Source organism: Copadichromis virginalis, linkage group LG23 (assembly GCF_057382275.1).
Source record: "Copadichromis virginalis isolate Kocher_CV1m ecotype Utaka linkage group LG23, C_Virginalis_male_GT1.1, whole genome shotgun sequence".
Lineage (NCBI taxonomy): Eukaryota > Metazoa > Chordata > Actinopteri > Cichliformes > Cichlidae > Copadichromis > Copadichromis virginalis.
This window is the reverse complement of record NC_140639.1, coordinates 32,423,424-32,495,512: the sequence shown is the minus strand read 5'-3', so window position 1 is coordinate 32,495,512 and position 72,089 is coordinate 32,423,424. Positions and strand designations below refer to the sequence as shown.

General features: G+C 40.3%; 2 protein-coding genes across 5 annotated transcripts; both read left to right on the top strand.

Annotated features, from left to right (window-relative positions):
- The first annotated feature begins 19,815 nt into the window (after positions 1 to 19,815).
- On the top strand, positions 19,816 to 42,949 carry rbbp8nl (RBBP8 N-terminal like). Of its 4 annotated transcripts, none has more exons than XM_085448734.1 (15): positions 19,816 to 19,984; positions 25,202 to 25,277; positions 25,388 to 25,430; positions 32,128 to 32,223; positions 32,760 to 32,872; positions 33,065 to 33,140; positions 33,322 to 33,500; positions 33,581 to 33,624; positions 35,712 to 35,788; positions 36,814 to 37,480; positions 37,579 to 37,675; positions 37,791 to 37,858; positions 38,028 to 38,175; positions 40,644 to 40,724; positions 42,126 to 42,949. In XM_085448734.1, exons 2-14 carry the CDS (start codon positions 25,217 to 25,219, stop codon positions 40,697 to 40,699), a joined length of 1,725 nt encoding a protein of 574 aa, XP_085304860.1. In that variant the 5' UTR covers positions 19,816 to 19,984; positions 25,202 to 25,216; the 3' UTR covers positions 40,700 to 40,724; positions 42,126 to 42,949. The 4 variants fall into 4 exon arrangements, with proteins under 4 accessions (XP_085304860.1, XP_085304859.1, XP_085304858.1 ...); XM_085448733.1 differs by having other exon boundaries at positions 36,754 to 37,480; positions 37,794 to 37,858; XM_085448732.1 differs by having other exon boundaries at positions 36,754 to 37,480; positions 42,621 to 42,949.
- Positions 42,950 to 49,578: 6,629 nt separating this feature from the next.
- On the top strand, positions 49,579 to 70,536 carry hck (HCK proto-oncogene, Src family tyrosine kinase). The gene is made up of 13 exons (XM_085447676.1): positions 49,579 to 49,786; positions 59,645 to 59,784; positions 61,852 to 61,885; positions 62,414 to 62,507; positions 62,666 to 62,761; positions 63,033 to 63,136; positions 63,629 to 63,778; positions 64,153 to 64,305; positions 64,416 to 64,598; positions 64,904 to 64,980; positions 66,837 to 66,990; positions 67,284 to 67,415; positions 68,290 to 70,536. Exons 2-13 carry the CDS (start codon positions 59,653 to 59,655, stop codon positions 68,490 to 68,492), a joined length of 1,512 nt encoding a protein of 503 aa, XP_085303802.1. The 5' UTR covers positions 49,579 to 49,786; positions 59,645 to 59,652; the 3' UTR covers positions 68,493 to 70,536.
- Positions 70,537 to 72,089: the final 1,553 nt, after the last annotated feature.

Below are 72,089 nucleotides of genomic sequence, written 5' to 3'. Positions count from 1 at the left end.
AAACCAGGCCAGGTTAAAAATCTTTTCCATTAAAATGTGCACACTTCATCCTGGATCTTCGAGGCTTCCCTGCTTCACCAGTGTCCTACTAAAAAAACAACGACAACCCCTACTTCCTGTTTCCTCTCCCCTTTATAGAGAAGGGCTCCAATCCTCCCCTATCAGCTGCTCCCTGTATTCAACTCCAAATAGCTGGCAGCTGGACTAAAGTAGAATCTCCACTCCCACATGGGTGTCGCCCACACCTCACATCAAACACAAACAAACACCAAAGCATGCAATTAATACAAAACAAAATCTAAAGAAATGCCAACCCAAAAGCTTAGTGGGGGATTCTCTCCATCCTTTTCCACCATGCTATACTCTGTAACACAGCTTTAAAATATATTTCTATATTCCTTTCATTTGGGAAATTTAACATGCAATGTTAATGGTGTTGAAGTTTTTCTATTTTGGTTGTATAAATTTACCACTATACGATCACACTGCAAGTGGAAATGTAATCCTCAGAATAATGGAGGATTCCTGCGAGATTTTGTGCTGATTGCCCACGAAATTAAAAAGAGAGCATTCTAACCATTGCCTTTTTGTTGTGAATGCAGACCAGAGAAGACACTACACAGAGGTCACACTTATATGTATATGTGTATGGCCTATAAAGCCGCAGACCTAGTTTCAGTACGGGAGTTGATTCTCCGAGCGGATGACAGTATATCTGAACGAACAGAAGGTTTCCACGTTGCAGCAGGCCGCTTTATGGACGAGTTCGCACTCGTCCATAAAGCCAGTGTCGTTATGCATGAGCGACGCGACACCCTAGCGAAGGCTAGTGGTGCTAGTGGTGAGCCAGACACAAGGGGAGAGGTACCTGTGCCTCGTCCCAGGTCAGACCGGAAATGTTTTTACTGTTTTAAATCTGGCCATTTAATAGCGGACTGCGAGGCCTACAGGCGAAGACAGCCAGCCTCAACACCACGTAAGCCAAAAGGGATGGGGCTGATTAAAATCGCTCCTCCTGTTAACAGACCCCTTAGCACTGAGACTCCTGATGAATGTTTTAAACCCTTCATTTTTAAAGGAGCGGTGTCGCTCTCTGGTGAGCCTGAAGATGAGCGTACTGTGACCATCTCACGTGACACAGGTGGCTCACAGTCCCTCATGCTGGCCAGTGCACTTGCCTTTGATGAAAAGACTGCCAGTGGCACTGACGTTATTGTGAGAGGCGTCGGGATGACTTATGTGCCTGCCCCCCTCAATCGAATTTGGGTGCGGAGTGACCTAGTAAGTGGTATTTTTCCTGTGGCTGTGTGTCCTTGCTTCTCAATTGATGGCGTGGATTTCATAATGGGCAATGACATAGCAGGCGGGAAGGTTTATCCTACCCCAGAGGTCACGAAGACTCCTGACCCAAGGCCTTTGTCAGATGCTTTAAGCCGGCAGCACCCGGATGTATTTCCTGTAGGTGTTCTTACCCGGTCACACGCCCATCGGCAGGGAGAAGTGGTTGACTTGTCAGAGTCGGTGACTGGCTCTATTTTGGAAAAGGATATGATGCCCTCCGAGGAGGAGGTGGGTCCTGATGCCAAGGAACTGGCTCAAGAGGTAGCTGAGCCTGCTCCTGAACCCGCAGCCCCCCCCCCCCCCCTCCTCACACAGGGGGCCCTTATGATGCTCAGAAAGAGGACCCGTCATTAGCCAAATGTTTTGCCGCCATAGATGAGAGTGATGGTCCGACAGGAGACAGGAAGCAGACATTTTTTTGTTTGTGATGGATTGTTAATGCGCAGGTGGACCTCAAAGCCAGGGGAGGACTGAAGTGTAGTCCAACCGATAGTGGTCCCGGCTAGTCTCCGTCAGCATGTGCTACAATTAGCCCATGATCATTCCTGGTCAGGACATTTGGGGATAACTAAAACGTATGACCGTATTCTGCAGCACTTATTCTCGCCGGCAATGAAGGCAGATGTTGCAAGGTATTGTAATACCTGTAACACGTGTCAACTAGTGGGCAAACCAAACCAAACTGTGCCCCCCGCCCCACTATGTCCAATACCTGCTGTTGGTGAGCCATTTGAACACATTTTGGTGGATTGTATTGGTCCATTGCCAAGAACACGGGCAGATAATCAGTTTTTATTGACCATAATGTGTTTGTCCACGAGATTCCCCGAAGCAATTCCTCTGCGGAGGATCACCACTGCAAACATTACTAAGGCGCTAATCAAATTTTTTACCACCTTTGGTCTCCCAAAAACAGTGCAAACGGACCAGGGAACTAACTTCTTATCCCGAGCATTTAAATAGACTTTACACTCCCTTGGCATTTCTCGCTCTGTGCCCAGTGCTTACCACCCAGAGTCGCAGGGTGCACTTGAGCGTTGGCACCAGACGCTTAAGGCGATGCTGAAAAAGTGCTGCCATGACACGGGCAGGAGTTGGGATGAGGGTGTCCCCTTTGTGCTGTTTGCGATACGCGATGCTAAGCAGGAGTCCGTGGGGTTCAGCCCAGCTACCCTTGTGTTTGGCCGTGATGTGTGGGGCCCACTAAAGTTGTTGAAAGAGGGGTTCCTTAGCGGTGGTGTTCCAAAAACTGACGTGGCAGATTTTGTGAAGACGTGTAGGGATCGCTGGCAACATGCTACCTCATTATCAAAAGAGGCCCTGTGTGCATCCCAATTCAATTCAATTCAATTCAATTTTATTTATATAGCGCCAAATCACAACAAAAGTCGCCTCAAGGCGCTTCATAGATACAGAGAAAAATCCAACAATCATATGACCCCCTATGAGCAAGCACTTTGGCGACAGTGGGAAGGAAAAACTCCCTTTTAACAGGAAGAAACCTCCGGCAGAACCAGGCTCAGGGAGGGGCGGCCATCTGCTGCGACCGGTTGGGGTGAGAGAAGGAAGACAGGATAAAAGACATGCTGTGGAAGAGAGACAGAGGTTAATAACAGATATGATTCAATGCAGAGAGGTCTATTAATACATAGTGAGTGAGAAAGGTGACTGGAAAGGAAAAACTCAATGCATCATGGGAATCCCCCGGCAGCCTACGTCTATTGCAGCATAACTAAGGGAGGATTCAGGATCACCTGGTCCAGCCCTAACTATATGCTTTAGCAAAAAGGAAAGTTTTAAGCCTAATCTTGAAAGTAGAGATAGTGTCTGTCTCCCGAATCCAAACTGGAAGCTGGTTCCACAGAAGAGGGGCCTGAAAACTGAAGGCTCTGCCTCCCATTCTACTTTTAAATACTCTAGGAACAACAAGTAGGCCTGCAGAGCGAGAGCGAAGTGCTCTAATAGGGTGATATGGTACTACAAGGTCATTAAGATAAGATGGGGCCTGATTATTTAAGACCTTGTATGTGAGGAGCAGGATTTTGAATTCAATTCTGGATTTAACAGGAAGCCAATGAAGGGAAGCCAAAACAGGAGAAATATGCTCTCTCTTTCTAGTCCCTGTCAGTACTCTTGCTGCAGCATTTTGGATTAGCTGAAGGCTTTTCAGTGAGTTTTTTGGACATCCTGATAATAATGAATTACAGTAGTCCAGCCTGGAAGTAATAAATGCATGAACTAGTTTTTCAGCGTCACTCTGAGACAGGATATTTCTAATTTTAGAGATGTTGCACAAATGGAAGAAAGCAGTCTTACATATTTGTTTAATATGTGCTTTGAAGGACATGTCCTGGTCAAAAATGACTCCAAGGTTCCTCACAGTGTTACTGGAGGCCAAGGTAATGCCATCCAGAGTAAGAATCTGGTTAGATACCATATTTCTAAGATTTTCAGGGCCGAGTACAATAACCTCAGTTTTATCTGAATTAAGAAGCAAAAAGTTAGCGGCCATCCAGGTCTTTATGTCTTTAAGACATTCCTGCAGTTTAACTAATTGGTGTGTGTTATCTGGCTTCATGGACAGATAGAGCTGGGTGTCATCGGCATAGCAGTGAAAATGTATGCTATGTCTTCTAATGATGCTGCCTAAGGGAAGCATGTATAATGTAAACAGAATTGGTCCTAGCACTGAACCCTGTGGAACTCCATAATTAACCTCAGTGTGTGAAGAGGACTCTCCATTTACATGCACAAATTGGAGTCTATTAGATAGATATGATACAAACCACTGCAGTGCAGTACCTGTAATACCTACAAGCATGTTCTAATCGCTCTAATAGGATATTATGGTCAACAGTATCGAATGCTGCACTAAGGTCTAGATGGACAAGCACAGAGATGAGTCCACTGTCAGAGGCCATAAGAAGATCATTTGTAACCTTCACTAAAGCTGTTTCTGTGCTCTGATGAGCTCTGAAACCTGACTGAAACTCTTCAAATAAACCATTCCTCTGCAGATGATCTGTTAGCTGTTTGACAACTACTCTTTCAAGGATTTTTGATATGAAAGGAAGGTTGGAGATTGGCCTATAATTAGCTAAGACTGCTGGGTCTAGAGATGGCTTTTTGAGTAAAGGTTTAACTACAGCCAGCTTGAAGGCCTGTGGTACATAGCCGATTATTAGAGATAGGTTGATCATATTTAAGATCGAAGAATTAATTAATGGCAGGACTTCTTTGAGCAGTTTTGTAGGAATGGGGTCTAAAAGACACGTTGAAGGTTTGGAGGAAGTAATTATTGAAGTTAACTCAGAAAGATCAATTGGAGAAAAAGAGTCTAACTTAACATCAATGGTACTAAGAGTAGCTGTAGATAATATTACATCTGTGGGATGATTACTGGTAATTTTTTCTCTAATGATAAAAATTTTATTTGTGAAGAAGTTCATGAAGTCATTACTAGTTAACGTTAAAGGGATGGTTGACTCAAAAGAGCTCTGACTTTTTGTCAGCCTGGCTACAGTGCTGAAGAGAAACCTGGGGTTGTTCTTATTTTCTTCAATCAGTGATGAATAGTAAGATGTTCTGGCTTTGCGGAGGGCTTTCTTATAAAGCAGCAAACTATTTCTCCAGGCTAAATGATGATCCTCTAAATTTGTGACACGCCATTTCCTCTCCAGATTACGAGTCATCTGCTTTAGGCTACGTGTTTGAGAATTATACCACGGAGTCAAATACTTCTGATTAGAGACCTTAGTTTTCACTGGAGCTACAGTATCCAGAGTCGTACGTAGTGAGGAGGTGAAATTATTAACAAGATAATCGACCTCTGTTGGGGTAGCGTTCAGATAGCTGCTCTGCTCTGTGTTGGTACAGGGCATTGAAGATGATAACAGTGGGTGGATTATATTCTTAAACTTAGTTACAGCGCTTTCAGAAAGACATCTACTTTGATAAAGTCTACTTTCCACCGCTGTGTAATCAATTATTGTAAATGTAAATGTTATCAGGAAATGATCAGACAGGAGAGGGTTTTCAGGAAACACTATTAAATGTTCAGTTTCTATGCCATATGTTAAAACAAGATCTAGAGTGTGATTAAAGTGGTGGGTGGGTTCTTTTACATTTTGAGAGAAACCAATTGAGTCTAATAACAGATTAAATGCCATGTTGAGGCTGTCATTTTTAGCATCTACATGGATGTTAAAATCACCCACAATAATTATTTTATCTGAGCTCAGAACTAAATTAGATATAAACTCTGAGAAATCAGACAGAAACTCTGTGTAAGGCCCAGGTGGACGATAGATGATAACAAGTAAGACTGGTTTCTGAGTTTCACAGCTGGGGTGGACAATGTTAAGCATCAGGCTTTCAAATGAATTAAAAGTCTGTCTTGGTCTTTCATTAATTAATAGGCTGGTGTGAAAAATTGCTGCCACACCGCCCCCTCGGCCTGTGCTTCGAGCTTTCTGGTAGTTAGAATGACTCGGGGGTGTTGATTCATTTAAACTAACATAATCATCCTGCTGCAACCAGGTTTCTGTAAGGCAGAGTAAATCAATTTGTTGATCAATTATTAAGTCATGTACTAACAGAGACTTGGAGGAGAGAGACCTAATATTTAATAATCCACATTTCACTGTTTTACTCTTTGGTTCAGATGTGGATACTGTATTGTTCTTTCTTTGTAATTGTTTATGTTTAAGTCGTTTGTTGCTGGTTTTTAATTTGTTTTTTGTCTGTTTGGGAGCTGACACAGTCTCTATGGAGATGGATTTTTGGGGGGGTAGCAGGAGGAGAGAAGCTGCAGAGAGGCGTGTAAGACTGCAACTCTGCTTCCTGGTCCCAACTCTGGATAGTCATATTTTGGGGGGTTTAATAAATTTGTCCATATTTCTAGAAATGAGAGCTGCTCCATCCAAAGTGGGATGGATGCCGTCTCTCCTAACAAGACCAGGTTTCCTCCAGAAGGTTTGCCAATTATCTATGAAGCCCACATCGTTTCTGGGACACCACTCAGACAGCCAGCAATTTAAGGAGAACATGCGGCTAAACATGTCACTCCTGGTCTGATTGGGGAGGGGACCAGAGAAAACTACAGAGTCCGACATTGTTTTAGCAAAGTTGCACACCGATTCAATATTGATTTTAGTGACCTCCGATTGGCGTAACCGGGTGTCATTACTGCCGACGTGAATTATGATTTTACTGAATTTACGTTTACCCTTAGCCAGCAGTTTTAAATTTCCTTCAATGTCACCTGCTCTGGCCCCTGGAAGACAATTGACTATGGTTGCCGGTGTCTCTAGCTTCACATGTCTGAGAACAGAATCACCAATTACCAGAGTTTGACCCCCGGCGGGTGTGTCATCGAGTGGGGAAAAACGGTTAGACACATAAACGGGTTGGTGGTGTACCTGGGGCTTCTGTTTAGGACTATGCTTCCTCCTCACCGTGACCCAGCCGCCCTCTTTCCCCAGCTGCTTGGGGTCTGCCGGGGAACAGCTAGCGGGGCCTATGCTATCTTCGGCTGCACCAGCTACAGGGGCCTGGCTAGCTACAGGTGAATGAAGGGTGCGAAGCCGAGTCTCCAATTCAGTAATCCTGGCCTCCAGAGCTGCAAATATGCTACATTTGTTACAGATATCATTACTGCTAAAGGAGGCCGAGGAGTAACTAAACATCTGACACAATGAGCAAGAAAGTGCAGGAGGGACAGGTGAAGTAGCCATGGTGCTAACGAGTCGGCTACGAGCTAAGCTAAGCTAGCGAAACAGTACAGAGACAGTGAGTGAATACTTTGGCTATAAATTAGGTAGTGAGTACACAGAAAGTGTGCTTCGGATGAAGCACGTGAAAATTATACTATGAAAGAAGAATGTATTTAAAAGTTGTTAATTAAATTGCTAAGCAAATAAGCTACTCAGAAACACCACTGTGTTTGAGCAGGAACAGGAAGTGATACTCTACCGCAGAGCGAGCGAACACCAAGTGACAGCGCCACCTCCCAGGCAAGCATGAAGAATTTGTATGACAGAAAGGCTGTGAAAAGACCTTTTCAGGCTGGAGACAAAGTCCTAGTGTTGCTACCGTTGCCCGGTTCTGCTCTTTCGGCCCATGTTGCGGAACCATATGTTATAGTAAGGAAGGTGTCTGAAACAGATTATGTCCTCAGTACCCCAGAACGCAGGAGGAAAACTCGCCTTGTGCCACATTAACGTGTTGAAACCCTACCATGATAGGGAAACCCATGAGACTGTTGCCAGCGCAGCAACCCCCAGTTCTGTCTCTGCCATCGTGCTGAGCGTATAGTAGGGTTGCCAACCGTCCCTTAAAATACGGAATCGTCCCGTATTTCGAAACAAAAGTACACGTCCCGTATTGAGCTAATAAGGGACGCACTTTGTCCCGTAATACAGTGAGAATCAAAAGTAGTCTATAAATGTTAATGGAATTAACGCTTTGTTTGAAAACATAATTCCCAGCCCCTCTCCTGATTTGTGACCAATGAGCTGACACCACACTTATGACAATTCGAGTATGACAATTCAGATTACCGCTCATCTCATTGGTCGAGGAAAGGTCGCTTACGGAGAAAATACCGGAAGACAACAGATGACCACAACAACAAGCATGGCCAACAGGGAAACAAACGCTGACACTGCGGTGCAAGTCTCGGACGACAGTACACCTAAAGCTGGGCAGACACTGTGCGATTTTTTCAGTCACGTTATTCAGCTCCTGCTCAAACTGCACGATTGACTCGCAGGGGTTAGAAGTTGGTAGGTCACGATGCAGGTCTCACACTATACCGCCCGATGCTCTGATGCGACCTGAGTGCTCACACTGTGCCTCCATAAAATGAAGGTTATAACAGAAAATCTGTCGCTCTCCCTCTCCCTCTCTGTCTTTCACTCACACAGACACGCCACCACCACCATCAACTTTGCTAAATTGCTAATGAAAAACATTGATCAGGCAGCTGTGATTGAGCAGCAATGTAAATCCAACTATTTTCACGGTTGTTGTGGTCGTGATCATTTTGTGAGGCCACATTGGAAAGCTCATCCGAGCCTTTTCGAAGTTCTACAAGTAGTGCCTCCATCGCTTGTGTCCAGATCACACGCTGCACTGCTGTGCTGCTCCGTCTTTTTCACCGACGTTTACGTGTTTGCGCGTGAGCAGTGTGAGCGCCTGTGGTGACACCTTCACGAGCGATTGATGATCGGGAGCTGGTCGTGAGGTGTTAATCACTTCTCGTTACCCCACGTATACTACACGACGCACGATGAAGGCCAAAATCGGTCTGATCACTCAAAAATCGGCTCAAAATGGGCCAAAAACCGCACAGTGTAAGCCCAGCATTAGAGCAGCAATGTTTGTTCCCCTCAGAGAAAGGGAAGAATGGGAAAAGGAAAACACCTGGCTGGAAAAAGTTAATATGGGCATGTGCAGTGAATATCAGCGCTATGTGGCCAGAAGTGTGATAATATAATTTATTTTGTGTAATAAACAACTGCAAGGATAGATGATTACAACAAATAGATGACTAATACATAAAAGTAATACATAGATGAATAATGATGATGAGTTAAGATGCGTAATCATGGGAACAAGCGGGTTTACAAACAGGAGCAGCTGATTAGCATTAGAAAAGCTGAAATAATACCTCAACTGAAGCCAATTGTACTAAATGCACTATATGTGCACTGTTACAAGAATATTTTTCTTTCTATTGTTTTCTATTATTTTAAGTTAAGCAGGACAGAGTTCTTTTAAAGAAAGATTTACTTATATTCTCAAAAGTTAAGCATGACAGGCTTCTGTTTAAGAAAGAGACCTGTTTTACTGTGTTAATGTTGTCATTTTGAGCTAAAAATAAATGGCTAAATGATCATTTATTTCACATGTGTTCATATCACAAAGAATAGAATATGCATGTACTTAAATCAACTTCAAGTCAAATGGTTAAAAAAATAATTTCACACACAAAAAAAGAGCTAGAAAATTCACCACACTGGGAAGGGTGAAGACAACTGGGTCGCCCGGCCCTGGCCACGAGGTGTCCCTTATTTATTTTTCAGGGAGTTGGCAACCCTAGCGTATAGGCCAGTGCTGACGACAATCTGCATATGCTTTCTGAGGGACAACAGTGTGGGCGGTTGGCGAATTCAGCTTACTTAGCCGAGGTAACGGCTAAGTAAGCTTGTCTCACTTGTCTCATCTGTTCCCTTCACAATGCGAAGATGTGCTTAGCCTACTGCACTCTTACACTTCTCTCTTTGGTGATGTGCCCTCGCGTACTAGTGTCTGTGAACATGATATCAGTGTTGGTGATGCAACCCCAATCAAACAGCATGCGTACCGCTGTCCCATGGGAAAGCGCGAGGTGATGAAGAAGGAAGTCAGCTATCTAGTAGAGAACGGTTTGGCACGACCCAGCCACAGCCCTTGGAGCTCCCCGTGTTTGCTTACGCCCAAGTCTGATGGCACCCCACGTTTCTGCACCGACTACCGGAAGGTAAATGCATCTCTGATTCTTTTCCACTTCCTCGTATGGAGGATTGCATTGACAATATAGGTCCTGTCAAATTCATTTCCAAACTGGACCTTCTTAAAGGGTATCGGCACCTGCCTTTGACCCCCAGAACCTCTGACATTTCTGCATTTGTCACACCCGACCATTTCATACAGTACACCGTGATGGCGTTTGGCATGAAAAATGCTCCGGCCACATTTCAGCGTTTAATGCAGCTGGTGTTGGGGGGTGTGCCTCGGTGTAATGTGTACTTGGATGATGTTGTCTTCCCACACAGACACGTGGGAAGAGCATGTGGCCATTCTACAACCAGTGTTTCAGCGATTGGCTGAAGCCTCGTTAACTTTCAATCTTGCTAAGTGCGAGTTTGCCAAAGCAACAGTCACCTACCTGGGAAAGCAGGTGGGTTTTGGGCAGGTTCGCCCGGTGGAGGCAAAAGTCGAGGCTGTCCTCAGCTACCTGGCCCCAACCACTAGCCGGGAGCTAAAGCGGTTCCTGGGCATGACTGGATACTATCGCTGTTTTTGTAGGAACTTTGCGGTAGTTGTGGCCCCTTTGACAAAGCTATGTAGCCCCAAAATCCCTTTTGAGTGGTCAGGGGAATGCCAGCACGCATTTGAGTCTGCAAAATCTCTCCGTTGCAGTGCCCCAGTTCTGGCAGCCCCCAACTTCTCTCAGCCCTTCAAACTGGAAGTTGATGCCAGTGCCACCGGAGCTGGTGCGGTGCTGTTACAGGACGACGCAGAGGGTGTGTGTCACCCAGTCTGCTACTATTCTGTAAAGTTCAAGCGCCATCAGCTAAACTATTCCACCATAGAGAAAGAAGCTCCAGCGCTGCTGATGGCCTTGCAGCACTTCACTGTGTATGTGGGCTCTAGCTCCTTTCCAGTAACGGTGTATACAGATCACAATCCCCTTACTTTCCTCCAACGTATATACAACCACAACCAGCGACTAATGCGCTGGGCATTGCTGGTGCAGGATTATGATCTGGTTATCCAACACAAGAAAGGGACTGAGAATCTGGTGGCTGTTCCACTCTCGCACAGCGCATAATGATGCGTTTGTTCTGTGTTTTGTATTGTGTGAGTGTAAGGGGGGGGGATGTTACATCCTGTGTGTGAGTCTGGTCTAGGTGTTGAAAAGGCCTGCTGTGTGTGTGTGTGTGTGCGTGCGTGCGTGCGTGCGAGACCAGCCCCACTGTGCGTGTGACCAGCCCCACTGTGCGTGGCTTGTTGTGAATAGCTCAACTGGGCAGTGGTTTTGCTTAAGTGACGGCGGCCTCCATTTCTTGGTTTGGCCTGCCTGGTTATTGCTAATAGCAGCGTTGCTGTCTTTTTCTGTTGAATCCTTGTTGTTTTCTTAGTTGAAGCGGCCACCATCTTTTTGGGTTGGCCTGTCTAAGTTATCATTAAAGCAGCGTTGCTGTCTCTTTTTGTTGTTACTGCTTATATGATTATTGGGTTAATTAATTATAATAAAGATTTATTTTGTGTTACACTCCTCTGCCTGGCGTCCTTTTCATTTCAACCCGGATCCAACTGTTACTATCCCCCACTCCCTTCACCTAGTTGTCATGTGGGGACGTAACAAAAGGGCAAACGGGCACTACCATAAAAGGAGATGGGGGTCAGGGTGTGAGCACCCTTGGCCACTGTACTAGTGTATTTCCATTGTGGGGGTGTTTACTGTAGGGGGGAGGAGACCAGAGGTTATAACTGTAACTGTTGTGTGGAGTTCTTTAGATCAGCCTTTAACATAGGACTGCATAGGAATGCAGTGTGCTGATCTCCAGATGCATCTGTAAGAATAATGGGTAATAAAAGGATTGTGTAAAACATGGAAACATCTGAGCATGATCTCTACCAGGACCAAAAGAATCGCAGAGACCGGTGTTGTCTCAACAATGTCCATACCTCTAGTTCATGTTCTCATTCCTAGTATTTGTTTCATGTATTGTAAATAAAACTTTCGTTCACATCTGCTCTTGGGTCCACTTCCGTTCTGGCTTCCAGCAGTACCCATATTCTTCTGTATTTCGTCCTTTGTCTCCCAGGCTGTTGTGTTTTTCACAGTCTCAGTGTCAAGCTTGTGTGTCCTTTTTGACTCTCAGTGTTCATGCTACTATTTTATTTTGGTAGTCCATGTTCATTATGTTTAGTTTTGCTTCTCCCTGTCCTGTTTTGTCAAAATTGTTCCTGCTGTGTTCCCAGCTGTTTGCCAAAGCAAAGGTGCCTTTGTCAAATGGGCTTACGTTTTCTTTTATAGTTCCCTGTTCAATTTTGGGTTGGGTTTTTTTTTTTGTATTATTTCACAATCAGCCTTAACTGAAGGTGGGCCGTTTATTATCTTCTTCCTGCCTCCCAGCATCTACATGCACACCTTGCATACTCTGACTTAATGCTTTGATCTGAATGGACCAAGTGGATGCTTTCATGGAGCTCAGTGAGGAGATGGAGAGACTGAATTAGGGGTCTATGGACCTAAAGACTGTCAGTTGGTTTGGCAGCCATGGATGCTATCATCAGGAGGGATGATGGTGGTTTCCAATAATTGCCAAAATGTATGCTCATTTAGGTTTCAGCTGGAGAGAGGTTACAAGCCCTAGAGTTGCTTCATTCCTTCAGTAGCTCCTCATCACAACACCCTCTTTCCCAAGAGTCTCTACCCAAGCAGACTGTTTCCCCTCCTCCTGGCCCAGCTCTCTTTCTGGCAAGTCAGAGAGGAGCCTTCCCAGACCTCTCCATCCTCAGCCAGAAAGAAAGATTCTCTCCTTCTACTTTCTCTCCATCACCGCTCGGCTCTCCAGCCTCGCCACTGCCATTCTGCACCCCAGACATCCCGCTGTCTGGCCAGACACATGAGTAAGATCCTTTCTGTTAACACTGTTTTAAAAGATTCAGTATTCGTGACATTCATTCCTGAGCTTAATCAAGCAAAGACAATGATTTGCTCTTGCATCTGCCATTCATGAAGAAGGGTTGTGCAATGTTTCAGAGCCATTTGCAATTAAACAATTCTGCATTTCTGAGAAAACTTAAAATGAAATCGCTCAGGTTATTAAGACTGTGTAATGAAGTGGTGTCAGAGGTTTTTAAGCCAGCTGCTGTTTCCTGTGTTTCCAGCTCAGCCATTACTGATACTAAAGGTTTTATTAATGTTGACCTTAAGGACAAGTGTTTTCTGCCTGCTCTGATATTGAGTCCATGTTTTCTGTTTATAAGCCAACTTTTCAGTTGGGAAAAGTTGAGAGTGCAAATATCCAGTGTTGGGGAGTAACGGAATACATGTACCGCCGTTACGTATTTAAAATACAAAATATGAGTAACTGTATTCCGTTACAGTTACCGTTTAAAAAGGTGGTATTTAGAATACAGTTACTTTGTTGAAATAAATGGATTACACGGCGGTACTTCCCTGTTTCATATTGTCGCGGGTCAGGACTGTTTGAGTTTTGTTTGACAGCTATGTTCTGTTGTTTCAGGCGGCAGCGTTACGGTTGCCATGGTTACAGGGTGACGCTCTCTCTCTCTCTCTCTCTCTCTCTCTCTCTCTCTCTCTCTCTCTGTGTTGTTGTTGTGCTAAGCTAATAGGCAGAATGCTACAGGCATAGCTCTAAAGAATGTAGCATCATAGACAGTGTAGTCCGTGCTGCAGGGAAAATGGACTGTCATACACGTTATGTGTCTGTGAGCGAGGGAGGGAGAAAAAGGAAAAGTACGAGTTGTAATCAAGCAAAAGAAGAGTGCCTGACGAGCCCAGTTGTAAGTAAGCTATTAAGACTCGACTGTAAGCTGTGTTCGTGTTTTCCTCCGAAACAATAAGTTCCGTTGGAGCAGCCTTTCAACGCCTCTCTGTCTCTCGAAAGCAAAGTTGACCCAGAGAACAAAGTAAAGCTATTTTTCGGCTACGAGCCCGACACGGAACCCGACGTATTAGCCAGAGGTCCCTTTACTACGCTTCAGAGCCGCGAACCTTCAGTAACAGTAATAAATCACAGCAATCGTACATTCACGTAGTTGTAAACAGCATGATAATATATTAAGTAATCCAAAGTATTCAGAATACGTTACTCTCATTGAGTAACGTAACGGAATACGTTACAGAATACATTTTGGGGCATGTATTCTGTAATCTGTAATGGAATACATTTTAAAAGTAACCTTCCCAACACTGCAAATATCCCAGGCTGCCCAGACATAACTGTGTTTGTTCTGTGTCATCCAGTGTGTCATCCTGTGTGTTCCGAACCCATTACCACAATTTGTAGCAGGAGTGGGGCCAGTGGAGGATTGCCTGGTCCTCGAGTGTTTAAAAGTAGAGTGGGAGGCAGAGAGTTCAGTTTTCAGGCCCCTCTTCTATGGAACTAGCTTCCAATTTGGATTTGGGAGACAGACACTATCTCTACTTTTAAGATTAGGCTTCAAACTTTCCTTTTTGCTAAAGCATATAGTTAGGGCTGGACCAGGTGACCCTGAATTCTCCCTTAGTTATGCTGCAGTAGGTGTAGGCTGCCATGATGCATTGACTATTTCTTCTTCAGTCACCTTCTTCACTCACAATGTGTTAATAGACCTCTCTGGATTGAATCAAACATGTTATTAATCTCTGTCTCTCTTCCACAGCATGTCTTCTATCCTGTCTTCCTTCTTTCTCCCCAACCTATTGTTAATAGGGGGTCATATGATTGTTGAATTTTTCTCTGTATGTATTATTGTAGGGTCTACCTTACAATATTAAGCACCTTGAGGTGACTGTTGTTGTGATTTGGTGCTGTATAAATAAAATTGAATTGTAAATTTAATTGAATTGCTGCAGCCCTCATGTCAGTGGGGGGATCCGGGGGTTTCAAATTCAAATTCAAATTCAAATTTTATTTGTCACGTACACAGTCATACACAGTACGATATGTAGTGAAATGCTTGGACAACTGCTCGTGACCTAAAGAAAACAAAAAAGGAAAAGGCTATGAATAAGATATGAAATAAATATGAAAAATTAAAAAGGGTAAATTTAACTAGGAAGGAATAAAATATAAATTAAGGTTAAAAATGAAATAACTGTACAAAACAAATTAGAATGAAGGGTAAATTTAACTGGGAAAGAATAAGATAAATTATATAAATTAAAGTTGAAAATAAAATAACTGTACAACAAAATACACAATACACAATATAGAACTATATAAGAATGTATGAAGAAATATTAATAAATATATACACAATAACAGCAGCTGTACAAGTATTAACTGGAAGTGAAGAATGTAGTGACCAGTGTTGTGCAATCCACATTATGTCTTGTGCAGTGCAAATATGCTTAAAGTGATTTAAGTGATGAAGTGAAAACAATGTCCAGAATGTCCAGTGTGTGTGTAAGAACTATATGTGTGGGTCAGTACTGTGTGGTGGTGTGATTGAGAGACAGTATCGCCTGTGGGAACAAGCTCCTCCTCAGTCTCTCTGTGTTGGTCTTCAGGGAGCGGAATCGCTTTCCTGACCTCAGCAGAGAGAACAGTCTGTTGTTGGGATGGCTGAGGTCCTTCACGATCTTCCTGGCCTTGGTCCAGCACCGCCTGCTGTAGATTGAGTGCAGGTCAGGAAGCTCGGAGCGGATGGTGCGCTCAGCTGACCGCACAACCCTCTGTAGAGCTCGTCTGTCCTGTATGGTGCTGTTCCCGAACCAGGTTAAGATGTTTCCCGTCAGGATGCTCTCTATGTTGCACGAGTAAAAGTTCCTGAGCACCTTGGAGGGCAGTTGGAAGTCTCTCAAGCGTCTGAGGTGGTAGAGACGCTGACGGGCCTTTTTCACCACGGTGTTGATGTGACAGGACCATGACAGGTCCTGCGTGATGTGAACTCCGAGGTATTTGAAGCTGTCCACTCTCTCCACTGGGCACTCGTTGATGACGGGGGTCTGGTAGTTCCTCTCCTGCTTAGTGCTGAAGTCCACTATCAGCTCCTTTGTCTTACTGACGTTTAGAAGGAGGTTGTTCCTCTGGCACCAGTTCTCCAGATTCCTAATCTCCTTCAGGTAGGCCGTCTCGTTGTTATCAGAGATCAGGCCCACCACGACGGTGTCGTCAGCAAACTTGATGATGGTGGTGGAGCTGGTAGTGGCCACACAGTCATATGTGTACAAAGAGTACAGCAGGGGGCTCAGAACACACCCCTGGGGGTCTCCAGTGCTGAGAGTGGTGGAGGCTGAGACATGTCCGCCCATCCTTACTGCCTGTGGTCTGCCAGTTAGGAAGTTGGAGATCCACTGACACATAGATGAGCTGAGTCCCAGATGCTCCAGCTTGGTGGTGAGTGTGGAGGGAATTATGGTATTAAATGCAGAGCTGTAGTCTATGAAGGGCATTTTAACATAATTCCCCCTTCTAGTGTCCAAGTGAGTGAGTGATGTGTGGAGGAGATGAGAGATGACATCGTCTGTGGAACGATTTGGACGGTAAGCGGACTGTAGTGGGTCCAGTGTGTCTGGTAGTGAAGAAATGATGAAGTCTCTGACCAGGCGTTCAAAGCACTTCATCACTACTGAGGTGAGGGCTACAGGGCGATAGTCATTGAGAGAAGCAGGGTGGGGTTTCTTCGGGACAGGAACAATGATGGACTCTTTGAAGCATGTGGGGATCACCGACTGAGATAAAGAGATGTTGAATATCTCAGTGAACACAGGAGCTAGCTGGTATGCGCAGTCTCTGAGGATACGACCTGGGATGCCGTCTGGTCCTGCTGCTTTCCTGGTGTTCACTCTCTTGAAGGCTCTCCTTACTTCATGCTCGGAGATGACGAGCACGTTTCCGGTGCTGGCAGTATCTTCCTGTCTGCAGCCGTTAGCGCCGCTAGCACTAGCATTGTTGGAGTCCTTAGCTGCAGCCTCGAAGCGAGCATAGAAAGTGTTCAGCTCGTCTGCCAGAGTCACGGCCGCGTTCGTCATACCGGTTGTTGGTGCTTTATAGTCCGTTATTGTCCTTAGTCCCCGCCACAGGCTCCTAGAGTCTCTCTGTTGGAGTTGTGACTCTAGTTTCCTCCCGTAGCGCTGCTTCGCCTCTTTCACCGCCCTCCGCACGTAATATGACGCGGCTTTGTACGGGTCCATGTCCCCCGTCGTGAGTTTCTCTGTGAATTTCACATTCTTCTGGCAACGTGCTAGGTGCTTGCTCAGATTTGAAGTTTTTTTCTCTAGAAAGTTTCCTTCCCATGCAGAGTGTACGGCAGACACTAATGTTTTTGTCACTTTTTACAGAATCAAACTCAAATAATGTCAGTACTTCCAAGCTTTAAATGCTGCATAGTCGTACTCTCTCCTGCACTCCATGTTATCCATTGTTGATCTGCACACTTCTTTTGTTGCCAAGGACGTCGCACACTCGTACGTCATTGTCATTCGACATTCTCACAAACAAAATCACAGTTTAGTAACGCAGCGTGCTTACAGGAAAGTATCAGTAATCTAATGACTTTTTTGCAATAGTAATCCCTTATTTTACTCGTTACTTGAAAAAAGTACTGCCCATCTCTGACAGTTACCTGCAATGCCATTTTCTGACTAACAGATGGCACTCTTACAAATACCAAATCTCATTTGACTGCAGTTTGTATCAGAGGAGTTCTTGTGTCCAGTCACAGGTATCAGTGACAGTGAGAGATGTGAGTAACTCATGATTCATAAAAATAAGGTGCCATTTGGTCTGCATAGCATAATAAACATGTATATTTGCTTATTTTTCAAAGGAAAGGTCCATGTGATTTCTGTTATCATTTACTGTATTTTTCTTTATTGTTCTGGATGAGGCATTGATTAAACTGAATGCCAACAATTTACTGCATTTTTATTATAAGAATATGGACTAACAGTGTATATTTACATTATGCTCACATGGCTGTACATTGTGCTTCTGGCATGCCAGAATGTCCCTTATTTGACAGTTAAAAAGTTGGCAACCTTACCCCACACACATTGCCAACTTCAGACTTCCCGAACAATTCTTTGCTTTAGGCTTTAAAGTGAAACTCTCAGCACAGACTATAAACCTTGTCTGATCTCCTGCATTTCTCACCTGAAAATCTACCACGTGAAAATTCCTGTCCAAAACCTTTTTCCCCATTCTGGTCTTCTTAGGCACCAAATGCCAATAATCACACCCATATGTCAAAGGGTAATCATCAGCCAACACGGTGGTTTCCACAGCAGGTTTCAGTTTTTGTTTATATAAGTAGTGTTACTTCATTATTAATTAATCATGTTGTGATTTTGTATCTCTTCCTGAAAGTTTTGTGTCTCTTTATGGTTATTTTGTGTGTTTCGTGGTCATTGTGCACCTACTATGGTGCACAATGACCACGTTTGGACTGATTTTGCATCAGTGTGTAATTTGCATTTCATTGTAGATGGTTTGTCTAATATTGGCCCTCCCTGTGGCAGTTTTGTTTATCTTTGTTTAGTTTTTCCCTTTGTTTGGTTGGGTTTTTTTTGTTTGTTTGTTTGTTTTTCTGTTTGAACCTTTTAATCATTATTTGAATGACTTATCAACAACAGTGTTGAGAGGTTCAGGACTTGAGCCACCAACTCGTTTGGTCCCTTGGTTAGGTTAGCGTCTGAAGAAAAGTATAAAAACTCTGCACTCACCCTGTGTTTGGTGTATAACAGCCATAATCACATCAGAATTGGTATGCCTCTTCTCCCTCTCGCCACATGTTTTTCTTCTGTGCGATCTTTCTTCAGAATGGGAGGAGCTCATGTGGCTCAGTTCCAAACTTGATGGCAATACCTGGAGGTTGCTCAACTGCTTCCTGGAATTATATTCTTCATTCATTGTTTTTTTTTTTTACATTCAGATTGCTGTTCTTTATCTGACTCTCTAGATTTGAGGATAGCTTTTTGTACCTTCTTCTGGGCCAACTGTTGATTTGAATGGATGTACATGCTGATGTTTGATAAAAATGGAACAACAGTGAGTATGAATGTTTCTGTCAGTTACCAAGCATGACAACACTGCTCTGCATGCAGATGGGTTACGTTTTCAGTATGAGTATGAATGAGCTAAATGTCAGCATTAGTCATCCAAGTTTACAGGCCTTAATTAAAATTTAGGTTTGCATTGTGGTTTTCTCCAGAAAACTTTCACTGAAATGATTAAAAATCAAGAGTTTTAAAGGCACCACCACATGTGGCTGCAGTGTATATTATTGAAAACGGACAACAGAAATCAGTGTTAAGTGTTACATGTTGATATTTATGGTACCTGGGGCTGCAGGAGTGGCAGCTTGTAGGAAGAGAAACTTGACGATGATGACGACGTTGATGAAGATATCCATCGTAACCCAGTCAGGCCAGTCATAAGGAATCTGGTTTGGGAATCAGGAAGTGGCATCGCATCTAGTTTCCGAGACGACACATGGGCCTTCGCTATTGTCTGTTGTTTGCCATCGAATTTACATACCAGTACCACTGTCAATGAGTCCACCACACCCTGCTGCTCACTTCACACACACAGCTGCCCATGTGTCATTCACAAAGGCACCATTCAACATCGAAGTTAGAACAATGGACACTGCAGACTGATCAAACTTCCATACAGCTGTTAAGAAGTTCATTTACAGGTTCTGCTATACTAACAACCTGCTATGCTATGCTTACGAACCATGCCTTTTTTTTCCTGTTTATTTGTATAAAAACTCTCAAGTCTCTGACTTCTGCTTTAAATATACAACCGCAGGTGTCTGCATTGGACATTTCTGTTCTCGAGTTAGTTGTCCCTCTATTACCACAGGGCTTTAGGGGACCGGTTTAGCCGGTTATGTGGGATTTCAGCAGAACAGGAATATCAAGGGAGAACTTGCCCAGGCCTCTCTGTTTCTGCTCCTCAAGGGGACGACCGCCCTGACCGGTTTTCTGGGGTGGAGAGAAGAGATAGAGGCAGAGTGTGAAGAGGAGGAGGGTGTATGTGGGGCGTTCTCCTTCAACTCATTCTATTCTCATTCTTTTCTTTATCACACTTGGTCTCCCGCCGCCTGCATTTCACTACGTCCAGCTGTGGAAAAGAAGCGTTGGCTAAGGTAGAAGCGGCTGAGAGAGAGGCAGTCACTGGCTGTTTTGGTAAGTGGGAATTGATTTGGCTCTGAGTTGTTGCCTGAGGACGAGGATAGACTTGCTGACAAGTGAGCAGCTTTGGCAGGGATTGAGCCAACACAGAGAACAGGAAACAATCATGACCTTACTTTGGGGGCAATTACACATTTACTTCACATTGTGTTACACAATGTATTCATTTACAACCCATAAATATAAATAAATACAAAGGCACAGGGTTCTTTCATAAGGACACCTCTAGGGTTTATTTTAGGAGTTCAGAGAAAAGATATGTATTTAGAAGCTTTGTGGTCTTGAATTAAAATGTCTCTGTAATCATTCAGAATTAGTTCAATCTAAGTATATGGTCTTATTACATGCACGGTTAAAGCTAGCTTAGCAAGCAGAAACCCTGCCTGCTCTTATTTGTTTCGAACAGCATCAGCTGACATTGTGCGACAGCAGTGACTGAGGACTGAACCACAAAACTTCCTGTCTCTCTCACACACACACACACAGCTCACCTCTGGTTTTGAACAGAAAATGTCCTGTGCTGATGGGAGGTGTTTTTAATCCCTGTGTTAAAGCTGCAGTAGTGAAATGTGCCTCCAGTGTGCTCTTTATCTCTCTCTTAAGGTGTGTGCCATCTAGAACTACGTGTTTGCACATAACGTGCTAATGCTTCTGTCAACAGTCAGAAACGTGTGATGCAGTTAGCTCGTCAGAGCTAGTAGCCTGGAAATTCAGTGTAATTTCATAAATAATAATTTGTGTGTGTGTGTGTGTGTGTGTTTACATGCATGCGTAGGTGTGTGCATGTAGGGGTGTGTGTGTGTGTGTATGTGTAAGAGTGAATAATGATCTACCGATAGCAGAGCAGGAACATAAAAGCAGACAGGTCTTTTCTTGCTCTGCTGAGGTGATGTGAACAGCCAGTTGCCTAACATATCCTGACACGTTGAGAGAGCCGAATCCACGCCGATCAAAATGCTAAATCACAGTATTTGTGCTGTTAGCGATCATGTCTATGCATCTGCATAAATATGCAAACTTGTATGATTCATGTTAAATCTTTTCACACTCACTGTGCCAGTAAAATGCAGTGAGGTAAATTGTGGTATGAAAAATGGGTTTGATAATAGGGTTTTTGTTAAGGTCCCAGGTCTAAGGCTAGGGTTTTTGTATTATTAAATGAATAAGCAGAGGGAGAGCCGAATGTCTGCTGGACAACAGAGTCCTTTAAATGCATCCGTTTTAAATCATCAGACAACCGAGGAAAGCAAACCAAATTTTTACAAGGAACTGGAAGAAGATACCAACAGACTCTTCATCAAATCAAGGATAACCAAACCGACGTATTTGTTTTTGTTTTAATGCTTTAAGATCTTAGACTCAAGCTAAAGGTTTGATTTTTGTTTGTTTGTTTTTTAATGTAAATGGATTTTGATCTATGTCACTTGCCATGACTGCTTTCTTTGTTTCTTGGTTGCCAAGACTCAGGAGAACTTCTTTTTGAAAGAAAATGTCATATTTAAATAGCCGATGGAGTTTGAATTGGGGTCATTGCTAATGATGCCCTAGGCCTCAAGGAACTGTGCTATACTGGAAATAAAAAGATTATATGAAAATGTTGGGATATGCAGATTGATGGCAAAAGGAAATTTGTTTTTAAACTTAGTTTGCAGCATGTCAGCTTTGAATTCCATCAAAAATATCAGGAAACTTTTTTGAAAGGACAGAAGAGATAGCCACCTAGACAAGTATGTATAGGTAGCTATCTCTTCTGTCCTTTCAAGTTTAAGTCTGACTTTTGTTTCAGCCAAAAGATGAGCATCTCATTTTGTCAGTTAATAGCTTTCATTCCATTTATGTGGTCAAAGGGGCAAATATTCTATAAAAAGATGTGTACATTTACCTAACCCTAACCCTATGATAGACAGGTTAGTGGTGACCTGAGTAAATTTACTACAAAGTAAATTTACATAGTCAGGCTTTCTTATCTGACATTCATAACATGACTTGACAAAGCCTAAAACTCTAGTCAGAGGTAACGGGTATTGCAGTCATAGTTGTTGGTTTCACTGTTCAGCTTTTTGCTTCAGGCACTGTCACATCAAAAAGAGCTTCTGCACAACATGATCCCTATAAGTGCTGCCTACGCCAATCAGATGGTAATTAAATGATGATAAAAAGAACAAACATAATAGTTAATTGCAACACTTTGACAAATAAGAAAGTAATGTTGCAGTGATGTGTTTATCTTGGGATTTAGAGCACAGAGCAATAAAAAACTGTAAACTTTTTAACGCTGCATATTTATTTCCAATGTGGTTGTTGTACATTAGACCTCTGCAACTTTAAAATCATTTATATATTTTATGCATCACCAACAGACTGCATACAAACTCCTGTATGCAGCTGTAACATTACAGCTGAGCTTCATTTACCTCATTTTAATCAGGTACGGCTTATCAAGTTGCATTTTTAAAAAGTGCTCCTACAGCAGGGAATCTATAACTAAATCAAACTTCAGACATGCTGCACAAAAAAATAATTAATTAAAACATGGCAGTTCCAGACAATTTTAAACTGAAACTTAGAACATAACCAGCTTTTGACCAGTTCATGCGTTCAGCATTAGAAACCAGGGTGATTTAGCCAGGTAAAAAAGGAACCAGCTTTGATGATACAGAAAACTTGACTTTAACCCAGCAAATCTAAGAAGTTGAGCCCATTTCCACCTACTTGGCTCAGCTCGACTTGGTTTTTAAAGTGGTGGCACCTGGTACAAGGTACTTTTTGAGTACCTATTCAGCTCCAAATAGTCGGAGACCATCCGAAAAAGTCACATCCACAGACTGCATGCCACCAATTGGCAGTGACTTCACTCAGTGAGTCATGAGAGCGATTCCTTCACAAAAATCAAGACCGCCATTTTTAGGCAAGGAAATGACGGAAATAGCCGTACAAAAAGCAACGTTCATACTCTGATTAATGCATTAGAGAGCAACTTGGGGTTAGTATCTTCCCCAAGGACACTTGGCATGCAGACTGGGGGAGCCAGGAATTGAACCACTAACATTTCGATCAGTAGATGACCTGCTCCCGATCTACAGCCACCATAGCCACGCACTAAAGCATACACAAACTGCTTTATTATGTTTCATACTCTTAATAGGAGCATCATGTACAAAAATCAATACTACGTTATATTAAAGAAGACTTAAAATAGGTAACTGAGATCACAATCTAATTTAATACATAATCGACATCTGTTTTTGTACTAAAGACATCGATTCTTGCTGGCCATTAAAAAAATGCTCTTCAAACACAGAGGCTATGACCCACCACCCGAGTAACTTTTCTTGGTCAGTTTTTTTTTTCAGAACCTTTTACAATGACCTCCCTATCATGTTTCATAAAAAGCTAAATATCTAGCTAAGCTAACTTTTGTAACCTATCACAAAAATATAACCAGAGATAACCAGTGCTAACATCTAATAATTCACATACTGTTCATAATATAAAGTGAATGTGTAAGGTAAGAAATCTCTGAGTTCATGTGTTGGGGAAATTACTTGGTAGTTTTATAAACTACGAAATTCTTCACACAAAAGTTAATCTACAGCTACTCCAGAGAAGTCTAGTATGCTAATGCTACTAATGCTAAAATTACATTGCACCATGAAAATTTAAATGAAATGAAGCCATGGGGCACAGTTGTTGAAGCTATGTTAGGAAAATTGGTGACAATCAGTGAGCAGCAATATGGCAGAAAGAGTTTTCTGGGGTCTATGATATTTGCAGATGGCATTGTGATCTGTGGTGAGAGCAGAGTCTGGAGAGGTGTTGATTTGCAATAGAAGCGCAGGAGTGAGAGTGAAAGGGAACGTTTATAAGACACTGCTGAGTCATGCTCTGATGTATGGTTTAGAGACGCTGGCACTGACAAAAGAAAAATAGGAAGCAGAGCTGGATGCGGCAGACTTGAAGGTTTTTTAAGGTTTTCATGTGGTAGTAACCAGGATGGACAGTACTAGAAACGAGTATATCAGAGGGACAGCTCAGGCTGAATGGCTTCATATACGAGTTTATTCATTAAGTGTCCAAGCCCACCTATGTTTGATCCACTCATAGAAAGCACCACTAACACTGGATACCAGCAGCTAACAGTGGAAAAGCAGTGCTTACCAAGAGAAGGTCCTTAACAACAAATATCAGTATCACTGTCACGGAACAGAAGTGAGCTTCAATGACTCCTTTCACAAAGTTTTACAGCTTCCTGAAGACTAAATAGATGTGGACACATACTGACAGCTGAGGTAAACAGTGGACTGACAGCATACACTTACTACAGATAAACCCTCAAAGGCCAAGTGTATATATTACCATGCGCCTTCACAATAGTCATGATAAAAGAAAAAGGGTATGGCTCTGATTAAAGGAGGGTCAAATACACCACCCCAAAACTGTTATAGTGTGAGTAGTGTGACACTATGTCAAAGTATGTCGCACTAGTGTCACACTATAGTGTGAGTAGTTAAGTATACATAAAAATGGAGGCATACGTATTTGAACTACATTAATAATAGGTCTTTGATTACTCAGTAAACTCAACAGACAAATTCAGCGTATTCATTGGCATAGCTATGTAGGTTTATGACCTTCCCTACTCTTTTCCAATCATGGAATATATTTTTGTGTAGTCTCTCTGTCATTGAGGTCATACTTCTTTAGTTTGGTGCATTTCAGGAACCAGAACTGAACCAAGACGAAATGGTATAATGTCTACAAAAACCTAATGATGAAGAATTAAGTTCCCCAAAAAAGCAATATGTATTAGTATCACTTGTTGTTTACAAAGTATTTACAGTGGTAAAACTGTAAGTTATTGCAAGTACATGAGCACTCAAAAGTTTCAAGGCTGTTTTTCATATACTAGAAACACATACTGCAGAACTAAATCCCATGCCTCGCAGGACCGGTTGAACTAGTTTTAATCAGACCTGAAATAAGTAAGAATTTGCTCCCACATGTGAATAACAACAAAGTGTCCTATGCTCAGTTCTCACATGCACAGAAAGTCCTCCGGCTATAACGCCTGTGCACTTCAACTGACTTGTTTTACTGTTTTAGTAAAGTTTTAGTTAAAAACATTCGATTTAGAATGTGTTATGTTATTCATAAAAAATAGCTAAAATTAACAACTCTAACTAACTAAAATCTTGCATGTTCTGTGCAAAGGTGATTGCTGTAGAAATGGAGTGTTTCAATGACCTCCTCCACAAACTGAAGGAGGTCCACGAGCGAGAACTAGAAGGTAAGTGGAATAAAAAAAAATTTAATGATTGCAATGGGTATCCAAGAGTTCCATAAGATAATTCCAACACATGTGCTCCTTAAAAGGTCTTTTATATTTTTTTCTTCAAGGATGGCAGGTGAAAGTTCAAGAGCTGTCCAACAAGAAAGGCTGGTGAGTCATTGTGATATGGGCAATCACATTTAGACAGTGCTGAAAATATGTATAAAAAGGTTCATCCAGAGTAGGCCTCAAGTCTTTGTTGACTAGACAGGCAGGTAATCAGACAGGTAGGCATGCTGGTCCTATGCCCCCCGCAAACATCACATTTCACAAACTTGGAAGGAAGCTCATGTTGCAACAAGTTATTCTGTGAGATAATGACTCACAAAATATTTGCTTAATTTCTGTGGAAAAGTAAGTAAAGAGAACTTTTTCTTTTAAAAAAAACAAAATATTCGTATATGTATTTGTTTATGCAGTTTATTTGTTTATTTTTGTGATTTTTCAAAAGTATGGCTGATTGTGTGGTGATATATTCAAAAATGTGACTTTTATTCTTTTTTTTCCCCCCTTAAAATGCTCTATCTACTTGTCTTGAGACACTTTAACATATAAATATATAATGTTCATACATACATTTTTGTTAACTGGCAGGTCATTCTCAGGCACACACTGAGTTCTTTATTTTTCAACACCACGTGCAATATATACAAGGTGGGGGGAATAGTTCCAGGGGTCCATGGGTAGACAGGGAAAAAGGTGTTCCACTCGCTTCATTCCTCTCACTCTGCTTTCTGCTCACTCACTGTGCTCCTGAGATCCTCTCCCCTCTGTACTGACACGTTTTGCCAGACTGTCACACTCACGTTCAGGCATCCAGGGAAACAGGGGTTACAGGCCGGTTCCAGGGAATCTGCTCTGGAGCAAGGCGGCCCAAGTGGCTCACCAAGCGCAGCGGCACCGGCAGAGGTTATGCTGCACAGAGGTGACCCTGTGCTCCTATTTCCGAGAACAGGAGGAGGTTGGACCCCCAGGAATGCTTCAAAGGGCGACATCCCCGTGGCAGATGGGAGGCTATTGTGTTCATACAAGAGCCACGGCAGTTGTTCACTCTAGGCGGCTTGGTTTTGAGAAACGACGATAGAGCAGCCTCCATTTCTTGATTGGTCCACTCTGTCTCCTCTGGGGGTGACAACCAGAAGATAGACTGACCTTTGCGCCCAGGGTGGAGCAGAACTCCCTCCATACCCGAGAGTTAAATTGGGGTCCTCGGTCTGAGACGATGTCCTCTGGAATGCCATGGAGCTGAACACGTGTGTGGTGAGCAGCTGAGCCATTTCTATGGCTGTGGAGAGCTTTGGGAGGGCGACAAAAGTGGGCAGCTTTGGAAAACCAGTCGATTATTGTCAGAATAGTGGTGTTACCTGCGGAGGGTGGCAGCCCAGTGATGAAATCGAGAGAGATGTGGGACCACGGTCGGCCAGGCTTGGGAAGAGCCTGAAGTAATCCGGACGGAGACTGCTTGGAAAGTTTGTTTGGAGCACAGGTGATGCAGGCGGTCACATATTCCCTGGTGTCCTTTGCCAGTGTGGGCTACCAGAAGTAGCGCTGGACCCCAGGGTGGCAGGTAAAATGTGCTGTGTGGGCCAGACCCAGGGTTGGGGTTAGTTTCTTGTGCCTCCCACATAATTGACTCGATCTCCCAAGTTACTGCTCCAACCGAGCAAGAGGCGGCTTCAGGATCAGGGATCAGATCCTGCGGAGGCATCCAGTTTCACGTTCCACGAGCCAGATCTGTAAGTGATAGAAAAATTAAAGCAGGTAAAGAACAGTGCCCACCTGGCCTGTCGAGAGTTAAACCTTTTGGTACTCCATGTTTTTGTGGTTAGTTCAAACGCTAAATGGCTGTGCAGTGCCTTCAAGCCAATGTCTCCATTCCTCCAGGGCGAGCTTAATGGCAAGAAACTCCCCATCTCTGATGTCATAATTGCTTGCTGGGGAGAGATGATGAGCGTAAAAATCCCATGGGTGGAGCTTACCGTTTCTCTATTGTAACAGTCTGATGCATCCACCTAGTTCATGACTTGAGGACTGAGATCTGGCTGTCGTACAATGGGAGCCATGGGAAACCACTCCTTGAGATGGGAGAAGGCTTTTCGAACAGGCTGAACCCACTGAAAGGAAACTTTGGGAGAAGTATACTAGAATCTAGTAGAGCGATTTTGCTAGAGTCCCTTATAAACCAGCGACAAAAATTGGCAAACGAGAAAAAACGCTGGAGCTGTCGGCAGTTAGTGGATTCGGGCCATTCAAGCACAGCTTGTATCTTTACTGCGTCAGGATTCAGGTTCCCCTGCTCAATAATATACCTGTCATGGTCTGGGTGGGTACCTGCAGGTCTCCAACAGCGGCCCCTCCTCCTTTAGGCGGAGTTCGGTTGCTCCTCCCTGGCTGACCACCTGTGAGCAATTATTCCGGCAGTATATCAGACCTGCGCTCTCAACCATTCATCGCCTGAGTATCTGCTATCCCCATAGGTAGCATCTGGAGTGGAGGTCTTGTCTCCCTCACTCCCGCCTTCCTGGACCTGGGCCGCTTGCTGCTGATACGACGTGGCCTGGCGGCCCACCACTCACTTGCCTGCCTCCCCACGCCTCGACCGCTTCCGGGCCTTCCGCCCCACCTGTCACCTCCCCCTGAAACCAATGCCCCGGCCCCTACCTAGTCCTGTTTCCACCTCCCCGCTGCCTCTGCTGTTCAGCCGTCTCCTAGAGGTGTCTAGGTCACCCTCCGTTATCTTAGATTATCCTACGCCACCACACTAGTGGCGCGTAGTTTTCTTGCTTGTGTTTGCCTGTGGGCGGAAATAAATCCTTTGTTCCCTTATCGTCTCGCTTCCGGGTTGGTTTCTGCACCTGTGTCCATCTCTGTTCCCTCGTGCCGCTGGGCCTTGACAGTACCCCAGAAAGGCCACCAAGTCCACATGAAATTCACACTTCTCCCCCTTCACATATAGCCTACTTTCCAGTAGGCGTTGGAGGAATTGCCTCACATGGATTTCTTATTTTCTTATATCTACATTAGGTTACTTAATAAAAAGAGTTTGTAAATATAAATTCACATCAACATAAAAAAAAATTATACAACATTTTTGTAATGTTCAACCTTACATTTCTGAAGCTGTAAATAGTAACATTAAACAAAAGTAAAGACAATGACTCGTTTAATAAAAAGAAACAGAAATCATTAATATTTGTGGATTTTAGCTCACAATTAGCACAGTTGACAAAACTGTGTCTTCCAACAAAGGCTTTCAAATAATGATCATGTTGGATGCAGTGCACATGTGGAATATTTAATAGAATTCAAATATATTTTTTGAGCCAGTCAGTGAAAATACAACACACTATTAATGTTAAATCAGTACTCTATCAACACATGGTGCAACACAAAACAACACTATATCTACGTTATTACATGACGACAAATATTAACAAGGAACAATTATGTTTCTGCAGTTTCTTTGCATTAAAACACACAGGCGTTAAATTTAAAGAAAACAAGAAATGTTTCCATGTGGCTGGTAAGCTGCTGAGGGTTCTAGTTAGCTAAAACATAAGTAGAAAGGTCCACACTGCAAAATGTTATAGATAACAAAAACATAGCACTGGCATCAATGCATTGACTGCTTGGGGGTATAACCCAGCCATAACTAACATATGCAACATTAGAGCACTAATTTTATTGAATTTGATTTTTCATGTGGTGAACCTAAACAATCCTGCTAACTTGGTAAACATCTCCTGATCTTTCACTAATATGACCGGTATTGAAATAGTTTATTACTTTGCTCCATTCTGCTCCTTATTCTCATTTGAAGTTAAGCCATCATAGTTTACCTCTATTTCTTCTTCCAATGTTCTTTCAATGCATACTGATGTTTAAGTCATTGAAAATCATAACATGACTGTCAAGTTTTGTAGATCGGACTCACGCGCAGACCACTCATGTCTTCAAAAGGTGCATTTATTTACAGTGTTCCTCTACAGTGGAATTCATATATACATATAGTGATGTCAAGGGGAAAAGGGGCCGGGGTTCCAGGGTCCAGGAGTGAAAGAGGCAGGAGTCCAGGAAGGGAAGGTTTTCATTCAGCCCTCGCACATCTCCTCTCCTTTCCTTTATCTCTCTTGCTTCCGTTCAGTCGCCATGCACAGGGAAAGAACAGGTCCAGAGGCGATCTATACACAGGCAGAAAAAAAACATTAGTTTCCTGGTTCAGACAGGCTCACAAACTGACTTTACAAAATACAGGACGACTGACGCTGATGGCTCAACGATCCAGCAACGAGTAGAGCAGACTCGCCCTCTTAAGAAGGGTTCCAATCTCTTATGATCAGCAACAGATGTGCTGATCACCTCCAGGTGTGTAGGCCAGGGGCAGGAGCCCATACTGAGCTCCGCCCCGGCAGGAGAAAGAGAGAATGGAAGAGGGCGAGAGAGAAAGGGAAACAAAAACAAAGCACCTGACAGCTGTCAGCTGTCGAGGAGCGGAGACCATGACAATGACACTGTATAAGATGGATTTCCTTCAGTATTCTAGATAGGTGCAGCAATCATTTTATTTCAGGATGTGCAAAATAATTTATGTCACTATGTATGTGACTGTACTTTATGTACTTTTCTGTGAAGTATTTTTGTTATTTTCTTGCACAAATTAATAAATACATTGCTAAATATGCAGCATCACAAAAAGAAATTCAGAATTATGAAAAACTCAAGGCCCTGCCTAACACTTTCCACTTTATTTGTTTATTTATTTATGTACTTTTTTCGCCTGTCTCGTTTGGTTCTTTTGCCATCAGAATTATTGTCTAAATGCAAAGAAAGATGCCAAACGGATTTACTTTACCAAATGGACCATCCCAGCCTTGCCGTATTGGTCTATTTGATTCACCTTTGCTTTTATTGTTTGTTTTTTTTGTTTGTTTTTTTCACTTGCTGCACACGGGACAGACATGACTGGGGGAAAGAAAAGGGAGAAAGAGGGAAAGAAAAACAGCGGGGAAGAGAAATGGTGATAAAGGGCAAAAAACAAAAACCAACAAAATAAACAGACAAAAAATACATTTATCAATCACCTGGATCACCTGTTGAGAAAGAAAAAAGAGAAAACAAGCAAAAAAAAAACAGAGCAATATAATAAACAACATCATCGCGATGATCTGTGTGAATATAACAGTAAATACTAAATATTGAATATTATTGTGCAGCATGCAGGATTGACAGCGCACAGTGTGCTTTGAGGTAGGAGCCAAAAAGGGTGTAGTTTGTGTCTGTGAGCACCCGCGTGTACACCTGTGAGCATGAGTGCGCTTGTATTTGAAAGGTTCCTTCATGTAATGAAACAGCAAATTGTATTGATATGACTGCAGTATTTAAAAAGACAGCTGCTTAGTTTTAATGTGAGCATCATTATTGATCAATTAGCCCAGTGGTCTTCCCCACATTCTCCAACCACACACACCCATATATAAACTGCAATAAATTACAGATAGCAATAAAATAAACTATTAAGTCTTTTACGCTATGTCCACACCTACACGGGTATTTTTGAAAACGCACATAACACACATAACCAGCGTTGCGAATCACCGAAAACTGATATATTTTTTTCAAACTCCTGCCAGGTTGAAGATTTTCAAAAATTTCTTTTTTGCGTTTACGTGTGGACAATGAATGCGGAGTTCGTCATGCAATGTCAAAGGTGTGTGCTTTTTTCACATCAGCTGTGCTCCACATTATTGTTTACATGAGATGAATTTCTAGAACGGCGGATATACAAAATACTGTTACTGTTAATTCTACTCTCTGCAGTTTTTACACGCTTACATATACACACTCAATTACTGTCCCTCCATTTAGAAAGACAGAGGCGTCATGGTGTAATTAGTTTATGTGTAGCTGTTTTTTTCCTGTGTAATAATATTCAAGATTGCCATCAATACTTTTTCCTCAAAGAAGCCCCTCTCTGAAAAACTGGGTTCAGAAACATAAACAACTGTGGGATACTGTTTGTCTGTGATTTGGAGAGCCCAGCGTGTGCTCCTGACGCAGGGAAACCAATTCTGCCGGGGATCACTACCTTGGCACTTGTGCAGATGAAGCCAAAGGCAAGATATGCTTCATCATATTTTGTAGTCTTTGGCTTGGAAGGAAGTTGGTTTGGAAACATATTTGCAAACCCCCCCCCCCACCCCCCCCCCCCCCACCCCCCCAGGCAATGGCTCTGGCCACAAAGGGACCTGCCCCCCACTTTGGGGACCTCCAAATTAGCCAATCTAATGGCAATTTTGGTCTGCATCATTTATAAAAAACAGCAGTTTCAAAAAAAAAACATAACCATGTGGTGGCACTTACACTAGATGATAAAGGATCCAATTTCTGTATCACAATCTCTTTCTTATTTGGTAGTATCCTGAACCAGTCGCTCTGCAATGTTTCCCCATGGCACATCCATGTTTCTGCCTATAGTACTACTCGCCCTTGAATGTCAAATATTTAGAATGAAGATACAGACCTCTCTTATGAACTACCTACACTGCTTCAGTGACTGGAACACAAGTAAAGAGAGATGTAACATAATGAAAGACCATTGTTTCATCCACCTCCATAATAACCTATATGATGCATATACAACTTACATTTATAACATAACTACCTTTCACTTGGAAAGAGGAACATTATGTAGGCTGGTACGGAAATACAAGCTTACGATAATATTTAAACTATGAGGAAATACAATCTTTCTGAAACACATTTTTTTAGTATTGAAGCCTAACCACCTTGTGTTCTTTTGCGTCAATAGTGACACAAAAAGAATGGAAGAACTTTTTACCAGAAACCAACAGATGAAAGAACAACACAGATTACTCACCGAAAACATTAAGGTTCTGGAAAACAGGTATCAATGTTACATTGCATTTTTCTTTTCTTGTATAAAACACTAGAAATAAAGTGGTTTGCTCACTAACAAAAAGTGATCTAATGTTTATGGTAATTTCTTTTTATTGGAAAGAGATCGCATATAACATAAAATTAGCATCAAAATTCAACAGGTACTTATTAATTACCTGTAACTGTAAGTTATATAAAATTGTTCTCTCTAGTTTTTGTGTAAATTGATTAATATAGACTGATTAATACAGAAAGGCAACATGCTGGATTTAGACTCATGACCATTTTGCTATGAAGCTGCAGTCCTAACCAGCACTCCACAGGGGTGCCTTCTGCTGGCTTACTTCCATAATCCAAAGACATGCTTGAGGTTAGGTTAACTGGCAATTCAAAAACCAACTAACCCAACTAATGACTAATTACAGCTGTTTTTAGTTTTGTCAAAGAAAAAAAACTCATTTCAATTGTTGCATAATGTGAGCTACTGTCACATCAGCCTAGTTATTAGGTGTGCTACTAAGTGACTTCTTCCTGCCTGCGCAGGCTTAGGGCTGGGCTGTGTGACAGATGTACGGTCACTCAAGAGGTAGCCAAGAGAAGACAACAGGAATTTGAAGCCTCCCAGATTCAGAGTCTCCAGCACATCTCTCTACTTGGTATTCTGTTCTTACTCAATAATCCATCTATCCATCTTGCATCTCTACGAAACTCCTTTACAGTGAATTTCCTGTCTGTTCTTTAACCTTTGACACCATTAATGTTTCCCCAGTTTATTTTCTACTAAAAATGCTGTTTAAGGACAATTCTATTGATGTGTACTCTGATCATGTCGTTTGCTTGTGTTGCAGCTGGAGAGATGAACAACCTGAAAAAAGAGAACAAGAAACTTAAAGATGAAAACAGAAACTTAAAAGCAGCACTTGAGTGAGTAGATGCTATTTAACGATATGGTTGTTCTAATCTTTAATTTAAAACTAATGCTGATACATCTTATATTAGTATTTTCTGTTTATGAGGAACATTGTTTTAGGCATATTTGTATTTTTTGATGCACGACAAAATTGAAAACCGTCATCATTCTGTGCCTGTGTGTGTGTTTGTGTAGCAAAGGTCACAGTGACAACTCTTCTAATAGTAGCACCACCACAGAGGTCAAGCCCAACTCTTCCCCTGCCCTTTCACCCGCATCTGGAATCCTGTCCAATACAACAACCAGCAGGCCAAGCAACAAGCCAGCAGATGGCAACATTTCAGTAAAGCCTGATGTCGAACTGAAAACTGAAGGTAAAAATGAACAATAGTGGTGATTATATTCTGTCATCTTACTTAATAAATACATGCAGTTTCTGGCTTTGATCAAACAGAAACTGAAGGCAGACAGTTAAGAGGAATCAACCGAAGCCAGTTTGTAAGTTTGTTTTTTCATATTTTTATCATACATTTGTTTTGAATAATAATCAATTTCAGTATTCAATTAATTGCTAGTTGCACTATTCTATTAAGCAAAACGATGCAGATCACAACTTGTAGCACCAAGTGTAAATAATCCAAATTTGCAGATAGGTATGAAAGAATAAGATATAAGATCTAAAATAATATTAAAGTGAAGAGAACAAATGGGAAACAATTACCACCAGAAAAATATGTATGCTTATTTTCCATCATCTTAAGGGACAGTGATGCCATTTGAATTACATGAGAGAAGCATGTGGCACAACCTAAAACTTGTTGTGTTTTTCTACGGAATTTAATGATATTTGAGCTCAAAAGAAGCAAAATGTATTTCTGCTAAAATCAAGACACACATGTTTAAGTTGTTTTTTGTACGATTACACTGTTAGTGACAACAACTTACCCAGTAACCAGTGATGGAACATTAGCTCTAAGATGTCTTAAAAAGCTTTCAAGTGTTATTATTGTATCTATGATTCTATGCATACATGATAGATAAATAAGAGATGTAGAACTGCCAAACATCCCTCATCTTACCATTGACCAACCATGAATGGGTTATAATCAGAATCAGAATCAGAATACTTTATTGATCCCTAGGGGAAATTCTTTTTCGTTACAGTGCTCCATTATAAACAGCCATTAACAAAGACAGACAATACACTAACTAAGAATAGCACAATATATACAGGCATATATATACATAAAGGTCACTTATTAATAAATAGCTGAAAAAGGAAGAACATGTGCAAAAAGGGTGTAGCTGTTGCCATAAACAGTGTGTTAAGTGGATATGTTGTACAGGGAGATGGCCACAGGCAGGAATGATTTCCTGTGTCGTTCAGTGGTGCTTTTCAGTCTCTCACTGAACATATAAAACCCTACAAGAAGATGTATTGTTCACCTTAATTATTTTTTCATTAAGATGAATGCTTAAATTTATCATTATTTATATTTATATTGGTAATTAGTTTTTTTCCTCTGCACCAGTTAACATCAACATTTTTCTCAAGCCTTTTATATTACAAATTAAAACCCCTAAAATACTAAAGAGCACTTGGCAGTAGTGGGGAGGAAGAACCCCCTTTTAATGAAAAGAGACATTCAGCAGACACTTGGTCAGCCATCTGCTCTGACTGAGTGAGGGGAAAGATCAGCTATGTTTCTTTTTATCCGTCAGTATTAGTCTGTTTTCAGTGGATTTTCCAAATCATTTGAGCTACAGATGTTGATAGAGCCACATGTCAAAAAATGTGTTGCTTTCATATCACCATCATTATACTGTATGAAGGAACTTGTAAGACTGTGTTGTACCTAACCCCTCTATGTGGAGTTTTTCTTAAGCTTAGCTAACATTTTAGTTACAGGTTCCAAAGGACATTTTGGCAATAGGCTGGTTATTATGATAATATAAGGTTGTACTTGGTGACGCAGCTCAGTAATGAAAAAGCAAATACAGAAAAGTCCATTAGTCCATTTTCACACTAACAATGACACTTTAAATAAGAAGCTGCCTATACACATGTACACTGCTTCTTTACAACACTCCGTCATTGAGTCTCATATCATAGATTTATGATTGTTCCCTTTCTTTCTGGAAGTTCCCATTGCCTTTTACCTGCAACTTGTACAAGCTTAGCACATGAAATACTATGAATCAGACTGATTACATTATATTTTCTGGTCTCCTCTGTAAAGCATTATTCTCAAAATCGAGCCAAAATGTTGCTTTAGGTAGTGCACACAGTAAGCTAAAGACTGAAAATAGTGAAATCCTAGCTCTCCTCAACCTTAAATATTAACATATTTTGTCTTATTCTATTTATTCTGTGATGGGTACAAAGACAGCTACCTAGGTAGCTTAGTTTATTTTCTTTCTTTTTTTTACTTTATGCTAAGCTAACTAGCTACAGATTTTGCATTTACAAATTAGATAAACCAAAAATGTTTGAGGATAATTCAAATTGTTCTCTGAACTGACAAAACATTGGTTAATGTAATATGGTGACTTCTTTTGCTGCATGCCCTTCTCTGCTCAAACAGGATGCTCTTCCATTGTCAGCCCTCACATTGCCGTCATGGAAGAAAGAACACTTTGTGACTCGTGCTGGAGAGAAGAGGTAAGACATAGGAAATCACGAAATGGGCTAATCTGCCACTGTATGAGGATATGTACTGTGAGTAACAGCAGATTCATCAAATTAGTGATTATGTGCTCCAAAGTCAATACTTTTTTCTACATATAGAGTCTGAATATTACACTTTCCCACATTTCTGCACCAGTATTGATCCATAAAGGTTAAGGAGAACACAAAACTTACAGTTTGCATGCTTTACTTGCCAAAAATGAACAACTACATCACCTTTCAGACATTCCCTCATTCACTCCACTACAATTTTGTTCTTGTATTGAGTCATTATGCCAACATCTGTATGGGGTAATTTAAGCTCAATTTATTTTCCTTTCTTATTTTAATAACAAGAGTCTTGCTGCTGTTTTATAAGGTTTATTCTACTTTGCAATAGAACCTCCCCCCTCCCAACCTCCCACCACTGCCTTATCTGACACTTTCAACCAATCCAACAAATAATCTTTCCACTTCTTCTTAAGATTCGGGACTTTAGTTGTCCAAGATTTGGGCCTCTTTAGTTTTCCTGGCCTGAGCAAACATCTTCCCTCAGATAACACATTTGGGCTTGGGACAGTATACTTGTGCTCCCAGTCGGGGCTATTGATGTGTCACACAAACCTAATTCTTACCATCTGAGAACTGTGAAAATGAAGTTGGGTTTCATTTTACAGGAGCTCCTTAACACATTAGTTATTTTATTCATGATGTGCACCTGTTGCAACATGTTACGGCCTCATAGCCTCATACACCAAACCATTTAGGAACCACTGTCCTCATCCAACCATCCATCCATCCATTCATCCATTTTTACAGTAATTATAGCTATAACAAGGCAAGAGGCAGCTTCTGCTCTAATCATTACTGAAGAAAAATAAGTACTGCATCACATTACCAATTAAACCTTAACTGCCAAAGATTTTCCTACAGACTTGACTTTCTTTCTCATACCTTAGAATTCAAAATGTTGAAGGACTCGACCAGTGTTCCTCCATGCCTACTAATTCTCTGCTTAGGAGATCTTCTGTCCCAGCTGCTGGAGATGTGCGACCCAGCAGACATGTTGTCCATGCTCCTGTCGCCCGACATCCTCAAGCAATCAACAGCAACTCTGCTTCTCTTCGCTGGTCTCTATCTGAATCATCTGATTGGATTACTGCCGGCACCAATTCAGTAGTGCAAACTTCACCCAATCCACACTCACAACATTTTCACAGCTTGAACCCAATGAGGCAACAGGCCAGCCCCAGAAGGCAGGTTTTTAGTCCTCCGTTTCCTAAGCAGAGCAGCGTTCAGCCCCCTGCCAGAGAGCCAACTGTGGTTTTCCGATTGACAAATCTGCCAGAATATGTGGAGATTCAAACAAAGCCCACAGAGAAAACAGAGAAAAAGGAAAACCTGCTACCCAAGGTTGAGAGGGTGTCTGAAGAAGGGTTAAAAGAGTTAAATGATGGGCCTTTGGACTTATCTGATCGGGGGAAGTCCATATCCAGTCAAGTGCCAAAAAGTGATTCATCCTCAGCCTTACAAGATGGAACAAGAGTTCAAAAGAGCCCTGAATTGGAGGTAAACACAAATTCTTCTGCAGACATAGCAGAATCATCATCTTCATCTATTGTCATTCCTTCATCATCGTGTGCAACGACAGAAGAGCAAGCACCTGACAAGGATCCTAACCACAAGGTAATTTAAGGTCTTCTACTTCTTACAATAAAATTAGAAGAGGCTGAAGTAAAGAGGGGGCAAATTAAATTCATGGTGTGGGGATGTTCTACCTGCAGGTAGTCAGAGAGCAGGATCAGAAAGAGGAGGTGAATGGAAAGACAGATGAAAGCAAGGGGAAGAAGGTGCCTATCCTCACTCTATCATTACGGCCAGGTAAAGTAGGATGTCTCTGTGATTTTTCCTGAAATTCAGTCAAATATTGCTTTTAAACCAAGGTTACTAAAAATTGACAATGCACAAGTGAATAGTTTTTATTATGTTTTTGTAGCAGTAGTGGTGTTGGAGACTCTGAACCCAGCTCTACAAAAGCAAGATTCCTTATCATCAAATGGCAAGGTAATTCGCCCAAACAAAACAGAGAACGTGAAGGTTTTGTTAGCACATTAACTCATTTTGTATTACAATTTTTATTGAAAAAATACAACAACAACCAAAAACAGCTGACTTTAGTTTATATACACTTCTTTCTTTTGTGAACAATTGTGCATCCTTTTCTTTTTAACAGACATCTTCGGCGACAGATGAGCCAGAAACCAGCTCTGATGAGCAGGACGAGGAAGCCAACCGGTCAGGACACAAAAGCAATCAGGGCTCCAAAAGGAAAAGGGCATCTGTGGAGACAGATGCAGACAGAGATTCCAACACAGACAGCAGTAATCACCTGTTTATTTTCAGATATTTTTTCCTTTCTTCAGTTTTGTTATCTCTGTCTTGAGTGTGGGCTTTAAGCAGATTTCTTTTTTTCTTTTTTTTACCTCATGAGGTCTACATACATTTTGACTTCTGTGCCCCTCGCCCCAATTCTAACCCTACATTTCAGAGAAAAAGTACTTTTGATAATGAAAAGACATTTGATAATTAGGAAAAAATGGGAGAGTAACGTCAAAAAGAACTAAAATGATAGGTTTAAGTTTAGGTCATCATCAATGTAGTTCTTTCGGCCTTTTTTACACCATATCTTTGGCTTGGCAATTTATATTAAATAAATTGACAGAATTATTTTTTTTATTATTGTTGCTGTTGTTTGTCATTGTTTACATTTTGCATTTCTAAATATTTTTAGAGTTTTATGTCTGTCAGCCTGTGCATAAGTTTTGTATGTGCTGCCTTACACCATACAGACGCACATACATTTTGCATGTTCTCTCAGTACCTGTGTGGGTTGTTTTCCATAGTCCACATCTTTGAACTATGGGAGGAAGTTTTAATTGATACATCAATTAAAAGTTTAATTAGTTATTCTAAATTGGCCATGGATGGATGCATGGATGGAAAACCTTCTCAACAACTGTCACCTTTATGTCTTAATTTTATCTATTTACAAACACACACGGCAACAAATGACCAAACAACAACAAAAAGACAATGTGGATAGTAAATTGTATCACCTTCAGTATAAGGCTCCATACTAATCACTACGCCATACTTTTCTCTTTTTTTCAAAGGTTTCTTAGAAATAGCTCTCCAGAGATCTAACAGGGATGTTTCACTAGAGTACACTTTGGTCAGAGTAGGGCGAACAGATCGCCTGCTGTCTAAGGGATTGCAGAGCATTTATGTCTCTTTTTTTCTGGTATTTTAGCTCTGTAGTTCTGAAAAGTCAATACTGAATTGACAGTTCAGTTTTCTAAAATCTAAATCAAATCTGACGCAGTGTCTGTGAAAAAAGCAGGGAAGGCTGTTTCCCTAGATGCACCATTTAAGTGAGTTAAACTATACGCACTTGGATTCAAGCGCAAGTTAACCAGTTACAGAGTGTGCCGATGCGTCATCATACCTGAAAAATCAGGAATAAAGCCAAACCACAAATGTTATGCGGGTTTTGATGAGATGTGATGAAAACTGTCACAAAGAAAAAGAGACACTACTACGGCATAGAGTGGAAAACTTTATACTTTGGTCAGCTTGGTACAAAGCGATGGTCCAAGAGTTGGTCTTTATAATTGTGCAGACATACTCAGGCAAATATGGTAGTAGTGGCTGAAATAAGTGTTTACTGCACTATGCAGCCTGTTTGATCATAAAGATCAACAGACTGTGGTAGTAAGCTACCATTTTATCACTTTCCAGAGAGTACAACTTCTGCTTTAATCGTTACCTGGCATAGCCCCAACCCCAGCTCTTAAGCTTAACCCTATGTTTCAAACAAAAAATGTACTTTTTTTGTAAAAAACATAGAAAAAGTACTTTTCTGAAAAAAATGTTGATAGTTTTTAATCCATGTGTCACGGTACTAGGTCGTGTGACCCAGTGTTTGAGTTTTATGTATTTTTGTATTCATTTTCAATCTAGTTAATTTCTAGGTTGCTGTTCAGACCTTATTTCTTAGTTATTTCTGTCATCTCCCCTTGTACCCAGTCTTCCTGGTTCCTGCGTCTATGTTTCATGTCTATGTGGTTATGTTAAGTTCATGTCATGTTTTATCTCCATGTCTATGTCTCAGTGTTTCCTGTTTTATTTTGTAAGAGTCTGGTGTTCTTTGTTCATTGTAGTTAGTGTTACTCTCCCCTGTATTGTCATTATGTTTCATTTGAGTCAGCTGTGCTCTCATGTGTCTCCACTTCCCCTGATCGCCTCATGTGTGTATTTAAGTCCTCTGTTTTCTGAATGTCGTGGTCAGGTTGTCTGTTAGCTCCACCATTGGCTTAGTCATTGTCATAGAACTTAATAGTATTTGTTTCTTAGTGTTTTTTTTAGTTTGTTTAGGGTTCCATGTTTAACTCCTGCTATCATCCAAATAAAGGATCGCTTTCTGTTTAAACCTGCAACTCCTCGTCCACATCTGCTTTTGGGTCCTGTTTCAAAAAACACACCGGCGCACCCCGCTGTGACACCATGTCAGTTAGAATGATTACTTTCTTTGTCTTTCGCCCTGTTGGAGTATGGCATAAATACAACCAGTTGTTTCACATTCATGTCTCAATTGCACTTGTGTCTGACAAGCAGATTTTTTCCAACATATCCAGATTGTTTTTTTGATGATTTAGGATCCGACCTCTCTTTAAGTTAAAAACCTATTACCTTCTCATGAACTACTACTTTCTGTTGAGTTCTAATTCTGTTATTTGTCATTCACACAAAAAAAGCACTCTGAAATGCTTTCTGTTTTTGTTCCCCCCAGACAACCATCGGGAGAGGAAGCTCAAAATCACAATGAGATCAGAGGAAAAGCCCTAGATAAAGAGGATGTCACACTGACTTGGTAATTTTGCAAGAACTCTTCATTAACCATTTCAGAGTAAAAAGTACAACAAGCCAGTACAGGTATAATTTACAGAGGGGAGAAACAGAGTGCAGCCATCATCAGCCAATCTGATTCTGAGTCTAGCCGGATAGTTTTTGATTTAGTTCTGGTTCTCCACATATTGCTAAGGGAAATATCTGACTCTTTAGCTGCTAAACTCTCTGTTACTTTCACAGACAGCTTTCTGCGTGGTAGGAAGTACATTGTGGGTATAGATCTTCATTTCCTTAGAACAGCTCTCTGCTGTGGCTAAATATTAAACTGATAAGAATGGCAAATCAAAACTGTATTTTCAGTGCAGTTGTGAGCCGTAAAATGAATATTTTACTTGCTAAATTCTAACAAAAACTCCAGATTGCTACAGTAACAGAATCTACACCATCGGGTTATTATTATCTGCAGTAAGCAACTGTTTTCATCCAAGTAGTCATGTGATCCAGTCGTCAAAGACTATTTGGTAATGGGCTTCTGCTGATTAAACTGAATTTTTCTGCCAAAATTCTTTTGTTTTGTTTTGTTTTTATCAGCTGTAAATTAAAGTTTTTGTCCACTTGGGGGCAGCAACTGCCCCTAAGGAACATAGGCATTGTGAACATCCAGCAGACACAGTAAAACTTCTGTCAAAGGGAATTCATTCCATTAGTTTCCAGAGAGTGGGGTTTAACTAAGCATGACACAAAAGCCCTGACTGACAGTGAGGATGCAGCAGTATGCCAACTTCCATAGGACACTGGCTAATGTTAAGATTGGGTCAAGCAAGCTGAAGTGGCACCTGGTACCAAACATCCTTTCTGACAGAAGGTGTGCTTTTCAAAAGAGCTACACACTGTAGCAGTCTTTTGTATTTGCAACTTTCTCACCCAAACTCCACCATTTTCTGCCGCGTTATATTTTTAACATCCCTGTGGTCATAACTAGTTCAGGTTTTTCAGGCCATGTTTCCTTCTTAGAGCAGTGGGCTGTAAAGCTCTACAACTTCCCTTTTCACCAGCTGTTATATATGAAGTTTAATGTTTAGCAGAGTATTATATAAGTGGCTGTTGGTTTTGGTTAGTAAACCACAAAGGTTTCATTTTCACCAGGGTATTAAGTCTAAAATGATGAAAAAGATTTGTGCACAAAGAATAAATACAAATAGTACAAACATGTGACATTCTTTATCAGAATAAGTCTTTTCCACATGTCACCATGGAGCTAAAATCTTCATATTTGATGTGGTCTGAGTGGAAATTTTAATGTAAGCACAGGGTATATCGCAGCTATTAGCAACTGGGTGGAAAACTGTCCAGCCTGACAGTCAGGCTTAGAAAGTCAACCATTTTCTAACATTTTCTAACATCTACCAACCCATTTTCACAGTGCCAAACACCCTCGTGTATGACCAGCTGAAGAGACTAAAATCTGCAGAATTCTCTTTTGTTCCTCATCTTCGAGCAAAACAAAACACGGTCTGCGCTGCTAATGCTTAAAGAACTTCAGTCTAAATGTCCTGGCATGCCCGTCACTGCTTGGCTAAAAAAACAAAAAAAAACACGTAAATCCTCTTATGTGGCTAACTTAGAAGAATATAAGAAAGAAAGTCCGAAGAGTAAAAGAAGTTCCTCTTCCTCTTTTCTCATTTTCAGACAGCACATATTTTGCAAGTATGAACTTTCCACTAACAGCTGTGACAACAACCTTTGCTTAGCTGGGTGATAGATGGGAAGTGTTAAAAGCAGAGAGACAGCTAAAGAAACTCTTGTGATAAAGCACTGTGAAGCTACTGAGTCCATTTTGTATTGATATAAAAATGGATGGACTGGCAGAGTCAACTAATCTCAAATCTACTTATTTTTCCTTCATTTCATTTTTTAGATGTCCCTGTGTATGAACCCAGATTTGCAGTCCTAATGCTGTCATATTGATTTCTCCTGTTTCTGTTATGTGTGTCTGATGCCATTATAGTCCATTAAGTATGGTATTTTATCAATGGTCAGTGGTCTTTCCCTGCCATTTGCATCTCTTGGTTAAAAAAAATGTGATTGACTATCCTACTGTAAGTGTACTGCTATGTTCTGACTTTTAAACTGTCAAGCTAGACGATGTGCTGTTGAGAGTATTTTTTTTACAATACTACACTGTTAGAAACCTTTTAATGAATGTACTGTTACTGATGTTGAAATAAATTTCCATTCTTAAATGTTGGTCCGGTTTGATTAATTATATTTTAGCACCATAATAAATTTAGTAATCACCACAGGACAAATAACAGGAAATAGAATATGTAATAGAAGTCAAATAGAGCATTACATCTAATGTTTGGTTTTCTTAGGGACGTTATGCAAAAGGGCTGTGCTCCATTGATCGACCTCATTGATGAACCTTAACTTACTGTCAGATAGTAGTTATGGTATCATGTAAACCCATCTAAACAAGAAAGAAGTGCAATACAGCTGATCATTTCAAGACTGCTCAAGAAATTTTAGATTTGTTCTAGCTGCTCAGGCGAAACTGGTTTAATGGTCACATTTCCCCAACAGGAAGTGATGGATGGAAATTTACACTATTTCAGTGTGAGATTATGCTTCCCTTTTCTTTTTGGCAGTAACCCTCATTTTAATGTGAACTGAGACGTTGTATTTTAAGACCAGAAACAAACATTAAATGCTGAAGTTTTAGTTTCGCTGCTCAGGCTAATTCTGGTTTCAACACAGAGACATCATTTGGACAAGAGAGCCCAGGAGCTAACTACTAATTTAAAAAAAACAAGTTCCAAATAAAAATAAAGCTCCAATTAAAGAATAACTATTTAGCATAGGAAAGTCCTACATTAAAAATAGATACTTAGTGTAAAGAACCTGAGACCCACATCAAGGGGCTGTACTCCCGATTAAACGAATTCAAGATGCCCAGAATATGTTTTGATTTTCTGGCTTCACTAATCTTAACCTTGACTAATGAATAATGTATAACACATTACACATTAACACACACTTTTGGAAGCACAACCCCAACACTATCTGACAGAGTCACAACAGATTAGTCGTTCCTTAGCCTGTGAGCTTCCTAGTTCAGAGCCCTGACTGCACTCCGTGAGCTGAGCTTGGGTCCTCTACCAGAGGCCTGGGAGCTTGAGGGTCCTGCGCAGCATCTTTGCTGTTCCTAGGACTGCGCTCTTCTGGACAGAGATCTCCAATGTTGTTCCTGAGATCTGCTGGAGCCACTCGCCTAGCTTGGGAGTCACTGCACCATTATCACTGGGGCCACTGTTACCTTCACCCTCGACATCTTCTCTTCTCTGAGCCCTTGGAACTTCTGCAGCTTCTTCTGTTTCTTCTTCCTGATGTTGCTGTCATTCTGCAACACTACATCTATCACAACGGCTGTCTTCTTCTGCTTGTCTACAACTACCATGTCCGTTTGGTTAGCCACCACTATTCTGTATTTCTATATCTCTAAGTCCCACAGAATTTTAGCTCGGTCATTCTCAACCTCCCATTGTCTCCCATTTTGACTTCAGGACTTCCAGGCCATATTCAGGACAGATGTTCCTGTTCCTACTATGCCGGCCACTTGGTTATGGCGTTCCATGTATGCCCTGCCCGCCAGCATCTTGCGCCCTGCTGTTATGTGCTAGAATGTCTCAGGGGCATCTTTATGCAGCCCGCACCTGGGGTCTTGTCTGGTGTGATAGAGCTCAACCTCTATGGATCTTGTGCTCAAAGCTTGTTCTTGTGCTGCCATGATTAGTGCCTCTGAGCTGTCTTTCAGTCCAGCTTTGTCCAGCCACTGGTAGGATTTCTGGATGTCAGCCACTTCCATCTGCTGGTGGTGCATACTGTCCAGGGGGGCCTCTTTCTTGGGTTTCTGCTGCCTGAGGTATTCACTGAGCATGCGGTCGCCCATGTCCAACACCCTGAGGGGGTACGCTAAGCAGAAAGAAGGAGGCCGGGGACTAGTGAGTGTCAGTACCATGGTCCAGGATGAGACAACGAACATCCACAAGTACATCAAGAAGATGGCCACAACCGATGGCATGCCCAGGAACTTCCTGGTCTTGATGTCTGTGGCTTCTATCTCCTCCTTTGGCCAGCTTATTATCCCAGCAGAGTACCTGATCACGGGCTGGGCGTAGGTGTTGATAGCCAAAATGTTGTTCTTACCATTCAGCTGACTCCTCGGGACTTGCCTGACCCTTTGCAGGTACTTGGTGGTTGCAGCTTTCCTAGCGGCCTCTTCATGGTTCCCATTTGCCTGTGGGATCCCCAGGTACTTGTAGCTGTCCTCTGTGTCTGCAATGTTGCCTTCTGGTAGTTCGATCCCCTCAATTCTGACTAACTACCTTCCCTCTCTTTGTTATGATCCGACTACACTTCTCCTGTCAGAATAACAGCCATTGCTGTATATCCAGGTTGTGTGGATCAGTGAAATGATATGTCATTCACTCATGGCATCTCTCTCTCCATAGATACATAGATACATGCAAACCTGATTCCCCTGAAATTCTTTGTTCACAACCATCAGGTGTCAAGTTATGACATATAAAGCCTGCTTCCAGGTCCAAACTACACTGTGTTAAGGTCATTAAGGTTGTCTTTTTAATGTGTGTTAATGCTTTTCATCTTGTTCTATTTAATCTGAACAAGGTACTAAAATACTCAATGATCACAATTGGCCTGTCTGGGTTTTTGATCTGAATAATTACAATAATTACACCTGTATGTGTCATGAACCGCTGTGTGCCAGGCAGGAGATGTGGACCCAAAATGCAGGCGCTCAGACTCAAGGTGTTAACTCAAAGTCACAGCTTTATTGGCTGGCAGGAAAAACATACAAACTAAACTAAACTGGGAAACAACAAACTAAAACTCACAGTGAGACACAGCATGAGGGACAACGCGACACTGACTCAGAGAAACACAGGGTTTAAATACAATGGGAAGTAACAAGGGGAATGAGACACAGAAGGAGAGCACAGCTGGGAGAAATCAGAACTGACGAGGCAAGGGAGTAGTAAACTGAGCACACTCACATAAGACACAGACCATCACAATAAAACAGGAAACTCAGACACAGGGAACCAGACAAGACGCTGAACTGAACAGACAGATTCACAAACAGACGGGGTGACACCATAGACAGACAGAGATACAGACGCAGACTCAGAGGCAGACCGAAGAGAACTGAAACAATAATAATCATCATAATAATAAACTAGAAAATGATAATAATAAACTTAAAGCGCTGGGTCACCGAACCAGGACCATGACAGTATGTAATTATACCTGACGTAATTACATTTGATAGGTCAGAAAAGAATCACTCTGAGGCTAAGAAAGATTTGAATGGGTGAATTAAGCTGAGGATCAGGAATTTTCAACAGCGACTAAACAGCAGAATATCAATAATGACTAACCTCATGCTGGGGATGGATCATCTCAAGTGATCTCTTGACTGAAGTTTGGATGGTTTTCAGATTTTTTTTTCCTGCCATCCAGTTGCATTTGTCTCTGCCCATTGGGAACTCTTATGCTGACTTTTATTGTGGGGATAAAAGTTCAGCTTCACTGTGCTAATGTGTTTATATTATCCTAACCATAGCTCTGTATCTAGCCACCACATAGCACACCATTAAATACCAGCTAGCCCAACTTCAGTTATCATACAAACATCTGCTTTTTAGTTTTCACTTCACTTATGTCCGAAGTGATAGCAGAGTTGTACGTTTTAGTTTTTCAGAATTCCCTCACTCAGACATTGCATATCATCTTTAGATGGAAACTAGCAAGCTAACTCCTTGCTAACTTCTAACTCCATTAAACTTCAGAAATTATGTTTTTCTTGGATGCTTGGAAGTTAAACTTAATTCTTACACCTGGTAGAGCTAGCCCTACTGATCATTTTATTAAAGATGAAAGAATTTAGACAGTTTTGAGAGTTTTTTAACTCTCAATATTGCTGCTGAAACTGCTAACACTGCTAGACTTAAGAGAACTAGGGTTAGTCACTGTGGCATCATTCATTGTTTGTGAAGTCCCTTGCTGAAGCCTTGACCTGAATGTTTTCACCACTTTGCTTTTTTGAAACCAGATGTGACAAGTGAGGGGTGGATCTGACTGTCACACTGCACTCTTAGTAAATAAAGCAGTAAGGACCTATTGGATGACTTTTTATTTATTTTTATTATTTTTTTTATACTTAGAATAAACAAATTTTTCAAATTAATGGCAATTTCTGTTCAGGATTGGTTAAAACATATGTTATCGGTATCATCATTCCCATTCCCCATCTTCGGCATGGTCAGACATGACTAAAATTATATTTTTGTGTTCTATTTAACTGATACAGTATTATTCACAGTAAGTAAATAAGTGTATATTGCAAGAGTATGTTACATCATCAAGTAACCATCGAGTAGCTTCTGTACTCTATTTGCAAGTGGTAGGGGTCTAGTAAGAGCAATATTTTTGCAATATTTCTTCCTCCCCCTACCCCAAACCTCTCATCACCACAGAGTGACAACCTGTAACCTGCAGCCATTCTGAGTGCACATGTGTGGGTACAAGATGGGTTTGAATAAATTGAAACTATTGTTTAATGTTATTTCAAAACACATGTAAAAATAACCAGCATAAGGAGGAAATCTATAAAGATCAAAGAACAGGGAAATTACAATTATGCAAAATGGAATGGGAATGAAGAACTGTGTTATAACAAGAAGAGAACATCTGCAGGGACTCCGAAACTGGTCACAGAAAATATACATAGTTAAAATAAATCGATCCATTCAATTTATGAAATATACAATGCTGTGCAAAAGACTAGAGGCACACTTTATTTCTTTATGTTTTGCTATGATAGGAGGAAATAGGTGTAGCCATTTATTGAAATATGTGTAAGGACATGTGAAAATACAGTAAATGAGGCAATTTACAATTATAATTATCTTGAAAGTTAACATTTGCTCTGATCACCTCTTTTAGGCAAGCTGTCTTGTAATTTCTTTAAGTAGTCTGCGTGAATAGTTCTCCAATCTTTGTGAAGAACATTTCAAAGCTCTTCAGTGGACACTGTATTTTGTTCTGTTCTCTCTCAAGACGATACCTCACAGTTTCAATAATATTGAAATCGTGCTCTATCGGGAGCCCCATCCATTTCTCATAATGTTCTATTGTGTGTTTTTCTATTATCCCAATGGAACATTTTTCTCTTAGGGTTCAGGCTTACTTGTGGTTCCCAGTTTCCAACTATAGAATGGGAGACAGAGCCTTCAACTATCAGAAGACTCTCCTGTAGAACCAATTCCCACTTTGGGTTTAGGACTCTACTTTTAATTTTAGGCTTCAAACTTTCCTTTTTGGTAAGCTTTATACTTGGGGCTCAAGTACTGTTGCCCAGCACCTGCATGTAGGGAATCCACTGATTCGTTTTCTTAATTCTTTATCCAACTTAGTGTCCCAAGAGTAGGCAAAGCACAGCCTGGACAGGCCTCAAAATATGTCTTGATATTTATATTTTATAATTATATATTTATTTTTTATATTTATTGAGTATTTATATAAAAATATAAAAATATAAAAATATAAAATAATATAATATAATATAATATAATATAATATAATATAATATAATATAATATAATATAAATACTTTGACGTGACTTTTGTTTCAATAAATAAATACACAGAATTGAATGAAATGAATTCATGCTAGGCCATCAAAATTTCGATGCAATCAGAAAAAGGAGCAATGACAAGTAAAAGGTTTCGCAAAGATAAGAAGTTGTCGATTGAAATTTGGTTGTGGTAGTAGTCATTTCTGCCTAAAGGGTTCATTTGGATCTATCAGGGTGTGCAAGCTTGGTGTTATTAGATAAAGCTCACTCTGGCTTATTTTGTTGTTGTTGTTGTTGTTTTTTTCCTTATGGAAAGGCCCAATAAAGATATTAAAACTCCACAACACTTTAACAAATTACCCATCAGTTTACTCTGACTGTGTCTGGGTTAATAATTTAACATTGGCTTTTCACAGGCTAAATGAGGAACTTTTCTCACTGAAGTTAATGAGAGTCACAAAGTGAAGCCTGTACCTTAGAATAGAAAAGGCTCACTACATCTGCAGTCACAAAGTCAGGTCATCCGCAGCTGCCTCTTTAATCCTTCATCCCTGTTTTTATCTAGGATCATCTTCATTCGATCCTAAGCCCCGATTGTACCTTTCTCTGTTTATTTTACTAATGTTATCCCTTTTATTCTTATCCTGATTCCCCTCCTCCACCTCCCGTCTCTGCTCGGGAGGTGGAGAGACAGAGGGAACTTCGTTTCTAATCTAATCCTGACTCTTGATTAAGGATTATAGCTGGGAGCGTTCTCTCATGTGTTAATGCTGAGCCGCTGCTGTTACCCCGGGGCTGAACCGCCTACCCCTCCTCCCTCTGCTGCCTGGCCTGCCTCCAGCCCCAGAACGACCTGCTGAGCACGATAGCTGTCAAACTACTATTTGAATACCTGTTCGAGCCATCCCGCACATCATGCAAATGTTCCTCTCGCATCTGTGAACCAATCCATCCACTCTTCCCTGTGCACAGCCACCCTTTTCCATCTGACCTGGATTAGGTTTTTAATCCAAATATGGCAAAAATGCAGGAGATGTTATCAAGTATGTAAACTGAACTGGAAATACAAACTCTCAGTAGTTAAGAAACTTGATGCAACTTCCTGCGTTTGGTAGCTCTCTGCTCTGGAGTCCATCAAAGTATCAAAGGCACCAGCGGCTGTTTCAGCCAGTGAAACCAAGAGCACGATTGGTGTGCGCTTGTTCCTCTTTCCCCCACCTCAGATGCGTACAGCTTAAACTTCCTCCTGCAAGTCCAGTGCGCTGCGCTCCGCCGCCCTGTCAACGTGTCCGGAATGACCCACACGAGTTAGGAAGGGATGGAACTCACTTAAAAGAAATGAGGAATATTCGACACCCGCTCATCCAAATTTAGAAGATCATTTATAACCAAAGAGATACTAGTCGAAGCGACTGACTAAAGCGCGGTAAGTGTCCTGTTATGTGTTCGCTTGTGTTGTGAGTGAGAGGGTATAATGTACAAATTTTAACAAAAACACACAAAAAAGATAACGGTAGGAAGTAAAAAGGTTACAATAAAATATTTTTTAAGACTTGGAAAGTGGGTGTTTGATCATCGACAAGTTTTTAGTTTTATAAAGGCGATGCTCACTTCCAAAAAGAGGAAGTTCACGGTGCTTGACAGCCACCGCCTGCAGAAGTCACGGTGCATAAACTGCGATGATGAGCCGGTGGGCCGTGTTACCGGGATGTACAGCAGTAAAGCACCTTTATCAGAGTGTCCCGCGTCACTTTCTAAATGTGAAAATCTTTTAAAACGAGGGTCTGAAGTCCTTTACCGTGTTTGTGACAGTGCGTGTGAGTGGGTGCATGGGAGTTATTTTTAGAATGTCCATCTAGACTAAACCAGAAACAAGACTAGTTTCACTTCTGTTCTCTATTTATACACCAGCTTTCAATTTAAACGTTGAATGGGTTTAGAATCAAAGCCCCTAAAGGAAGACGACGGATATGATTGCAGTGTGGGGAAGACAATTGTTTGTATTTTCCTGCTCTTACCCCACAGACTTGCACTAAAAGAAAGTCCGGAGGTGTTAGACACACCGCAGAAATGCCGATATTACATCACAGTACTTAGTAGAGCTGAATACCTCGTCTTGTCTTGCATTAATAGGCCTGAAGTCACTTCAGCGTCATTTTTCGAAAATGTCCTAAACGGAAAATTAAAGGGTTATTGCAACCCAGTTGTTTTAATTACATTACAAAACATGAAACAATAATTTTGTAGTTAATTTGTATTCAAATTTATGTATTACACAGTCGAAGTGGAATCGATCTGTTACGTATGTTATGTATATAGCATACTGAGTTTTACATCTTTTCCAAACACGTCATTTCACATAATCACGATTTATCCTGACATGACATTTATATGAGTTAGTTTGTTAGTTTAGTTTGGAAGGAAACACAATTCTGAGACTGACTAATGACTAAACCCTCATGATGGAAAGCTGGTGTATATGCTTTAAATGTGTTAACATTAATGTATGTTAAGTCTTCGTTGTTTGTTGTTTGATAAAGATGAAAACTGAGAATCAGTCAGTACCCTATAAAGTCGCTGGGTGCAGAATTATCGGGTACAAAATGTCCCCAGAAGCCACTGCTGTAAATGAAGAAGTGACTCCGTGAAGTGGAAAAAAATGCAAATTTTTTATTGTTTTTTTCAACTGAACTTAATGTGTAACATTTATTGAACATGGTTTACAATATTCTGCTAACTGATTTTAGTTTCTCAAATAAGATGACTAACCGGTTTATATAATTATCATCATTTAAGTGAGAGTACCTCCCCTTGCTCATCTTTGTGATTCACGGTTCAGCTTTTTTAAGTATTTGAAGCAGTCTGAAGCCTGAGCGGTGGGGTCTTTTTATGAAACTTTGGACTTCTGTAAAATAAACATCGACCAGTAGAATTGTACAGCATGACAGTCAATAAGAAAAGGTCCTCTTAAAATGCTGTACACTTGACTACAGTCATTTGATCTATGAAAGATCAGTTATTAGAAGACAATCCTCTCTTACTTCAAGATTTACTGGACGACAGGTCATAAAAGCAATAAAACACAAATATTTTAGAAATCTGTTGAACTTGTTTAATACTGTACAAACAAACAGAAAACATCTCTCTAGTTATCTATTTGGCAAATGAAAAATTAATTTTTTTTTAATGTTCAAATTTGAGCAGACACATTGGACTTCTCTGAGAACTCAGAAATTAATGACAGATAACATTAAACCACCTAAACTAGATATTATTTTCAAGCGTGCAAGTTAATAAGTGCAACCTTACACTGATTATAACTTTGTTACCCAAACCTGTCATACTTGTGTGACATAATAATAAAATAAGAATCAAACCATAAATAAAATTGTTTGTTCATATAGAAAGTATATGTTTTTATTTTGTTTTATCACATTTCGATTGCCATGTGTCTATCAGCCAAATTTATTAGGTGTTATTGAGTGCCAGCAGTATACACAGATGCACAGGAGTAACCCACCAGGCTGACACGATGTCAACTTTCTTTCTTTCTTTCTTTCTTTCTTTCTTTCTTTCTTTCTTTCTTTCTTTCTTTCTTTCTTTCTTTCTTTCTTTCTTTCTTTCTTTCTTTCTTTCTGTTGGTCCCTTGCCAGGCTGGCAGGTGATGTTGTTATGGCCTGAGGCAGTCCTAAACAGCTACAAACACAGCTTGGCAGCTTTTTCATAAAAAAGAAAGGCCGCCCAACAAGGCACACATGAATAATTCCACTCCTCTGTCCCTTGAGAGAGTTTTTGCTCATGTTTGTTGCTGTAGCAGACTAGTTTAAATGTAGGATAATAAATGAGATACTTCCTTAAAGCCATGAGCATTAAAGCAGCCTGATACCTGCTCACCTGTTTACCTGTCACCTCTCAGACAGGTAAAGGAAGCAGATAGCCTCCAAATACAAGTCTGCAATAGGGTCTATAAAATGGATACATATATTTATGAATACACAGCCTAGTGTTAGGAGTGGTACTCATTTGCATAGTATATCAGTTGCTAATTCTGAGCTGGGCCTTTACACTGCCAGCCATAGAAATTGAGTCGGTTAGAAGACACAGTGGTGTTATACTGTCAACATCCATATATGATATTACTGAATAAGTATCTTAGTTTAATTGTTCATTACAAATTCTTTAAAGTTGCAATCAGAGCTCGTAATCATAAGGTTAACCCTCACTTATATGCTTTCAGAAGTTGGTATTATCAAAGTAAATCACTTGCTAGGGAGCCTATATGTTTTCTTATCTCAGATCAAAAATGCATAATTTGAAAGGCAGCATTTCTCTTCTGAAAGACACGGTGCATGTTTTCCAAAAGTGATGTCATATTATAGACGTTGCTATTGAAAAACAAAGTGCTTATTATAGAGTTTTACCGCATCATTTATGAAAGAAGAAATTATAAGTTCCTCCTTCTAATAAAAAAAGTGAATTCATAAGCAAAAAGACAAAAAGAAATCCTACCACTGGTTAAGTCAGTACAGGGTTTTTGCCATGGCAGCCTTACTTGGTCTGGTCAAAAATGCTGACAGTCAGTGGTGTCTTTAAAGTAGATGAGCCAAGCTGATCTCAGATGATAAAGTCAGATTCATCATGCTATCATGCGTCGTCTTCAAGTCTCCTTTAGCACATGTGCAGTCTGCCTTTAAAGTTTTTTAATGACTGTTTATTAGGGCCGCCGTGGTGTTTAAATTAAATACATGATGAAGAAAAGTCTCTTCTGTCAAACCATCAGTGCCCATATAATTTTTTTTATGCAGCAAAAAACAAACAGAAAGAATATTTTTTAAAAATACAGTTAATTTATTTAAAAGAAAAGATAATGAAAAAAATACTGGCTGTGATTACAGTGGGGCATTTACATGAGTTCATAAAGTCACGATAGTTTTACCACAGCGCACCAATTTGTGATGTTTTGAACTGAAATGTAACGTACAACATACGGTGATTCAGTCATCACTGGCTGTTTATCTTTATCTTAATGTAACCTATATTTATGTATATTTATGTATATATACATGACGACTCAGAGTTATGCTATTTGTTTAAGCCAATTTCCAGTCGTGATGCTAAGGTTACAGGTTCCTCGCCATAGCCTCTTTTTAACTTGAGCACATAGGAGTGGTAAAACTCCCTGCTAACTCTTTACAAGAAAGTAAGTTTACTTCCCAAAAAGTATTTTGGGACATAACCTTGTGTCAAACTCCACACTTTATCTTTTGTTGCTGTGATTAAAATCATGTTTTTCATGGGTGGAGATTGATAACTAGATATAGATTTGGGATTTCTATCATTAGACGCCATGTGTTTTTTAAGATTTTACTGTTAAAGAAACAAGGTGACTTTACAGGTTTAACAAAGCCATTGTTCCAGATAGTGCTTTTTTGAAGGTTGATGTGGTCTCGGCCACAAGCTGAGGAGAAAAAACAATAAGAGAACAGCATAGGCACAGAACTGAAACTGATGGCGTAGTCAAAGCATAAGAATTTTCCCATGAATTTGTCTTTTGTATCCCCAATAAAAGGTGAAAACAAAATTGCCATAAAAGCATTTTTTTAACCAAGTTTTTTTATTTTTTACACAACAGAAACTGATACACGTTCACATTTACACAGGATCTATCTTCATTTACCACTTATTTTTGTATACTTTGATGAGATGAATCACTAATTAGGGGCTTCATTCCTTGTCTGCTGCAGAAGTAGATGAATTATAGGTGGTGACTGGTGAGCCATTCACAACTACTACAGATGTAGTTATGTTTCCATTCTGGTCTGTGCTTCACATTTAGTGTAAACATTTGTAGGTGTGAGAATCATAACAGACGAGACGGTTGTGGTTTTGTTTTGCTAGCCTACTTTATATACACAATTTTTTATTTATTTTCTGTTTTACTTAGACTGTATTGCTACCTTGTTGTTATGAAGACCATTCTTAGAATCTAAAATCAATAGTTTAACATTTAGTGGATTAATAGCGCAATATTGATTAAAGACTTATGCAGACATGACTTGTGTAATGACTATCAGTTGCCTCAGCATGAAGTGTTAAATCTGGGGAAGCCCATAAATATATATATATATATATATATATATATATATATATATATATATATATATATATATATAGAGAGAGAGAGAGAGAGAGAGAGAGAGAGAGAGAGAGAGAGAGAGAGATCTTTGGCCTCTACTATTTATAAGAACAGTATCTCAGTATACTTGCCATATTGTTTAGGGGAGTGGCACCACGTGTCTGTTGTTAGAGGTCTTTCAAGATTGTCAGGACACAATGAAATTACATTGTTGTAAAGTGGTTTGATCATTTCTTTATGTATAGTTTATTTTGGACTAGTCAACATCTTTCTCTTAATTTAGTTAGAAAATATATTATTATTTCACTTAGCATAGCACTAAAGATGGTAACATAACATTAAGTTTTTATTAGGTAGAGATGGGTTAGCAGCCCAAGTCAACAGCCCCTTAGCAAAATGGATCCAGATCCAGAAATGGCAACTATTTATAAATGTATGTGGGAGGCCTAACAGCATATCTGAAGTTCATCAGTTCAGACTTTTGTGTTTTGTTTTTTTCAATGACTTCACGCACTTTGGTTGTGCTATCATTTTCCGTTATATTTGTATTTCCTAAGTACTGTCAAAGCAATATATGTTAATTAGTAGTCTTTAGAAATACTTTCTTTTTGCTGGTTAAACTCAGTTGGCTTCATGTTAAGAAAAAATGACAATGACTGCATTGTCATTTTTTCTCTTATACTCTTCAAAGAAACAAGTGTGTTCTAATCAGTATGTTTAATATTTATGTTAATTTTCAGAATTCTCAGAAAACACATGAAAAAAGGAGAAATTCTCTGATGTGAGGAGTCGTCATCCCCTCTAATCCATAATGATGGAGTGGATGAGCACGCAATTTTTACCGCAGTTACATTCAACAACCTCGTTATTTGAGAAGGGTTAGCTTTTTTGGGAAATTTATTTTTCTTTCTAACAAAATACAACATCCAGGCCCTTAAGAATCCAAGGTCTTTCTATTGCAGAACTGATAATCCTCACACTCCCAGCTTTCATAACCTGGAGGCACAGTCCATTAGGATTAACACAGTTTTGCTGTTGTTCATTGACAGAAAGCTCCAAATAGAAGCTACAGTAAAGTCATTAGTGGATTTGTTTTCCAAGGTGTTCCAGTGAAGAGTAGCATCCATGTATCTGTAATGTACGGGCAGAATATAAGCACTGGGATTAACAGCAAGTTGAATCATCTGCTACCACAAAGAGTATTTATGAGATAAATCGGGTTTATAAAGCTGCCTTTAAGTTTGTTTAGATCTAAAAATGTTGCGCACAGCTGTAAAGTGGCCCCATTGTGAGGCCCTAGCAGGGCATTTTAACTGTCACCATCTTGCCGTTTTGAAACCAGACATGACAAGCGAAGGGCTAGATCTGAATGAGAAACCCTGGAACACTGCGGTAGCTACGTGTCACAAAATAAGGCCCGCTCTAAACAATGCACAGCTTTATCTGTCTTTCTGACTCTAATGGGACCTTACTTCATGAAAAAAAAATTAAAAGCATCAAAGGTTTGTTTTTTTAGGCAGACTTTAAATTATCCAAATGAGTCACCCCTCGTGAAAGTGTTTACAGAGATCTGCTTTCCCATACACTTCTGCACAATCTGACTTTTTGTATTCTAAAGGCCATTAGACCAAATTCATGCATTTATGCTTCACATTTAATCTTTTATTTTTTTTAGTGAAAAAAAATCCTGTAAACCATTCACTATATCTGCAATAAGCTACTCTTAGCAAATTGATCAGTTTGAATTATCTGCAAAACAGATCTTGTCTTTAACTTTAGAGCTTAATTGCAGTAGATAACTCTTGGAGAAAAATGTTTTGCTGTTCTTTTTATTGCATATTGAGTGTTACAGAGATGTAATTGAAAAAGTCGTTTCTGTGTTCATAATACTTTGAATAGGATAAGCAGCTTTTAAAGTTAAAGTCACTGTGATGCTTGTCAGCTCTCACCTACTGGTAGCAAGGGCACAGCAACAACTGGGCACCCACACAATCAGACTGATATTATACTCTTGTAAAGATTCTGCACGTACTGGCGATGAGACATATTTAGGACATTATCACTGGATACAGTGATATTAAAATTATGCTGCAATGTGAAGCGCTGTCAGGACTTCATGCACCAACATCCCAGCCTGAGAACTGAGGTTTTTTTCCACTTTTGCTGGCACTTTTGATTCAGGCTGTGTGGACGAGTTGGTTTGTCTTTGAAGTGTCTTGTAGGTGCGTCACATGTGGGCAAGACACTGACAGTTGCATTTTCACAGAGTAAAAAGCTCTCTTTTACTGTTTCGCTAATTTTAATTTTGCATTAGTAAAACTGCGGCACCATGACTGTTCATTATCTAGAGGTATTGTACTGAGAGTTTTATTAAAGAAGTCAAAGAGGCCTCAAGTAGACATCTGAAGAGGAACAAGGTTTGGAGCAGAGAAAAGGGGAAGTAAATATGTTAACGCCACCAATTTTGACCTCAGTAACACCACTTCCTGTGTCTAAACATTTTCCATTGCTCGCCACTGTGCATAATTGACAGTATGGTAATTATTGCTGGCCATAATAATCTGCAGCTTCCAGAACAGATCAACAGCCAGTTGGAGAAAACATGAAAAATTCTGTAACCGCTGATGTTTTTTGCTGCTTTGTGGCTTTTCTGTTTAGGCTTCCTTTGCTCAGGGCGATAATCTGCCTCTCTGAGGTGGCGGGAGATCAGACATGAACAGCTGTCTCTCTTGTGTCCTCTCTATCTGTGCATGTGCTATCAAACACAGTGTCCATCTCCTATCACAGACTCTCTCTTTGTTCTTGTTCCTGTAAAACTTTGTTCCATTTATCTGCATGCACATTTACATATACAGACATAAATGCGCTGAAACAGTGTGATACAAGGATGCATTCCCTAGATGTTACAGATGAATAACAGAGACTTGTGTGGAAATTATTTTGTTGGCACATGACACAGAAAGACTTACTTGCCAAAACTGCAAACATCATCAAGTGAGTCACGAACATGTGTGAGAACATATGAATTATTCAGAATAAACAGCAGTAGTGTGGAGTTCGCAGAAGCCTGCAGTGTGTCAAAAACATTTACTCATGGTCATCTGAGTTTTAAGGCATCTTTCTCTTCTCAGTCTACCGTCTGTGGCGACACATATATCTTCACATGCTGTTTTCCCACGTTACACACCCAAAATGAGAGAATTTTCTCAGTACATTTACAGTAAGAGCAGTTGGGTTGAGATAATGTCTAATGCTGAGTTTTGGTTTGGAGTCCAGCCTCCCGTGTTCAAAGTAACATTGGCCCATCCATTCACCTCAGCCACCCCCCTGAGTTACTTCTCTTTTCTTTTATCCACATAGCAAAAACATGATACATGAAGTTTAATTGTGAGCTGTGATGAGGTATTGGTTGATTTTAGTTGTTTCCTGTGTGGACAACCCTATTCGGCAGTAAAAACCAAAAATTAACGATTGTAATCAAATTAATATTCGGCTTATATTTACAAGGAAGGATCTGGATTTACTTTAACTAAGCGAAGAATCCTCTGCAGTTCTTTCAAAGGTCATTTGAGAAATAATTTATTAAGCTTATATGTGTAAGAGAAGCTAGCTAACTCTTTACACCAGACCTTCCCAAAGTGTGGGGCCCGCCCCCTAGGGGGGGCGCAGAGCCATTGCAGGGGGGGCGCTGCATGAAAAGGGAATTTTTTATTTTTTTAAAAACAATGCTTGGACACTGCTAGCACGGGGAGCCAACACAAACGCAAAGCAGGAGATGAAGCATAGCTGAATATGTTTCCAAACCAACTTTATTTTAAGCCAAAGACTAGAAAATATGGAGAAGCATATCTTCCCTTTGGTCTCCCCTGCAGAATTGGTCTTTCCTTCGTCGGGAGCACACCTGGGCTCTTCAAATCATGGACAAACAGTATTCCACATTCTTGATTTTTAGTTCACAAACACTTGTTGTAATGACTAACTACTCCTGACATTTTGGAGATGTTTGCTCTTTATACAGTAAAGTTACAGTGGGATATAAATAACATCAGGCTGATCCTGCCAGTTTGTTCCCCCTGTCTAAATCAGGACAAACAGTATCCCACAGCTGTTTATGTTTTTAAACTCATTTTGCACAGAGAGGCATTTTTTTGAAAAATTTATTGATAGCAATGTTGAACATTATTACACAGGAAAAAAACAACTACATGTAAAATAATCAAACCGTGACGCCTCTGCCTTTCTAAATAGAGGGACAGAAACTGTGTGTTTATATGTAAGCGTGTAAAACCTGAAGATAGAGACAAAATACTGTTAATCTGTCTATCTGCCATTCTGCAATTCCTCTCATGTAAACAATAACGTGGCGCACAGCGTGAGGTGAAAAAAGGCACATACCTTTAACGTTGCATGACGAACTCTGTATTCCTCGTCCACACGTAAACGCAAAAAATGAGTTTTCATTTTTCAGTGATTCGAAACGCCGTTTACGTGTGGACGAAACAGCTGCGTTTTCAAAAATACCCGTGTAGGTGTGGACGTAGCGTAAAAGAGTTAGTAGTTTATTTTATTACTACCTGCAGTTTACTTGTATTTGCTTAATTGTTTACTAAATGTTTGAGGTGTGTAATTAACCTCAATTGAGCAAAATATGGATGTGTGTGTGGGGCGAACATTTTTCTGTAAAACAAAGGGGGGGCCAGCGAAAAAAGTTTGGGAACCACTGCTTTACACATTTATTATGAATCTTGTGCTTTTTAAACATCCTAACTCCTTCTGTGTACGAAAAGCTAGAATCATATTGTTTGTTGCCGTTTTTGATACTAAAATTCCACAATTCTTAAACTATATTAATTTATTTTGCACACTCCACTCTCCTCTGAATAAAACCAATACAATGCTGTGTAAAAGTAACTGTCCCTAAACTGGCCATTCATGCTCAAAAACCCTCCAGTGTGGTTAAATTAAAACAATTCTGCAAAGAAGAACTGGCCAAAAGTCCTCCACAGTTATCACAAATGCTTGATTGCTGTTTTTCTGCCAAAGGTTGCACAACTAGTTATTAAGTTTAGGGGGCAAATACCCTGAAAAATGCTGCTGATGTCCACACTTTCACATCTTGCTGTTTCTCCTCTTGTTGTTATCTTGCAGAAGGCACCATGGGTTGTGTGGGCTCAAAAAAGGAGCAGGAGCCTCACAGCAAAGGAACGGGTAATGATGATCTGCAGAACCGAGCACAGACTGCCCACTATGTCAAAGACCCAACCACAGGAAACTCTGGGAATAAAGCTGTAAGTAGTCAATTTATGTCACAGCATAAAGTGTTTCATATTGTTAGCCTGCAATTAGCCTCTATTGCCTCCACTGGCTATATGTTAGGTTCTACTAGATGACACACTTAAATAATGTTAAATGTACTGTAAAAGTATTTACTGGTCTAACTCGCAACAGTATTAGCAATATAATTTTACCATAATTGTTGACTGAACTTGGGCTGGAGTCTATCCCAGCTCTCATAGGACAAGGTACAGGGTACACCTCTGACAGGTGGCCAGTCCATCACAGAGACAGAGACAGACAGCCATTTATGTTCACATTCACTCATACCACCAATTTTTGATCATTATTTACCTTAGTCTTAGGTTAGACCCCAGTCACACAGGCCTTTTTCAAAGGGCCTTTTCCAACCAATATGCAAGTGGTTGAAGGCAGTCATTATGAAAGCATCAATACAGCTCAGTAACCCTATTGTAACCACCATAAAAAAAAGCTGACAAGTGATTGATTGGTGTGCTGCACCAAAAAAAAATCCTGCTTTGGTCACCAGGCGATCGCCTTAGTCACCCAAAGGTAACAATAGCAGGTTGTCTGCATGCACGCTGTAGCACCCTCTTTGTGACCAGTGAGAGGCAGCAGCCACTCACCAACCAGTCAAGGAATACGCAACTTCCCCTAGCGAGTGACTGTTGTAGCTACTTAATGCTACTGGACACTTTAACCCAGTGGCTTTTAACTTAATGGTTGGCCACAAATGGAAAATGATAACATACCATTATTTTTCATATGTACATTCCGTTTTCCACGTAATGTAATTTTTTTTAGAGACGCGCTTGATAAATGTACCTCTTTTTCTTTAATGTTTGACGTCTTAAAATAAACAACAGCTGGCAAATAAGTGCAGTAGCTCGGAAGTAGAATCAAACTGAAATATATTTGTAGTAAATAAACAGAAAGTACTTTCCATTTTTTGTTTTGGTCCAAATAAAAGGGGCAGACAGATTTTTGGCTTTAAAAGACAAATAATTATTATTCATAACATATTACAAGTACTACTTTACTTTAATGATACAGAAGAGTAAGAACACATTTCACTGATTCAGAAGTGATAGGAGTCACTTCTCTTGTGCTACTCAAAAAGGATATATGCGTGACAACACACACTCTTAACTAGCCTGTGACTTGTTGTGAGTTTGCATACCGGCCAGACTTTGATCTGTGGCACGGGTAAGCAGCAGTGCTGCGGTCGGTAAGTGCGGTTCTTCCGGCTACTGTTTCCTGTGTACTGACTATAACATCTCTTTCACCCTTAGTCAAGAAAGAGGAAGTAACAGAAGAAGAAGCAGAGCACAGCAGTCAGCTAGGAGATGTAGAATGAAAAGGGATAAGACAGCTCTCGACTTGCACATAGTATTCTTTTACAGATGTCTAAATATACAGATGTTACATCTACACGCCTGGTTTCTACATAACTCTGTTTATTTTTATCATTGTAAAAAAAATAAACACTTTGTGTCAAAAACTGTGTGACACGAAGAGCCGACTTACATGTCAGAAACCTCAAACAAAATTTACTCTGTACCACATTTAGATTTCTAGATTTGATATGATAAAGTCCTTCCTTCCTTCGAAATGTGTGTTTTCAGTAACATGCCTCCAGCATGGAGTTTAAAAAAACCCATGTAGAATAAGAACCAGTTATTTTATTGAAGCACATTAATGTGCTCGAACCTAATGGCCATGAGGCATGTGACAGCACTTAAGCTATGTCATCACACACATTCAATTCATAACCCAATTTTATGGATTTCAGATAACTTTGATTTCATTCAAATTGTACAGTAGTTTATTATTATTGAATTTGAAGAGAATAACTACCATGATGTGACATCATAATACCACCAGGAAGTGGGTGGACAACAAGTCCAATTTTTAACTAAAAATTAGACTTGTTGTCCAATCCTGCACTAGTGTTTTGTGCAGGATTTGTAATAATTACTACAGCTTTAAACAATTTTCTTGTAGATTTTGAAATGATTATTTGAAAGAACTTACTTTTTTTTCTATCTGTCTTTCCACAGGCCAAAATGCCTTCCAATGCAAACATTGCAGATGGTGAGTCTCACTCTATACGTACAGCAACACTAACATGTCGGGACTTCATTCCACATCTTTTATTACAGTAGCACGTTTAGCCAGTTACAGGTGTTTTCCTTGCCATCACAAATACATGTCACAGATATATGAGAATAGATATGTCACATTTAAAAAACCAAGATGTAGGTCAGTGTTGGTTAGATGCAGAAAGCTATGTCTTTTATGCCAGAAAGAGGAAGAAGACTCAGCGTGTGTGTGCAGAGCGATAACCCCTCACACTGCCTCACCACGCAGGCCTTCAAAACTAACCCTATTGCTATTATTATCAAGCATACAAAGAAGTCAGTCTTGTAGCCAGAAAACGGTGAACCTAGTGCTGAAACAAACAGAACAATCAGTCGCTCTCACATATTAGGAGTACTGGCCAAAAACCTCATGCACATAATTTAAGGTGACAATGAAAAAATGAAATGAAAAAAAGTTTTAGTCTGCACATGACAGCAACAGTGCATGAGGCCTTCCTCTGCTTTCTTTTTTCTGCTTTAGGGGAGAGTATTGCCATGGCACTGTACGACTATGAGGCCATTCATGAGGGAGACCTTGGCTTCAAGAAGGGAGATAAGCTGAAAATCTTAGAGGAGTAAGTTCAACCACAAAAAAGATGGTTTATATTATTTGCGGTTTGAAGAGTTATCAGGTTGTTCCGTGTTCCAAATTTAGTTTGGGGACTTGTGACACTTCTGACTTGCCATGTTTCTGTTAAGTCTTCACAGATGCTGTCTTTTACTCTCTCTGCAGATCAGGCGAGTGGTGGAGAGCTATGTTAATCAGTACAAGTCAGGAAGGCTACATCCCCAGTAACTATGTAGCCAAAGATACTCTGGAGGCAGAGGAGTAAGCAGACTCACTCTGAACACAAAAACACACATGCACACACACTTGTGTACCATACTAGTAAAACGAATAACATGACATAGTGTTATTACTGATAATAGGGAAATGAGCATTATGTAAGCTAAACATATTTAAACATATTTAGATGTCACGTTTTTAAACTGAAAATGAACTTGGTAACACAGAAAACAATATGAAGGTAAAATGAGGGCATATACAAAATAGCCGCTACAAGGTTTCAGTACTGACTTATCTGTTTCCTACTGTTAAGGTGGTTCTTTAAGGGCGTAAGCAGGAAAGATGCTGAGAGGCAGTTGCTGGCCCCTGGGAACAAAATTGGATCCTTCATGATCCGAGACAGTGAGACTACCAAAGGTAAGTGATGTATATTTGAGAAAGACACTCTTTGTTCTTTTGTTGGCTAAGAGAAGAAAGTTGAAACATGGACCAAATCGTACATTAAAATAATAATATTAATATTTCTTTGTAACAAAGGACAGTATATACATGGGCTAATTACTTGTTAATGTTAATAGTTAGTTTTAGTTAGTTTTAATATTAGCATTTAGAGTCATAACTATAGAAGTGATAAAAGGATACTTTAGCAGACTTATATTTCATTTGAAAATGAATGCTATGTTTCCAAAGTGTCTGAAAACTAGACATATGACTTCCTGTTAACACTAGCGTGAATGAAATTAAAATTGTGATGGAATGTCCATGTGATGCTCACAGCTTTTTCTGTTTCCCTAAATGAAGCAAAAACAAGAGAAAAGACACTCCAGTTCAAGCTAGACCTCTTGTGTGTTGCTTTAATTTGCTTTGAACAGTCCCTGTGGATAAGATGCTGTTTCTCCTTTTCCACAGGCAGCTACTCTCTGTCTGTCAGGGACAGTGATCCTCAGTCCGGTGACACAGTGAAGCATTATAAGATTCGTACACTGGATAATGGAGGATTTTATATCTCTCCCCGCATCACTTTCAGCACCCTGCAGGAACTGGTCAGCCATTACAAGAGTGAGTTCTAGCTATCAACCAATCTCACGCTCTAGTCCAGTGCTGACTCATTCAAACTTTTCACAGCTGTGCTCACAGTGTTTTAATAGCACAGTTAGGTTATCTTCTGTTTGCATTGAATTGCTGACGTTGGGACTTCTTGGGGGCGGCCAAGCAGCTCCAGCTTAGTTTGCATTCCACTGAACATTATTCTTATAGTAGTGCAGAGCACACTCTGCTGGCCAACTTTAATATGGCAGCCTTTGTGGAACATTGCATTGCTCTGTGACGAGTACTACTATCATGATTTCTCAATAGCATTATTTCTTATTTTATACTTTTCTACCACAGAGGTACAAAATCAAATTGCTAAATATTCATTCTGCTACATACAGAGCAAGGAGATGGTCTCTGCCAGTCCCTGACTAACCCATGCCTGAGTCCAAAACCTGAAAAGCCGTGGGAGAAGGATGCATGGGAAATCCCAAGATCTTCACTCAAACTGGATAAGAGGCTCGGTGCTGGCCAGTTTGGAGAAGTGTGGATGGGTGAGATAGATCTTCATCATTGTAGAATCCATTTGTTTATTGTGATGTTAGATAGAAATCCATTTCCTAAACGTAATTTTTTGTTTGTTTGTTTGTTTGTTTGTTTTAAGCCACATACAACAAACACACAAAGGTAGCAGTGAAGACCATGAAGCCTGGCAGCATGTCAGTGGAAGCATTCATGATGGAGGCCAACCTCATGAAGACTCTACAACATGACAAACTGGTTCGACTTCATGCTGTCGTCAGCAAAGAGGAGCCAATCTATATTATCACTGAGTTCATGGAGAAAGGTGTGTGTGTGTGTGCCTGAGTGTGTATTTGTACATGTCCACATGGGCTATTGATGTCAGCGATTGCTGCAACATCTTTGAAAAGTGTTTTCCCATGACATTTAAGTTCAAAATGTTTACACTATGTTACACTAAAAATGAAGGGAGATGCTCTTTGCTGTGAGGTAAAAGAACATTTGAAAAAGATGAACTGATCATAGCTAATACAAGCAGTGGCTATAGTTAAAATGGGTGATAATAATAATTATCAGTTTAATAACTAATGCCATCTGTTTGTTAATACTTTTGCATTTGTGTGCCTACAGGTAGTTTATTGGACTTCTTAAAGAGTGATGAGGGCAACCGAGTCCAGCTTCCAAAGCTCATTGACTTCTCTGCTCAGGTGAGAATATATTGGTCACATTCAGTACTGGTGCTTTTGCAAGCTTGTCCCACCTGTTTCCCTGGTTTTCTGGCTGTAAATGAAACTTGTGTTTGTATGCAGTGCAAAGCACACGTCCCAATATTAAAATCATTTTCAAAGTTCAGCTCTTGTGTTGATGTTCTCTGTGAGAAATTCTAACTGTAAAACTGAGCAAAGTAAAATGATCAAAACTCCCTGAAGGATAATGTAATGGTGCTGGCCTATCAGTAACACCGAACAAAATGTTCCAACCATGTTTAGTCAATGAAAAAAAGGAAATATTAACTACAAAGAGGAACAATGAAAGAAGAACTACAGGTTACATTGTGCTATTGTGCTGAATATTTTAAGAATGAATGTAAATCTTCAAAAACAGACATTTTCTGTTACACATCAACAGGCTAAATTCAAATTTTCAAGCAGCTACCATTTCTTTGAAGCTAGTGTGCCTTGAGAATATGTGCTTATTTTACCCTAACTGGCTAGTTTACTGTAATTACCATTCCACTTAAATCCTATTTAGTTTTACCTACATATCACCAGTTTGTGCTAACAGTCTTTCGCAGTAAACACAAAACAAACACACTCACCAGCAGCTTCTTTAGTTACGCCTTGCTAGTACTTGATTGAGTAATTAAGGCAGCTCCGAATGCTGCCTTAATTATTTGTGGCATAGATTCAACAAGGTACTGGACACATTCCTCACAGATTTAGATCTATATTGACATGACAGCTTCATGCAGTTAAGCAGTGGATCTATGATCAAAATCTCCAGTTTCACCACATGCCAGAAGTGCTCTATTTGATTAAGTTCTGATCACTTTGAGGCCTTTTGAGTAGCCTAGAGTGAACTGATATTGTAAAAAGCAGTTTGAGATTATCTGCAAGCAGATATGAGAAGATACACACACTATAGTCATAAAGGCATGGTCATGAGTGTATGAATGTGTGTGTGAATGGGTGGATGACTGGATGTGTAAAGCGCTTTGGGGTCCTTAGGGACTAGTAAAGCGTTATACAAATACAGGCCATTTACCATGCTTAGCAACAACATTTTAATTAGATAAGCAGTGGTGGTTAAACAGTGCTTAGTTAGTACTAAAAAACTCCTGCATGACCTGCAGCCTGTTTCCTGTTTTTAGCTGACAGCTGTGGCATATAGTATGAAGTGGTTTTTGCTACAGTAGCCCATCTGGTTCAATATCTGTGTGTTCAGAGATGTTCTTCTGCTTACCATTTTGTAAACAGTGGTTAAAGTTGTTAAACTTCATATCAGTTCAGAGCAGTCTGGCCATCCTTCTCTGACTTCTAACTTGACATAGGCAAGCCATTTTTGCTCAGGGAACTGATATTTTCTCTTCTGCACTAGAGAGGGTAACGTGGGAAACCCCCAGGAGATCAGCAGTTTCTGAAATAGCCCATCTAACAACTATACCACCTTCAAAGAGAGTGAGACATCCAGGTTTTTGCAGTTAATCCGTGGGGGTGCATGCATATTTGTTGCTGTTGCTGTTGAGGTGGTTCCTATTAAATACAAAGAACAGAGAGAGAAGGGGAAGGGAAAAAGGTCACCTACTTTGATTAAATCATACCATGACTGATTTTTTCAAGTTTATTGATCAGATAGCAAGAGAGGCTGATCTTATCAAGCAGTAACACAAAGGTGCTAAAGGGAAAGAGTACCCATGTGAATCCTCATGCATATTATAGCAAAATATCTGTTGCTATTATTACCAGCAGTAAAATGAACTGAAAGAAAAAGGGAACAGTGTTTCCTTGCCAGTGATATTAATTTTTGGCAACAACTTTTTGTCCTCTGTCATTTTTGTTTCTAGATTGCCGAGGGGATGGCCTACATTGAGCAGAGGAACTACATCCACAGAGACTTGAGAGCTGCCAACATCCTGGTCAATAAGGCTTTGGTGTGCAAGATTGCCGACTTTGGCCTGGCTCGTATCATTGAAGACAACGAGTACACAGCCAGGGAAGGTACAGCGCAATGTTTCCTATTACAAAAGATCCGGGCAAGTATCGTCCCAGAACAGATGGAATAGCAGCAGTCACAGTTTCATCAATCAAAGGGAAATGACTTTGTGTCAGTGAAATATCAGATTACGACCCAAATGACAAAACAAGCAGAGAATGACGATAAGAGCGACTTACCTCATGGTTTGCACATTGTAAACATGTCACCAGGAGATCCGTATCATTAGGTGACAAGTGATGTCTCACTGTCAACATTAGTTCCTATTCTAACTGGGTTTTCAATTATTTCCAACCAGGTGCTAAGTTCCCCATTAAATGGACAGCCCCTGAGGCCATAAACTACGGTTCTTTCACAATCAAATCTGATGTCTGGTCCTTTGGCATCTTGCTGACTGAGATTATCAGCTATGGGCGTACACCATACCCTGGTAAGTGGAAAACACAAGAGTTTGACACAAATCCCATGAAAAGCAGGACATTTGCACAAATAGTTGGTAAACAGGAGAAGCTTACTTGGTTAAAAGTGGCCTACTAAGACAATAAATCTAACAAGCTAGCATGGGATTTTTTGAATATATAAACATGGCTGTATAAAAAGTTAGAATGTTACTAGAGATATTCAACACATGACTTTATACTTAAGGAGGACACTAAAGAATCTAAAGAATGTTAAAAAAAAAAAACCCCAGACACATTGTATTAAAGAAGATGAACAATAGTAGTGTTCTTGCTCTGATAAACACAAAGTTGAGGTAGACAACAGTCAGGTGGAGCAGCAATTTCAGAGGCATGCTTTGAATAACAAATCCTGTCTTACTGTATGTACAGTCTGTGAACGAGGAAGTGCTCTAATGGTATCTATCAGATATTGCTAGCACTTGCTTGGTAGCTTCACTGGCAGATTGCATTCTTACTATACTGTAATAACAAGTAGGATGCTAGTTTAGGTTAGCAAGTGACTTCTTTAAGTTCCTCTTAGTACAACTAAGATTAAATAACAGTTCATTCGCTGCAGCCACGTCACCTTGAGTGGAAAATTATAACATAGCTGCCTTAGTTTGGAATGTTATTATCATGAAGGGAGAAGCTATCCATAGGCGATAGATAAACCTATCCATTAACAAAGACAGAGATTTTCCATAAGTATTTTTCTTGAGTCCATCCTGTAGTTTTTAGTCTGAATCAAAGTTGTTCATCGACCAACTAATCAAATGAACTATCACCTTCACCAAAGCACTCTAGATTGTCTTACTCCTACATTAGTCCTCTTCTTTTTACTTTTATTTGTTCCATTATTTTCAGGTATGACCAATCCAGAAGTGATCCGCCACTTGGAGAAGGGCTATCGAATGCAACGTATGGATAGCTGTCCCAAGGAACTATATGACATCATGATGGAGTGCTGGAAGAACAAGCCTGAGGACCGCCCCACCTTTGATTACCTGCAGAGCGTCCTGGAGGATTTCTACACAGCCACAGAGAGCCAGTATCAGCAGCAGCCATGAGGCTAATGTTTCAGAGCACATCCATTCACACCTACTGTAACTTCTACAGGAAGCAATGCAGCTCAGGTCACACACACATATATACAATCTCTACAGTTCTGTCTATCTGCGTCTCAATCTTTTTCTAATTTATAAACATATAATTCTTAGTAATAAGGGACTGTACAGCAATTATAGATGCATGAAAGTTTTCTTTAAGGAAGCAGTCACAATGTAAGATTCTTAATTTTGTTAATAGTCCCACAGGTTTGTTATATCTGCAGCCCCCGATATAATAAGTGATGCACAAACACATCCATCATTTGTACCTGTAATCATTTTTTTGTAGTCATTTTATTACAGACTGGACGTATCATGGATTACTGTAAGGAAGTTGAATGTTACGCACAGGACACATTGTCTGACATTTTGGGAGGGGTGAGTTGTATTACTTCACTTTGCAGGCGAGGCATGGGTTAGAAGGACCAGAAAGAGTCTCCTGAAAAGCGTATTTCCAGAAACTCTGGAGGAATTGCACAAACCAGACAAACCTCCCCCCTCAAAGTCCAGGAACTCTAGATTCCAGGAACTTTAGAGGTGGAGCTTTCTGTTTTTCAACCTTTCTGTTTTCTAAAATAACACCAACTTGTCAGGACTGGAGAAGTTTGTGGCATAGCTCTTCAAAATGTTTCCATGTGCAAGCAGACTAGTTTGCCTAACCAAAAGGAGATCTAGAGTGCACCAATGCATGACGTAACCTTTTAGTTCCTTGAAAAAAAGATTCCTGGGTAATATGTATATGCACTGCACGTGAAGAGCGCCTGCAGAGTTCAGAAGAGCAAGGACAAAAGAGTGAATTTGCAAGAGGCAGAAAACTATTTTATTAAACAAAAACAAACTATAAATAGCCCTGCGTGTTTTTGTTCTTATCAGCACTGTAATTTGTGTACAGTCCCTAACATCGAATGCCTTTGAAGGGTTTTTTTAAGCTCACATTAAACCAGACTCTCTCACTCACAAAATATTATGGTAGCACAAACATGGCCCCATTCACAAACACCTGGAGATTGCTGTTATGCTCTAGCGCACATTGTCCAGCCATCAACCACAACACAGATGTTCACAGGAAAATGTGTTCAGCTCTAATAAAACTATAATAAAACAAGCAATCCCACCACTGCCCCCCTCCTCCCATAAAACTGTGGTGTTTCACAGGAAAGCGGGTATTGTCTTGCTGATTCTGCTTAAAAGCACTATTTATACTTTTCATTATGCTGTGGATTTAGCATTACTTCTTTATAGTGCCTTTTGCAGTGGATCTTTCTTGCAGACTTAATGTGTACGATATATTCTGTATAGACATTGATATATATGAAGAGATGCAAACATTCAGGCTCTTTAGCTAATGATGCTTGTTGATTCCTGCATGTTTCTCTTTTATTACTTAAATTATTGAGAAAGCAGTGCATAGGTACATTTCACATTGGACTTTTTTGCTAATTTTATGATCTGAACGCCATTGTATCTTCAATGGAAGTGTCTTCCTAACAGCAAATGCCTTTTATTTTCGTTTTTGTGAAGGAACGATGACTGCTCTATTTTATTTACATTATGTGTCTCATCTTGAAAATAGTAGATTTCTTGCACAATACAACAAGCATTTCTTTTGTAGTTGATCAGCAATAGTAAATCATATACTAAAAGCAATGCTAAGTTTACTACTTGAGTGGTTCTAATGCATTTCAGGGGCCCCAGATGTCAGAAGAGCTTTTTTGGGGGGGGAGTAAGATTTAACGATTTCATGCTGTGACAAATTTAATGCCATTCATAGAGTGGGGACTGTGAGCAAAACATATGAGAGCTTTTTTTTCTTATATAAACAGGTATGATTCATTTACAATGATGACTAAATCATTGCTAGCACTGTATATAGTTATATTCACAAAGTTGAGTATACTTTAGTGTTTTTCTTAATTCTTCAATATAAAGCCCTTGTGATATTTGTGAGATGCTTGATTCTGTCAATGCAACTGTCATGAAATGGAATAAACTACTTTAAAAACTATAAGTGTGTATTGGTGTAACAGCAAGCAACATATTTTAAATGTGACTCTAGCAATGATTCCACTACCTGTAAGATACCTCACCATAAACCCAGACATATGCCTAATTAAATGTGTCTAGAGAGAGTCTGCTGGGGCCTAAGACAAAAGTTCATAGAAGGGTCTCCAACCAGATTTCATCATCATTGTGTTATAAATAATAAATTAAATAATTGTTTATTTAAGTGAATTTTTCGTTGACTGGACAGAGATGGTAACAAAATGATATGTTGTTTAACAAGGAATTTAGAATGAGCTACACATGCAATATAATTAGCATTATCAGCATTTTGATTGTTGTTCTCTTTTGCTGCTTGTCCCAAAAACTGAAAGGTACAGTGTGTAAAATCTCATCGTTAGATATCAGTCAACTGCAATCAACTGAATTATGTTTTATACCCCTCCTAATTCAATTGCATAATCCTAGTTACTTGGCCACTGTAGGACAACCAACTTTGGCTGTAATTTATGGCAGTAAGTTTAGGCTATCAGTTCGCAGCTCACCTCAGCTGTCAATATGTTTTCACATCTACTACTATGAAGGAGGCTGCAAAACTTTGTGAAAGGAGTCCAATACAAGGAGTCAGTGAAGCTCACTTCTGTCTGATCACATTGATAATGAGATGAGTTGTTGAGGATACCCTGAACTTTTCACTTGGTAAGTGTTGCTGTTTTTGATGCTGTTAGCTGCTGTTAGCTGGCATTAGTTAAACTTTCCTTGAAGTGGATCTAACATTGTTTGGCTCTTAGAAAATAAACTCTTAAAAAATGTGAAAATGTAACCAGCCTTTAATCAGAGGAAAACATTAGCTGGTATAATGTTAGCTTTTAACAGAGGCAATTCTAGGATCAGAGCTTTGGGGGTACTGAGCACCCAGAGAGCTGCCCAGCCAGGCAACATAAACTACTTGTCACAATGAGACTTCTTCCCTGTCTCTGTCAGTCCCTGCATCCTTAATTGTCTCCAGTTGTCCCGAGTTCTCTCTGACTGTCTCCTTGGTGCATTTAAACCCCTGTTCCTCCCCGTCCTCGTCATCTGTTGTCTTCATCTCCGAATCAGTCATCATAATTTTACCATCTCTGTGCAAGTCTGCAAATTTCTTTATTAAATCATAAGATTTTGACGGTCTAAAAGTTGGCCTATCTATTATTGGCTGAGGTTTTAGTAGAGTTGTGGCTGAACCACATAAAAATATATCATTAATTTTAATCTCCCCAATCAATGATAATGTTATGTTGGAATGTTGTTAAAGAGGGTCAAAAAAAAAATTCAACCCAGTTTGTTTTGCAGATTCTGTATAGCAGCTTTAATATAGGGAGAACACAACTTCCAGATTGTGAGAGTAAAATTTGTGTTTTTTTCTTTGTCAGCTTAACAGTTTCTGTTGTGCCTGTCACTGTTCCCTGTCTGTTTTCTTACCTGGTTCTTCCTGACCTTGTACTTTCTCCTCACGTTCCCCTCTTTCCTCTCTCCCTCTTTGGACTGACAATCATACACAAATAGATTGTATTCGAT

What these genes read in the sequence shown, in the direction of transcription:
- rbbp8nl (XM_085448732.1), top strand. Translation starts at nt 25,217, where the DNA reads ATGGAGTGTTTCAATGACCTCCTCCACAAACTGAAGGAGGTCCACGAG. An exon ending in CTGTCCAACAAGAAAGGCTG is followed by an intron (nt 25,431 to 32,127) that starts GTGAGTCATTGT and finishes TTGCGTCAATAG; the next exon opens with TGACACAAAAAGAATGGAAG. An exon ending in CACTCTATCATTACGGCCAG is followed by an intron (nt 37,676 to 37,790) that starts GTAAAGTAGGAT and finishes ATGTTTTTGTAG; the next exon opens with CAGTAGTGGTGTTGGAGACT.
- hck (XM_085447676.1), top strand. Translation starts at nt 59,653, where the DNA reads ATGGGTTGTGTGGGCTCAAAAAAGGAGCAGGAGCCTCACAGCAAAGGA. An exon ending in GATACTCTGGAGGCAGAGGA is followed by an intron (nt 62,762 to 63,032) that starts GTAAGCAGACTC and finishes CCTACTGTTAAG; the next exon opens with GTGGTTCTTTAAGGGCGTAA. An exon ending in CGAGTACACAGCCAGGGAAG is followed by an intron (nt 66,991 to 67,283) that starts GTACAGCGCAAT and finishes ATTTCCAACCAG; the next exon opens with GTGCTAAGTTCCCCATTAAA.